Source organism: Lissotriton vulgaris, chromosome 1_1, assembly GCF_964263255.1.
Source record: "Lissotriton vulgaris chromosome 1_1, aLisVul1.2, whole genome shotgun sequence".
Taxonomy (NCBI): domain Eukaryota; kingdom Metazoa; phylum Chordata; class Amphibia; order Caudata; family Salamandridae; genus Lissotriton; species Lissotriton vulgaris.
Genome location: NC_141685.1, coordinates 124,454,541 through 124,526,629, shown reverse-complemented (window position 1 = coordinate 124,526,629; position 72,089 = coordinate 124,454,541). Strand labels below are relative to the sequence as shown.

The window sequence follows — 72,089 nt, the reverse complement described above, 5'->3', positions numbered from 1 at the left end:
ACATTGGCTCCCTGTTCGTGAACGTGTCCAGTTCAAGCTTGCTTCCATCATCTTTCAAGCACGACTGGGCACGGCTCCGGCTTTCATTACATCAGAGATCGTTCCCTATGTTCCTACTAGGGAACTACGCTCATCTACTCAATCCCTCCTAACAGTCTCTTGTTTTCGGAGGAAGAAATGGGGAGGATCGAAGTTCGCGACCCTTGCACCAGTCCTATGGAATTCCCTGCCTTTAGAGCTTAGAACCTTACCTCTCTACTCTCAATTCCGAAAAAAGCTCAAAGCCTATTTATTTGCTAAATCTTTAACTAGATCACTTGCTGTTTTTCTATTCCTTTCTATTTAATTTCTGTTATTCCCACCCTAGGGGTCTGTCTGTTGCAGCGCCATGAAACCGCTGGTGAAAGTGCGCTATACAAATATTTTTAAACTCAAACTCAAACACACCAGTTTGCACGGGGGGTTCAGAAGTATACGTGTTACTACTGCATCCCTTTCCCTAGATACATTTCAGAAACTTTACTAAGAGAGGAGAATTCCATTAAATTCAGAGAAATCGGGATTCTGGTGCGAAAAGCATGTATTCTTCGTGCCTTTTCCCAGTTTTCAGTGGAAAATCTCAGAGTTCGAGATAATTATGGCACCTAGAAAGTTCTGAAGTCCGGGTATCTGTTTTCACGTGATATAAAAATGACATCAACCTCATCCTAGTCACTCGTAATTAGGACCTAACTGCCCTTCTTTCGAGCTAGCTTTATTGATGCCCTATATTGTATCTGATTTACTTGATCCACTAGCTAGTATTTTAGACGGCTGTGAGAGCTGTGTGGGCTGTGAGAGCTGTGTGGGCTGTGAGAGCTGTGTGGGCTGTGAGAGCTGTGAGAGCTGTGTGGGCTGTGAGAGCTGTGTGGGCTGTGAGAGCTGTGAGAGCTGTGTGGGCTGTGAGAGCTGTGTGGGCTGTGAGAGCTGTGAGAGCTGTGTGGGCTGTGAGAGCTGTGTGGGCTGTGAGAGCTGTGTGGGCTGTGTGAGCTGTGTGGGCTGTAAGAGCTGTGTGGGCTGTGAGAGCTGTGTGGGCATTGAGAGCTGTGTGGGCATTGAGAGCTGTATGGGCATTGAGAGTTGTGTGGGCATTGAGAGCTGTGTGGGCTGTGAGAGCTGTGTGGGCTGTGAGCTGTGTAGGCTGTGTGGGCTGTGTGGGCTGTGAGAGCTGTGAGAGCTGTGTGGGCTGTGAGAGCTGTGTGGGCTGTGTGGGCTGAGAGAGCTGTGTGAGCTGTGTGGGCTGTGTGAGCTGTGTGGGCTGTGTGGGCTGTGAGAGCTGTGTGGGCTGTGAGAGCTGTGTGGGCTGTGAGAGCTGTGTGGGCATTGAGAGCTGTGTGGGCTGTGAGAGCTGTGTGGGCTGTGAGAGCTGTGTGGGCTGTGTGGGCTGTGAGAGCTGTGTGGGCTGTGAGAGCTGTGTGGGCTGTGAGAGCTGTGAGAGCTGTGTGGGCTGTGAGAGCTGTGAGGGCTGTGTGGGCTGTGAGAGCTGTGTGGACTGTGAGAGCGGTGTGGGCTGTGAGCTGTGTGGGCTGTGAGGGCTGTGTTGGCTGTGAGGGCTGTGAGGGCTGTGTGGGCTGTGAGGGCTGTGTGGGCTGTGAGAGCTGTGTGGGCTGTGAGAGCTGTGTGGGCTGTGAGAGCTGTGAGGGCTGTGTGGGCTGTGAGAGCTGTGTGGGCTGTGAGAGCGGTGTGGGCTGTGAGCTGTGTGGGCTGTGAGGGCTGTGTGGGCTGTGAGGGCTGTGAGGGCTGTGTGGGGTGTGAGGGCTGTGTGGGCTGTGAGAGCTGTGTGGGCTGTGAGAGCTGTGTGGGATGTGAGAGCTGTGAGGGCTGTGTGGGCTGTGAGAGCTGTGTGGGCTGTGAGAGCTGTGTGGGCTGTGAGAGCTGTGAGAGCTGTGTGGGCTGTGAGAGCTGTGAGAGCTGTGTGGGCTGTGAGAGCTGTGTGGGCTGTGAGAGCTGTGAGAGCTGTTCGCAATGTAAATAACAATGCAATTTATTTATAATAAAAAAAAAAGAAATGTCATGAGCAATGCCAATAGCTCTACCATTAATAATTTCGAGACCATTGCATTGTAAATGCTTGTTTTTATGATACAATGTAACCTGTGTGAGAAATTTCTGGTTCATACTTGGTTGCCCTATCTTAGGAATTAATTGTTTCAAAGATATATTGCTTTATTGTTTGTCAGTGAATCCTTGTTGAGAGAGGATGGTGGTTACTGTAAACAAAACAACAAAGCCTGGAAGAGGCCGCTATCTTAATATTTTAGGAGACAGTTGTGCTCTTAAACCAGAAACGCAAAACCTAATTAGAACCTACAATTCAGTCTTGTTTGAGGATATAAAACAGTATCAAATATAAGGAATAAGCCACAGACATAGGAAAATTAGAAATAAGCTGTTCCTTCAATTGTCGCTTTGACACATGACCGATGCCGCATTGTCACTGATCTGGTGTTTAAAACTCCATGGTATTTACCTCTGTTTACTTTGCTATCTAGCACGTTGTGGGTTTGAAAAACTGCAAATAAATTATTTAAAAGAATAAATAGGCTGCCCAGTTTAATTGGAAAACTGACTGATATTCTGATATATTCTTTGAAATACTGATATATTCTTTGAAATACAGACTGCCAATTCCAGTTTTCACGTTTCTGTAAATACTCTTAAGTCCTTTACATCAGTGTTTTGAAGATGCTCATCTGAGGAGAAGCTATAAATACTTTTTTACAGCAGCCAGGTGTGAGGCCCTGTACTTGAGCTGTCTGACCCTTAAAAACATTCACATCTGTGACATCTGAAATCCCAGGTCTTTACAGGAACCAATGCGTGTTTGTGTGAGCCTGGAGGTGGTGGTTCCGTCAGCGGCCATCAGAGGGCACTCCTCGCCTGCCGATGAAACCCAGTGAGCTGCTCATTGCATGAAAGGGAAAAGGGTTTCCTCTTCCGGGTCAGCGGTGGCAGACACAGCATCAGCAGCGGTGACATCACTTCCGGCCTCTCCTGGTGTGTCCAGCCTGTTGCAGAGAAGGAAGGAGCCCTGTCTGGTGTTCATCTACAGACCCCCCAGACCTGCCCCCCTAGATCTCCCCCTGCCACTCAGACCCCAGACCTGCGACCCCCAGGAGGAGGAGAGAGCCTGGACAGGTTTCTGCTCAGGTAGGAGAGATGCTAACTCACTTGGCTGCAATTTATTAATCCATGGATCCTGCTGAGCCTGAGTGGGGGTGCAGAGGAGGTGAGGCCTGTCCAGGGGGCAGAAGTGAAGATGCCTGTCCAGGGGTGCAGAAGTGAAGAGGCCTGTCCAGGGGTGCAGAGGAGGAGAGGCCTGTCCAGGAGTGCAGAGGAGGAGAGGCCTGTCCAGGGATGCAGAGGGGGAGAGGCCTGTCCAGGGGTGCAGAGGAGGAGAGGCCGGTCCAGAGGTGCAGAGGAGGAGAGGCCTGTCCAGGGGTATACAGGAGGTGAGGCCTATCCAGGGTTGCAAAGGAGGAGAGGTCTGTCCAGGGCAGCAGAGGAGGTGAGGCCTGTCCAGGGGTGCAGAGGAGGAGAGGCCTGTCCAGGGGTGCAGAGGAGGTGAGGCCTGTCCAGGGGTGCAGAGGAGGCGAGGCCTGTCCAGGGGTGCAGAGGAGGTGAGACCTGTCCAGTGGTTTAGAGAATGTGAGGCCTGTCCAGGGGAGCAGAGGAGGAAAGGCCTGTCCAGGGGTGCAGAGGATGTGAGGCCTGTCCAGGGGTGCAGAGGAAGAGAGGCTTGTCCAGGGGTGCAGAGGAGGCGAGTCCTGTCCAGGGCTGCAGATGAGGTGAGGCATATCCAGAGGGGTGCAGAGGAGAAGAGGCCTGTCCAAGGGGTGCAGAGAAGATGAGGCCTGTCCAGGGGAGCGGAGGAGGAGAGGCCTGTCCAAGGGTGCGGAGGAGGAGAGGCCTGTCCAGGGGTGCAGAGGAGGCGAGGCCTGTCCAGGGGTGCAAAGGAGGAGAGGCCTGTCCAGGGGTGCAGGGGAGGTGAAGCCTGTACAGGGGTGCAGAGGAGGTGAGGCCTGTCCTGAGGTGTGCAGGGGACATCCCTGTCCAGGGGGAGCAGAGGAGGCGAGGGCTGTCCGGGGTGCAGAGGAGGTGAGGCCTGTCCATGGGGTTAAGTTCAGGTGAGGCCTGTCCAGGAGTGCAGAGAAGGTGAGGCCCATTCAGGGGTGCAGAGGAGGAGAGGCCTGTCCAGGGGTGCATAGGAGGAGACGTCTGTCCAGGGGTGCAGGGGAGGTGAAGCCTGTTCAGGGGTGCAGAGGAGGTGAGGCCTGTCCTGAGGGGTGCAGGGGAGATGCCTGTCCAGGGGGCATTCAGAGGAGGTGAGGCCTGTCCCGGGGTGCAGAGGAGATGAGGCCTGTCCTTAGGGGTGCAGGGGAGATGCCTGTCCAGGGGGAGCAGAGGAGGCAAGGCTTGTCCGCGGTGCAGAGGAAGTGAAGCATGTCCTGTCCATGTTTTTTAAGTGAAGTTGAGGCCTATCCAGGAGTGCAGAGGAGGTGGTACCTGTCCTGAGCTGGGGGTGCAGAGGGGGTGAGGCTTATCCGGGAGGGGTGCAGAGTGGTTGAGGCGTGTCCAGGAGGATGCAGAGGAGTGGAGGCGTGTCGTCTGCTGGGATGAAACCTGCCCTGTAGGAGTAGGAGCTGAGGCCAGTCCTGTTCTCTTGGTGTGAAGAATGTGGACCGGCTCAGCCACCGCCCAGAGATGCTCCTTTCCAGACATATCATTTTATTTTAAGAGATCATAATTGAGTTTTCGAAAAGTATCTGAAGTTACCACAGATGGCTCCTGGTTAGAGCGGCAGACCCTGATGCAGAGGTCGAACCCGGGACCAGGGTTCAATTCCCCGCCTCGGCGGGTCTTGGGCTCAAAATTCCACGGACCTGATAATTCTCGCCTCGCTGCCTATTCTAATCATAGAGTCCTACTCTGCAACTCTGGGCAATAGCTTGCTTAATCTCCACAACGGTCCCCACAACGCTCGTAAACCTGGGACTCAAGCAGCTGGTCACCACCCCCACCCACTACGCCGGACACACACTCGACCCCGTCTTCTCATCCAGCAAGGACATCGCCTTCAGCCACGCCACTGGACTCCACTGGACGTACCACAGCTGCGTCCACTTCAGCTTCGGAAGGACCACGATCCACCACCACCAGCAACAGGTTGCACGCAGAAGCTGTAACAAGATCACAGCCGACCAGCTCGCAGCCTCCCTGAGCATGAACCTTCCCATCAGCACAACGAACCCAAGCCAGGCGGCCACCAACCTCACCAAGTGGATCAGCGACTGCGCAGACGACCTCGCCCCCCTGAGGACCCCGCCTAGCAGACCCAGCAGCAAGAAAGCCCCATGGTTCACCGACGAACTCAAGAGCTCCAAGAAGAACTGCCGAGCCCTCGAGAGAACCTGACGCAGAGACCTAACTCCGGACAACATGGCTGCCCTCAAGCTCGCCACCCGGAAGCACCACCAACTCATCCACGCCACCAAGAAAACCGCATTCAAGGAACGACTGGACAACAACGCACACAACAGCAAGGAACTCTTCAACATCGTCAAAGAGCTCTCCAACCCCAACGCCGGAAACAACGACATCACCCCTTCGCAAGACCTCTGCAACTCCCTCGCCTCCTACTTCCACAACAAGATCGCGGAAATACACAACAGCTTCAGCACTCAACCGACGCACGCCACGACCGAACCTCCGCTCCCCACCACCACCCTCCGCGCCTGGACTCTGATCAGCACCGAAGACACCGTCCGTACGATGAACTCCATCCACTCCGGATCTCCGACCGACCCCTGCCCTCACCACGTCTTCAACAAGGCCGACGCTGTCATCGCACCCCACCTGCGGGACATCATCAACACCTCCTTCGACACCGCTACCTTCCCGGAGAGCTGGAAGCATGCCGAACTCAGCGCCCTACTCAAGAAGCCATCAGCCGACCCCACCGACCTCAAGAACTACCGCCCCATCTCGCTGCTCCCGTTTCCTGCAAAAGTCATCGAGAAGACCGTCAACAAGCAGCTGGCCGCCTTCCTCGAGACAAACAGAGCCCTCGACCCCTCGCAGTCTGGCTTCCGGGCCAACCATAGCACTGAGACCGCCCTGATCGCAGCCACCGATGACATCCGAGCTCTGCTCGACAACGGAGAAACAGCGGCCCTCATCCTCCTAGACCTCTCCGCGGCCTTCGACACTGTCTGCCACTGTACCCTAGTACAGCGCCTCAGCAACGTCGGAGTCCAGGAGAAGGCACTGGAGTGGATCATCTCCTTCCTCGCCGGAAGGACACAGAGAGTCCGCCTCCCTCCGTTCAGATCTGAAGCCACCAAAGTCATCTGCGGCATCCCTCAAGGCTCCTCGCTCAGTCCAACCCTCTTCAACGTCTACATGAGCACCCTCGCAGACATCGCACGCCAGCACAACCTCAACATCATCTCCTACGCCGACGACACCCAGCTGATCCTCTCCCTCACCAACGACCCCGCCACCGCCAGAGCCAACCTACACGAAGGGATGAAAGAGGTAGCCGAATGGATGAAGAACAGCCGCCTGAAACTGAAGTCGGACAAGACGGAAGTCCTCATCCTGGGATCCTCACCTTCCGCCTGGGACGACTCCTGGTGGCCCCCCGCCCTAGGCAGCGCACCCAAACCAACAGACCACGCACGCAACCTGGGCTTCATCCTGGACTCCTCCCTCTCCATGACCAGACAAGTCAACTCCGTCTCCTCGTCGTGCTTTAACATCCTGCGCATGCTACGTAAGATCTTCCGGTGGATCCCCACCGAGACCAGGAAGACGGTCACCCAGGCCCTCGTCACCAGCCGTCTGGACTACGGCAACTCCCTCTACGCCGGAACCACCGCCAAACTCCAGAAGAGACTCCAGCGGATCCAGAACGCCTCAGCACGACTCATCCTGGACATCCCCTGTTGCAGCCACATCTCCGAACACCTGAGAGACCTGCACTGGCTCCCGGTCAACAAGAGAATCACCTTCCGACTCCTCACCCACGCACACAAAGCCCTACACAACCAAGGCCCAGGATACCTCAACAGCCACCTCAACTTCTACGCTCCCAAACGCCAGCTTCGATCGACCGGCCACGCCCTCGCCGCCGTCCCCCGCATCCGAAGAGCCACCACAGGGGGACGGTCCTTCTCCTACCTCGCCGCCAAGACATGGAACTCCCTCCCGACCCACCTCCGTCTGACCCAGGGCCACCTCGCCTTCAGGAAGCAACTCAAGACCTGGCTGTTCGAGCAGTAGCGGACCCCCTCCCCTAAGCGCCTTGAGACCCTCTGGGTGAGTAGTGCGCTATATAAATGCTTTGATTGATTGATTGATTGATTGACAACGCTAAGGATGCCTGGCCTTCACCCTGGGGGTGCCCAGGAGTGGATGCCTCACAGGGAAAAGCCAGGACGGGTTCCACAGCGGTATTCGTACAAGCGCCTTGAGACCCTTGCGGGTGAGTAGTGCGCTATACAAGTATCAATTTACATTTACATTACATTTACATTACAAAGGCACACATCTCCAAGCATGGAGTTTCTTTTTTAAACCACTGTCTTTAGTACAGTAACCAAGACTACAACTCCCAGAATGCACTTACGTATTACATGAAAGTACAGGCATGAATATTCGGGGGACCACTCTATTGAAATATTTGGTTCCTCCTGGGGCATCGTGGCAGAGACGAGAAGAACAGTTCATGTGCAAGGACGTTCATTCTCAGCCTCTCTCTGCAGATTGTGAGTCCTGTGAGATCTGGGATAATATGAATCTCTATCAAAGAAATTTCACACAGTTTTATCTGTTTCCGAGAGAAATACAATGAAAAACAGGGAGTGCAAGTCCAGCGCCCCAGTCTCTGGTGTCTTTGGATCTCTGGAGTGACCCTTCCCTGGTCCTGCAAGAGAGGACAAACCAGGTGTTTTGTCTGGCCTCTCTAAGGGAGCGAGAGCGGGCTCAGTATCCTGGTCCACTAGGTCCCGTCTCCCATCCTGTAACTCACAAGGCCCCGGCTCACGTCCTGGTCCTCACAAGGCCATGGCTCACGTCCTGGTCCTCACAAGGCCCTGGCTCACGTCCTGGTCCTCACAAGGCCCGGCTCACGTCCTGGTCCTCACAAGGCCCCGGTTCACGTCCTGGTCCACCAGACCCCAGCTCACGTCCTGGTCCACCAGGCCCACGCTCACATCCTGGTCCTCACAAGGTCCACCAGGCCCATGCTCACGTACTGGTCCACCAGGCCTCGGCTCACGTCCTGGTCCTCACAAGGCCCTGGGTCACATCCCAGTCCTCTCAAGGTCCTGGCTCATGTCCTGATCCTCATAAGGCCCCGGCTCATGTTCTGGTCCTCACAAGGCCCCGGCTCATGTTCTGGTCCTCACAAGGCCCCGGCTCATGTCCTGGTCCACCAGACCCCGGATCACGTCCTGGTTTACCAGGCTCCAGCTCACGTCCTGGTCCTCACAAGGCCCTGGCTCACTCCATGGTCCCCATAAGGCCCCGGCTCACGTCCTGGTCGACACAAGGCCCCGGCTCACGTCCTGGTTTACCAGGCTCCAGCTCACGTCCTGGTCCTCACAAGGCCCTGACTCATGTCGTGGTCCACCAGACAGTGGCTCACGTCCTGGTCTACCAGGCCCATGCTTACGTCCTGGTCCTCACAAAGCCCGGCTCCTGTCCTGGTCCACCATGCTCCAGCTCATATCCTGTTCCATGAGGCCCGGCTCACGTCCTGGTCCACACAAGGCCCCGGCTCACAGCCTGGTTCTCACCAGGCCCTAGCTCACATCCTGGTCCTCACAAGGCCCCAGCTCACGTCCTGGTCCTCACAAGGCCCCAGCTCAAGTCCTTGTCTTCACAAGGCGCCAGCTCTCATCCTGGTCCTCACAAGGCCCTGGCTCAAGTCCTGGTCTTCACAAGGCAATGGCTCACGTCCTGGTCCTCACAAGGCAATGGCTCACATCCCTGTCCTCACAATGCCCTGGCTCACGTCATGGTCTTTACAAGGCCCTGGCTCACATCCTGGTCCTCACAAGGCACCAGCTCACGTCCTAGTCCTCACAAGGCCCTGGCTCAAGTCCTGGTCTTCACAAGGCAATGGCTCACGTCCTGGTCCTCACAAGGCCCTGGCTCACGTCCCTGTCCTCACAATGCCCTGGCTCACGTCATGGTCCTCACAAGGCCCTGGCTCACATCCTGGTCCTCACAAGGCACCAGCTCACGTCCTGGTCCTCACAAGGCCCTGGCTCACGTCCTGATCCTCACAAGGCCCCAGCTCATGTCCTGGTCCTCACAAGGTCCTGGCTCATGTCCTGGTCTGCCAAGCCCCTGCTCACGTGCTGGTCCATACCAGGCCCAGGCTCACATCCTGGTCCTCACTTGACTCCGGCTCACGTCCTCATCCTCACCAGGCTCCGGTTCACATGCTGGTCCATACCAGGCCCAGGCTCACGTCCTGGTCCTCACAAGGCCCTGGCTCACGTCCTGGTCCTCCCAAGGCATTGGCTCACGTCCTGGTCCTCACAAGGCCCTGGCTCACATCCTGGTCCACCCAAGGCCCCAGCTCACTTACTGGTTCTCACAAGGCCCTGGCTCACATCCTGGACCACCTGACCCCGGAACACGTGCTGGTCCATAACAGGCCCAGACTCACTTCCTGGTCCTCACAAGGCCCTGGCTCGCTTCCTGGTCCACCAGGCCCTGCCACACTCATCCTCACAAGACCCTGGATTACATCCTGGTCCTCCCAAGGCCCTGGCTCATGTCCTGGTCCTCCCATGGCCCCGGCTCATATCCTGGTCCTCACAAGGCCTTGGCTCACGTCCTGGTCCTCACAAGGCCCCGCCTCACGTCCTGGTCCTCATAAGGCCCTCGCTCACGTCCTGGTCCACCAGGCCCTGGCACATATCCTCATCCTCACAAGGCCCAGGTTCACATCTTAGTCTTCACCAGGCCCTGATCACATCCTCATCCTCACTAGACTCTGGCTCACATCCAGGTCCTCACCAGACTCCGGCTCACATCTTTGTACTCACTAGACTCCGGCTCACGTCCTGGTCCCTACCAGGCTCTGACACTCATCCTGGTCCTCATTAAGGCCCCGGCTCACGTCCTGGCCCTCACAAGGCCCTTGATCACATCCTGGTCATCACTAGACTCCGGCTCACGTCCTGGTCCTCACCAGGCTCGGGCTCACGTCCTGGTCCTTACAAGCCCCTGACTCACGCCCTGGTCCTCAACAGGCCCTGATCACATCCTGGTCCTCACTAGACTCCGGCTCACGTCCAGGTACTCACCAGGCCAAGCCTGAGAGGGAGATCAATTGGTTGTTGGCCCACAATGCCAACTCAAACAGGAAGCAGACATATGCAAATCAGCTTTAGACTTCTTCCAATAGGGGCAGTCCAGTCTGAAGAGCCAATCCAGATCCTTTATGAACCGGAACAGAAGCAACCCAAGACCGGTTTCAACCCATCTGAGCCTTGACTGTAGGGTGCGGCTTCATTTCAGTGGTGCAGTGAGCACGGGACCCACATCTGGGCTCTGACTGTAGGGTGCGACTTGATTCCAGCAGTGCAGCGAGCACGGGACCCACACATGGGCACACCTGGCGTATTTATGAATAAGCAAAATGATGGGTGGGATGTCTGAGAACATCATCTCCTACGCCGACGATACCCAGCTGATCCTCTCCCTGACCAACAACCCCGCCGCCGCCAGAGCCAACCTTCACGAAGGAATGAAAGAGGTAGCCGACTGGATGTCGACCAGCCGCCTGAAGCTAAACTCGGACAAGACGGAAGTCCTCATCCTGGGATCTTCGCCCTCCGCCTGGGACGACTCCTGGTGGCCCCCCGCCCTGGGCACCGCACCCAAACCGACAGACCACGCACGCAACCTGGGCTTCATCCTGGACTCCTCCCTCTCCATGACCAAGCAAGTCAACGCCGTCTCCTCGTCATGCTTCAACACCCTGCGCATGCTACGGAAGATCTTCCGGTGGATCCCCACCGAGACCAGGAAGACTGTCACCCAGGCACTCGTCACCAGCCGACTGGACTACGGCAACGCCCTCTACGCTGGAACCACCGCCAAGCTCCAGAAGAGACTCCAACGGATCCAGAACGCCTCAGCCAGACTCATCCTCGACATCCCACGACACAGCCACATCTCCGTACACCTAAAAGACCTGCACTGGCTCCCGGTCAACAAGAGAATCACCTTCCGTCTCCTTACCCACGCACACAAAGCTCTTCACGACCAAGGCCCGAGCTACCTCAACAACCGCATCAACTTCTACGCTCCCAAACGACACCTCCAATCAGCCAGTCACGCCCTCGCCGCCGTCCCCCGCATCCGAAGAACGACAACAGGAGGAAGGTCCTTCTCCTACCTGGCCGCCAAGACCTGGAACTCCCTCCCGACCGACCTGCGCCTGACCCAAGACCACCCCGCCTTCAGGAAGAAGCTCAATACCTGGCTGTTCGGGTAGCAGCAGCACCCCCCCCCCTAGCGCCTTGAGACCCTCCGGGTAAGTAGAGCGCTCTATAAATGCCTATGATTGATTGATTGATTGATCCCAGGCTCTGGTAATTACTCGGGGACACATCCAAGCCCATCCTTCTTGTTCTCGCCCTCCGTTGCACCCCAGCCTGCAGCCAATCAGAGTGTTTTAGACATCATTACTTCCAGATGTCTGCTCCAGTAGTCACAGCAGTTCTAACTCTAAGGATCGGCCTGTCTCTCTGTTCCTGATGTTCACCAAACTAACTGAGGCCACGGTGAACAAGCAGCTCACCAAATACCTTGAGTCCCACCAACTTCTGCACAAAGTCCATCCAGGGCTCCAACAGAGCTAAAGCCAAGAGGGATATTAGAGACATTATGTATGGGGTTGGGGAGGTGGGGCTCTGATCTGATTAGATCTATCAGAAGCCTTTGACACCATCCCCAACTCCACTTTACTACAGAGATTGGAGATGGTGGGTCTTAGGGGAAAGTGCCTGCTCGGTTCTTATCCTTTTTGAAAGATCCGACCCAAGCAGTGGCATCAGCTAACTTCAGATCAACCCCTAAGACAATTCCCCCTCCCCCCGGCTGGTTTTGAGCCACAATCTTTTCAATCTTTACATGGTCCACTTGGCCAGCCTGATCGAGTCATTCAATATCACCTCTAACCGAATGTACACAAATCATTGGTTTGTATTTGTATTTGTAGTTGAATTTATAGGGCGCGCAGCTACCCACAGGGGGTCTCCCGGCACCAGTAGAAAAGTGCTTACAAATCACAGTTACTATTGAGGGAAGAGCCACGTTTTAAGGTCTCTGCGGAATTTCAACAAAGATGGTTCGAGTTTAAATGTCACCGGAAGAGAGTTCCACAGCCTGGGGCAATGCAAGAGAAGGAGCGTCCACCCATTCTCGTCAGTTTGAAACACGGAATCAGGAAGTTACCTTGGGATGAGGATCTGAGAAGACGAGATGGGGAGTATTGTTGAACAAGAGACTGTAAGTAGGTTGGAGCTGGCACTTGTTTGATCTTATGCATAAAGCAAAGAGCTTTAAATTTGACTCGATTTTCAATACGGAGCCAGTGAAGGTCCTTGAGAAAGGGGGAGATAGAAGATTTCCACGGGACCTTACAAAGGAGGCGGGCTGCCGAGTTCTGGACAAGCTGAAGTCTCCTCTGAATCACCAAGGTGACTCCCAGGTAAAGCACATTGCCGTAGTCCAGGCAAGAGGTAATCAGAGCCTGGACCACCGAACGCCTCATTGAGACTGGGAGCATCCATAAGATCTTCCGGAGCCACCCCAGGATGGAAAAACAGGTGGCTGCCACCTTAACCACTTGGTGACGCATGGAGAGTGAATCATCCAGAACGAAGCCAAGGTTGCGGACCTGTGTCACTGGAAGGGGTGGAGGACCCATTTCTGACGGCCAATGAGCGGGGCTTCAAAGGTGCTTGTGCTTGCCCAGAATGACCTCCTCCGTCTTATCTCCGTTCAGTTTCAGGAGGTTTGCCTGCATCTACTCTGTCACTCGGCTAAGTCCTAGTTTGAGAGCAGATGGATTATTTGCTTCAGCCGAGGTGAGGGAGAAGAGAATCTGGGTGTCGTCTGCGTATGAGTAAAGGGAAAGACCTGCGTCTTCCACGATGGTTGGTAGGGGCCTCACATAGATATTAAAAAGCATAGGGCTCAGAGAGGACCCCTGCGGCACCCCATACGCAGATGAGCGAATAGAGGAGCAAAAACCAGAAGAAACAATCCAAAATGTCCGGTGGCTTAAAAAAGAGGCCAGCCAAGCAAGAGCAGAGCCAGTCACTCCGGCCGCTTTCAATGCTCTCAAAAGAATGGAGTGTGAGACCGTGTCAAATGCGCCGATTAAGTCTAAAAGAATAAGCGCCGAAGTCTCACCATGATCAAGGCGAATGCGTAGGTTCTAAGTGACCCCCAAGAGGGTAGTTTCGGTGGAGAAGTGGGAGCGGAACCCTGATTGGGTGTAAAAATCCTGTAGTCTCCACATGAGAAGTGAGATGTATATTAACATGCCTCTCCAAGATCTTTGAGAACATGGGCAACAGGGAGATGGGCCGGAAGTTGGCGCCAGGTTTTTTTAAAAGCAGAACCACCAAAGCTCTTTTCCATTTGTCCGGGACAATGGAATCCCGCAGTGAGGTGTTCAAAAGCTCTTGAATAACTGAAAGAACATCAGGAGATAGCTGGCAAAGGATGTCCATAGGGATTGGATCCAAAGGGGAGCCTGAATTTACTTTCGCCATACAAGCGAAAAACGAGTTTGAATCAAACAGTGACCACTCCGAGATCTGCGTTTCCGGAAGTGTGGGGGTCTAATATGTCCAGAGTAGAGGAGTCAAGAGGGGACTTGGGGGAGGTCAGAGAAAGGGCGTTGTAGATAGTTTCGACTTTGGATATAAAAAAGTCTGCAATTTCATTGTATTCCACTTCCCCTAGCGCAGGTGGGGTGGGAGAGGTGTTAAAGCCTGCTAACTTCTTGACCATAGAGAAGAGAGCTTTTGGCCGATTAATAGCCCTTTCAATAGACTTTGCGACAAAAAAGGCTTTCGCCTTCCTGCAGGCTCAATGGTATCTCCTGAGTGCTGATCGATAGATCAGTTTGTCATTAGGAGCGTAGGCTTTTCACCAGGATCTCTCCAGGAGTTTACATTCGGACTTCATTACCTTCAGATCGTCCGTAAACCATGGGGCTGGGCAAGATGTGGGATGGGTCGTCGAGGACGTGGCGGAAAATGGCGGTTGATGGTAGAAGTTAGCCAGGAGGTTTAGAATTAAATACAGATAAAATGCTCACTCATTTCAGGAGCTGCCGCCAGGAAGTCGCTGATTGGATGAGCTCAAACTCCCTGGCGCTAAACAGTGGAAAAACGGAAATAGTGGTATTTGGGACCGGAGCCTCATGGCACAACGGTGGCAGCCGGTGTCTTTGGGAGCTTTGTCCACCCCATTCCATCAGGTCAGTAAACTGGAAGTTTGGGTGGACTTGCATCTGTTCCTAAAAGGATACATTAAAATCACCTGCTCTACAGGCTTCTGACTGCTGAAAGTTTTCAGAAAAATACTTCCATTAATCCCTGCTTTATCTAGGAGGGACCTGGTACAGGTTCTGATTCTATAGGGAATGTATTCCTGCATCACCTTTTAAGTAGGCATATCTTAATATCGCCTACATAGATTGTTGCTGCTACAAAGACAGCAGTTGGGCTTGTTTTGAGATTAATAAAATCAAGGTCGATCTCCAACAAACTGGTCAAATTGCAACCGCTTCCTGTCCTGAAAAGATTTTAATATAAAGCACTTTATGTCATAAATGCTCTACAATCAGGGGATTCATTCTTATATGTCCTCGTTTTTTGCATGGTATCAGCTGGCCAAGTGCTGAGAAGAACCCATCATGCTTTGCGGCGTAAAGTCTCTAAGTTTATAAAAATCAGAATAGATGGCTGCTCTCTGCCTGTGGTGACTGCAGGTACCTGGAATGGAATGCGCTCCCACCTGCCCTGTGCAACCAAGAAAACATGAGTTCTTTCAGGAAACAAATCAAAACCTTTCTGTTCATGTTCAGGGGCTGTGGGATTTTGATACTTATGTGCTCATACTAGCGCCAGGACACTTCTTTCCTGAACTAGCTGTGCAGCGCTATATAAATTGGATCTTACAGTATGTCATAAGCCATCGATCTCTGGGCAACAGATCGTTGCAGCTATAGACACCCCAGAAGGAGGAAAGGCTCCGGGATCTGAAGGTCAGGTGTAGAGTTTTACAAAGCTTAGAAATAAATTCCTGCCTGAGGTGATTCGACTCGGCTATCCCTCCTATGAGAGAGAATTGTCTCCCCGTTACAGTTGGGATTTGTCCCACATGAACCCACAGCGGTTCATCTATGGACGGTATTCGCAGTGCTGCATCCGAAAAACACACACAGGAAGGCTGGTGATGCCGATAAGGCGTTTGACTCCCTGGATCAGTCTTTTATGATCGAGATGCTTAGGCACCTTGATATGTCAGGGAGTTTGAGATCTCGTATGAAGCTGCTGGACACCCAGCCTATGGCCTGAGTTTACGTAAATGGGCTCAACTCAGACGCCATTCAGATCGCCTGGGGCACTGGGCTGGGACGCCCTCTGTCATCCGTTCTTTATACCAGGAACGAACCCTTAGGCCTGTGAACTCCAGGGGAGGCATACCATAGTGGGCTGATGCCTTTTAGACACTGAAACCAAGAAGAAAACACATCTTTATGAATTGACAGGTTTATAGTCACGGTGGCCAGGCCGGGAGGTGGGTTGAGAGTTGAGAAGGGCAGACGACGGAACTTCAGAGTTCAATTGTTCGAAATCCTTGAAGTTAGAGGTTTTCTGGACAGGTCCGCAGTCCCCTGGAGATCTGGTCTCTATTGAAGAGGAGAAAATAAAATATCCTCTTGGAATCAAAAGTATCACCAAATAGGTATAAACACCATACAATCCACTCTACGCAATCACATCTACACAAGATCCGTTAATTATACATATATACCACCAAGAAAGAAATTCCACATAATAGCTTTAATATAGAAAAAAAAACTCATGTTATTTCCTTTGTACGTAAAAAGGAGATTATGTATGTGACTCCCTATAAACAGTTCTAATTTTAATCCCCAGTACAAAATATAATTTGGTGCACTAAAACACTTCAGATAAATATACATGAGGTACTGGCATCAGTGTGGGTTTATTGTGCTGATAAGTTTGATACCAAACTTCCCAGGTTTCAGTGTAGCCAATATGGTGTTGTGGAGTTCGTAATGACAAACGCCCAGCACCATATACTCTTAATGGCAGGACTGTACTTACAATGCCCAAGAATGGACTTGGGCACTGTGGGGGTACAGGGCTCATTCACCTGTACCCTCACCACTGGCATAGTGGACCTAGCTGGAGGGATGGCTGATCTAGGCCAGGGCAGTGGGTTGTAGGCATGGCTCACAGGGATGTGTGCCATGTTCACTCTTCACTTTGTTCTGCATCAAAACACGCAGCCTGCAAAGGCAGTATTTATTTATTTATTATATTTATATAGCGCATTATCACCAATTGGTCTCTAAGCGCTTGTACTTGAGAAACTAGCCCTCTCAGAGAGCGGACAGCCGAGTTATATCACACCCCACGCTTCTCGAAAGAGCACTGTTTTTAATAGTCGCCTAAAAGGCATTAAATTTGGCTCCTTCCTGAGACTTGATGGTAGCTTGTTCCAGGCTGCGGGGAGAGTAGTTGCGAAAGCCCGTCCACCAAGGGTGGTCAAACGATAGCGCGGGTTTACCAGAAGAGCGTCCTCAGATGAACGCAGAGTCCTTCTAGGGATGTACTGCGCCAGCCTAGCTTTAATATAGTTGGGTGCATTGCCGTAAACCGCTTTATGAGCGATGCACAGACTTTTAAATAAAATCCTCTGCCTAATAGGAAGCCAATGTAATTGGCGTAAAAGAGGAGAGGCATGGGTGTTTCTGGATTTTCCGAAAATCAGTCTAGCTGCATCGTTCATCACTATTTGCAGTCTCGAAAGTTGCTGCTGGGGGAGCCCAACATAGAGGGCATTTCCATAGTCGAGACGTCCTAAAATCATTGCGGACACCACCGTCCTTCGTGTAGAAAATGAGAGCATTGGAAAGATTTTCCGGAGTTGCCTTAGGAGGCCAACGCATGTGCCAACAACCGACGACACTTGATTTTTCATGGATAGATTACCATCAATATGGATACCCAGGCTTTTCACCACTCTCGCTGGTATCGGAGATCTACCCAACTCCTGAGGCCAGAGAAGATCGCTCCAGGGGTTACCCGAGATGGTGATGGGCAATACTTCGGTCTTCTCTGGATTAATCTTCAAGGAGGTGGAAGACATCCAATTAGTCGTGAATTTTAGGATGTTCTGTAGCCTAGCCTGGGTACCAGATGACTCCTCAATTTGTATGATAATCTGTGTGTCGTCTGCGTAGTTATAAATTTGACATTCCATTTGATTTAGAGCAGAAATCAGTGGCTGTAAATATATATTAAAAAGGAGCGGTGAGAGGGCAGATCCCTGCAGCCCTCCGCATGTTATTGCCGCTGGTGTAGAGACCAAATCTGACAACTGGACCCTCTGCGATCTTCCCTGCAGGAAAGATGTTAACCAGCCCAGCGCAGCCCAGTATGTATGTGTGTAGAGGTACAGGGCCTCTAAGGGTGGCACAATACGTGCTGCAGCCCTTAGAGGCCTTCTCTGGTCACAGTGCCCTGGGTACCTGTGGTACCATTTACCAGGGGCTGACCAGTGGCCAGATAGGCCAATTGGGTTAGTTTTGGGGAAGGAACACAAGCCCTGTGAACCTGATTGGCAGGGTACTAGGGCACATCAAGTCAAAGTGCATCCGTTGTCTGGAAAAAAGTGGGGGGTAACTATAACAGAAACCCACTTTCCAACAGGTAGTCGTTGAACAAAATGTGGAGATGCATACCATGCCTTCTAACTTGTCATTTTCTGATCTATTTTCCAGAAGGGTCTCTCTTGGAGTCCACCAAGCACGTTTCATCGTATTTTCAGCAACTTGTTTGGGTATCCGCGTTCCTTTAATTTGTGCACAAGAATTTCTGCATTCATGAAATAATCACTTTTACCTGAGCAATTCCGTCTTATTCGGAGAAATTGGCCCGAAGGCAAATTGTCATGTAAACTGTGTGGATGATGACTTGTATAATGCAGGGCATTTTTCCTAACCCTTGATTTGGTAAACCATTTATTTATTTATAAAGTTTTATATAGCGCGAACTCGATCCCGAAGGATATCAGAGCGCTTTACAGTTAGAGGGAGAGGAAGGAAAAAGATCACAACAAGACTAAATTGGTGAAACTAATATGCATAAAATCACATAGAGCAAACATAACAGATCCTATCTAATTCAAGGTTAAGGTAGAGTGGGCTAGTCAATGATAAAATGACATCAAGGGAGTGATGATACATAATGATGTAAGCGGGGCGAATACAATTGTAACAAACAGAATTACTAATGCGGATAGCAAGCTTTTTTCAAAAATATTGGCTAACAGATTGAATGACTTAATGCCAAGTCTAGTTTCAATAAGGCAGCATGGATTTATCTTAAATCGAGATACAAAAGGCCACGTGAAAAGGATTATCTCTCTTCTGGATTGGGCACAAGCTACAGGATCTCCTGTTTCGGTAGCCCTGTTAGATGCTGAAAAAGCATTTGACAAGGTTTCCTGGAGGTTTCTGTGGTCTACTTTAGTTTGGAAGGGATTCCCTAAAGAATTTATAAACGCAATACAGGTATTATACAGTCACCCGAAGGCAGCAATCCGTATTTCCGGGGATCTTTCAGACAATTTGGCAATAACAAGGGGGACCAGACAAGGTTGTCCTTGTTCCCCTTGTTATTTGCCTTGTACATTGACCCATTTTTAAGTAGACTGGAAAAAACAAGAGGTATCATTCCGGTTAGGATACACCAGGCTGCATATAAAATGTTTGCCTATGCAGACGATGTCGCTATCGTAACTTCGGATATTAAGAGTGCTTTACCGAAGATAGTGGAATTGGAGGAACAGTTCGGGGGATGTTGTGTTATGTTATGTTAAGTACGTTTGTATAGCGCATTTCTGCCCCAGCAACAGGGCGTCCCAGCGCTTGCAGAATAGTCAACCAGAGGAGTGAGCAGGACAGGTAAGTTGAGCTAGAGAAGCTCGTGCTAAATGGAGGCGAACAGCCAGGTTTTTATTTTTTTCCGGAAGAGCCAGTGGTCTTGCGTGGCGCGTGCCTCAAGGGAGATGGAATTCCATAGAGCAGGGGCCAGGGATTTGAAGAAACGTCCGCCTGCTCTGCTCTTGCATACCCTAAAGGTGCGGGTGAGGTGAAGGTTCACAGAACGAAGGGCACGTGTGGGGACGTAGAAAGAGCAGAGACCCCGTAGTATTTGGGGGACCTGGCCATGTAGGATTTTGTGGGTTAGACAGAGTGTTTTAAATTGAATTCTCTGTTTCACCGGCAGCCAGTGAAGACGGCGAAGGATGTGTGAGGTGTGGCAGCGTTTGGGTAGGGCAAAAAGAGTACGAGCTGCTGCATTTTGAGCCCTTTGGAGTCTATTCGTGGTCGTAAGGTTAGCACCAGGCAATAGGCCGTTGCAGTAGTCCAAGTGGGATAGGACCAAGGACTGGACTATTACTTGTCTGCTGGGCGGCTCAAAGAAGCCCAAAATGGGCTTAAGGGTGCGTAGGCGACCAAAACAGGTACCAGCCACCTTTTTTGTATGTGACTCAAAGGAGAGAGAGTTGTCCATTAGGACTCCCAGATTCTTAACTTCCTTCTTGGAAATCGGGGGAGGGCCCTCGTCGGGGGCCACCACTGGTCGCCCCATTTCTGTGAGTCCCGACCAATCAGGAGCACCTCCGTTTTTGAGGAGTTAAGTTGGAGGCAGTTCTCCGTCATCCAGCGTGAGATGGCTGTGACATCTTCCTGAAATTGTACCTGATCCGATATGGTGTTATTGGAAAAGGTAAAAATAAGCTGCGTGTCGTCAGCATATGAGATCAACTTGATTCTGCGTTCTTTTGCTAGCAGGGCCAAGGGGCGTACATACACGTTAAACAGCGCAGGGCTGAGGGCAGAGCCCTGGGGAACGCCGCATTTGAGAGGGAATTTGCTGGATGAATAGGGTGGGGCGTGAGTCTGGAAGGAACGATCAGACAGAAAGGATGCGAACCATGCCAAAGCCTTGCCCCAGACCCCGATCTCCCCGAGACGTTTGAGTAAAATCTCGTGGGAGAGCGTGCCGAACGCCGCACTTAGGTCGAGCAGGATCAAAGCTGAGGTGTGTCCAAGGTCCTGTGATAACCTTAGCTGCTCCGTGACTGCCAGGAGCGCAGACTCTGTGCTATGGTTTGCCCGGAAGCCGTTCTGTGACTCGTCCAGGATCCCATGTGCTTCCAGATATTTGGTCAGGGTGGAGTTCACATGGGCCTCCATCACCTTGGCCAGGTACGGTAGGAGGGAGATGGGTCTGAAGTTTTCTGGCAGGGAGGGGTCCAGTGTGGTTTTTTTTAACAGGGGGATGACTTTGGCATGTTTCCAGGATCTGGGGACTGTGGAGGACTGGAGCGATCTGTTAATCAGTTCCTCGCGTACGAGCAGAATGGAGTCCTGGAATTGCCTGAAGGTATCAGGTTTGACAGGGTCATCGGGTGACCCAGACTTTACCTTTATCGCCAGGAGCTCGAGGTCTTTATTGGTCATGAGCGGGAGAGTTGGGAGGAAGTAAAGGGAGTCCAGCTGGTCAGGGGGGTCGGCGGGGTAACGGGGAGGGTCCACTAGTATTCAGCAGGTTATAGATCCCCTCTACCTTATTAATAAAGAAGCAGGCCAGATCTGCACATTGGGAGTTGGAAACTATTGTACTGTTGGTTCCCTCTGTTACTTTAGTCATATCTTTAATTAGTGAGAAGATAGTTTTGGATGGGTTGGGACTGATTTTAATCATGTTCGTAGAGAAAGCAGCTTTCGTTTTTAGGACTCGCACCTGCGACGCATCGCGAAGCGATGTCGCAGCGAGACCTATTGTTGTCAGCTCTGCTTACAAGGAGCTAAAGGGCAACAAGAGATGGGCACGAGCGGCCTCAGGAACCGGATCAGGTAGCGCACGCGTTCACCATCTCCTGTCTCCCTTTTAGCTCCATGTAAGCAGACACACACGAGCGCACACACAGAGACACACACACGCACACACCCCGCCGCCGCGCGCACACACACACACACGAGCGCACACACACACACACACACACACAAGCGTACAGAGACACGCCCCCCTGCCCCCTACAACTAAGCCCCACTCACCTCATCGGTGCCACTCTGGACTTCTTCAGCCTCTGCGGGGCTCTCCCTCGGGCATGGGAGCCCCGTGTCTCCACTGCTTCTCTGGCCAGGCACTCCGTGGGCGCAGGCTTCTTGCAGAAGCCGGAAGTCCCGCCCCACCACAGGTTTCGTTTTCGCCAGTGCACGCGCATGTCTTGTTGTTGCCCTGTGTGTGACATGCACACCACTGTGTCTCAGAGGAAGCTGGATAGCCGTAAGAAGCCCTCTGACCAAATTCCACAGTAGAGTAACTACGTTCTTTTCACAATGTTTAATAAACTTTCTAATGTTTCTAACTCCACACCGCTACTTTAAAGCCGAGCCTGCTCCCACGTCTTTTTCCGCTTTAATTTAACAGAATGTGCTCTCACATCGTCAATTTATTAGATAAACAGGAGTAAACCCATGAACCACGTTGGGATGGGTGAGTAATGCAAAAAGAAACAATTCCCAACTGGTCTTAATGAAAGTCAATTAAATGCAGTATGCAATTAGCATTACAAAAGAACAGGACAGAACCAAGGAGTCTCAAAAAAGTTTTTTTAGGAAAAGCTTATTATTTAGCAGGTTTTTAGGGGTCTTTCACATGGCTAAATACAGTTAAACAGCACTGTGTCGAGCAAATCATGTGACAACCGAAAAGGCACTTGGTGAATGGTGATATTCAGTTTCAAGTTGCAGTTACTTTGAAGCAAAATTCAATAAATTATTTGGAGCACAAAACGTAAAATGCGTCAACATTGCAGCATTATTTGTTGACGCATTTTACGTTTTGTGCTCCAAATAATTTATTGAATTTTGCTTCAAAGTAACTGCAACTTGAAACTGTGGAGCCATCACTGTATATAACTCTTGTCACTATGCGCCGTTCACGCTGCTCACTCTAGCACTTGCACTTTCACTTATTGTAAATATCACCATTCACCAAGTGCCTTTTCGGTTGTCACATGATTTGCTCGACACAGTGCTGTTTAACTGTATTTAGCCATGTGAAAGACCCCTAAAAACCTGCTAAATAATAAGCTTTTCCTAAAAAAACGTTTTTGAGACTCCTTGGTTCTGTCCTGTTCTTTTGTAATGCTAATTGCATACTGCATTTAATTGACTTTCATTAAGACCAGTTGGGAATTGTTTCTTTTTGCCTCACATCTTCAAAGCGTAACGGTCTCCGGATTTGCGTCTGGAAGAGGGCGCGCGGGCAAAGCCGCCTTCTTGGAAAAACAAGCCTCTGACGGCACAGGTGTCACTGTTCTCACAGGTGGACACAACAGCGGTTCTAAGTGCTGCTATTAGCCGGAACCGTCGTAGACATCGCCTAGAGTGAGCGGCTTCGTGGCGCTGGCCGGTCGTCAGGGAATGGGAGGACAGGAGCGTCTCAGAAGTATCCTGTTCGGCAGACCTGACCCCGGCGGCACCGGAATCAGAATCCGCAGGGTTAAAAGGTGAACTTGCAGTAAACCTGCCCCCTCCAAGGCCGGGCATTAAATATTCAAGGCCATCTGTTCGGGAGGCTGTCTCGGAGCTGGAGGCTGTCTCGGAGCGGCGCTTTCTCCTGCCAGACCCGGTCTTGGCCACTCTCCATTTCACCGACGCCCTGCCAAAAGCCCCATTTAACGCCTTCACTCCTTGCCAGGCTCAACAGCTCTTGGTTGATGCTCGGTGGGTCAATGCACCAGGTACTGCCAGTGTAACCTCCACGGGAAACCACCCCATCCCGGCAATTTGTGTGCTTGGGTGGAACAATCTATTTCGGGGGCACCTCTGAAAATAGTTAGCAGCACTTTCTTCAAAGCGCTGGACAGAACGCTCTCACTCTTTCCTGGAGCGGGCCTATTTTGATGGGAGGACAGGGTCAACGACCTGGGGATTTATTTTCACCCATAGCGCCCCCCCACCCCCTCTCCGTGGGCTGTGGGAATCTGCGAGCAGGTAGTTGGGCTAAGTGGGGTTTGGTGGCCCCCGAGCTGTCCTCATGAGGGTGTACGAGACTCGGTGTCGGCGGCACTGACTGGGTGGGCGATTCATACACGTTTTGGAGACGGTAGTTTCAGTTCAGAACCTGCCGGGTACCAGGCACACAGGAGCACTGTACTGCATGACGAGCTGAGCTCGTCATGAGCATGGAAGGGGTTAACAGTTGTTTTTAATATGATCTTGTTCAAGTTTTACCAGTAATTTTATGTATAGGGTATACTTTTAAGGTTGTAATTAACCAAATAAAGTTTTCTTACTGCCTGACTGACTGGGTTAACAATTGTCAATCTAGATTATTATCTACATATCACTTGGAGATGGCTGCATATAAATCAAAGGGGGTAAGAAAAAAGCTATTTGGGTCGAATCTATGGGCTCCTTTATTTAAATGGATTTGAATTTAGTGATAAATGTTCTAATTTTGGAGAATGAAATTATGTTGCATTTTGATTTTTATGTATAATGATTTGTGTCCTATTCAAGGCATATGATGTTTTACTGTTTTAAAGACTGTTTGCTGTTTGCTGACGTAAAACAATAAACAAAAAAACAAAAAAAAACAGAATTATTAACCAATGCTGTAGTATTTACAGAGCAATTAGGGTCCATGGTGTTAAGGTAAGAACTTATTCATGAGGAATCTTTTTGCTTCCAATTTGAAAGCAACCTTGGAAGAGATTCTACGAATTTCCGGTGGAAGCGAGTTCCAAATATTTGGTGCAGCGCCTGAGAAGGCTCGTTGATGGTAGTTCATAATCGACCATTGTGGCCAAAGACTGCTACATCCAAAAATGTGATAGAAGATTGGCTACTGGACACACAGAATTGTAAATCTACTGATCTGGCATTCAACCATTCAATAAACACATTTAAGATATCATCTTGTCCATCCCAAATGCAAAAAATGTCATCAATAAACCGAAACCATTTGTGGATATGATGCACAAATGGATTGCTATCATAGGTAAATTTCTCCTAAAATTTGGCCATGAATAACACGGCCAGCTCTGGGGCAAAGGGACAGACCATCGCTGTCCCTTTGATTTCCTCTCCATGGGCAGCTCGCTGGTGTGACAGTGCCTCCATGAAGACACGTTGAGATGTCTGCCCCAGAAGTCGTGGCGGAAGGTCGAGTAGTCACAGTATTCGTTCTGAGGTGCTGGTGTTATCGCAAAAGTGCAACAACGGTAGGCAGTGGTTGTTTGCATCTTCCCCTCTGGGGTCTCCAAATCAGCTTTTCTTATTTAGCAGTTGACACTGGTAAGTGAGACACAACCTCTACACAGACTTGCTCAGTCAGGGAGACTGGGGGACTCTGGGCACTTCACAGGACTTTTCGGCACTCTGCCACATTTCCTCTGTTCCTTCTGGGCCGTTTCTCACAACGGGCTCTGCTGCTGGTCCTCCTCAAAGGGCGGGCAGACTTCTTTCAGACAAAGCTCTCTCCTCTTCCCTCTCATCAGACAGGCAGCTCACAGGGCCACTGCCCGGGTCAATAGTTTCATCCCGGAAGACTTGCAGAAAGCAGGCAATGTGCCCTCGCCTACGGGGGGGTCACTATCAGTGATACTTATCTTGAAACAGCGGCTCTTCGTGTTGGGAAGTAAAGCAACTTGAGTTACAACAAAGCCCATATGGTTGTCACCCACTTTTCTGTGGTATTGTCAGACCCTGAATGCTTATTCCCTGTCTCGGTTTACCGGTTTCCCTGGTTTAATTTCATCGTCCTCTTTTTTCTGCAGCACAAACAAGGACTTTGTGCAGGACGATTGCAGGTAGTGACGATGCTGCCTCCATGCAGGAATACTTACAACATGAGCACAGTGAGTGTGAACCTTCTAAAGGCGGTCCTGACTCAATCCCTCCACCCTTGTGTCCAAAGTTACACCCTTCTCGCCTGGATTGCTGACAATATTGCCCATCTTGAGCCATGTTAGATGATGGGCAATCGAACATGGATGTAACTGGTAACAATATACTTACACATTTGAAACAATATAGAGCCCTGCTACCTTATATTATAAATACACGTCTCGAAATTCAAACGGGGATGCCAATGCGAGGTCTGGTCATGACACGTGAATGGAACTTTACCCAATGCCCTGTAAGCATTACAGCTGCCCTCTGACAAGTAAAGTGACCAGTTCAGCTGGTGACCTCTAAGAACATGGTACACTGCTACCACTACTCACTGTACATAGCAAGGGACACAGACCGTAGTCTTTGCCCTACCAACAGAGTGGTTGTAGTGTCCGTCAACGTCCCCAGAGCCAGGCTCTGGGTCTTCGGGTCAATTTTGGGCCTATTCATGCAGTGCAAACAAAGTATCTTCTGCCTGCTGAGGCCAAAATGAAAATCAGGATACCAGAGTCACTTGCAGTTCCGTCTCTCAAGGCAAGGGGGCACGGGCTTTGGCCGAGGTGGAGGTAAGGGTGACCAAGCAGGGCTCAGCCAGTCTATATTGTTGTCTTCCCCTAAAACAATTGGCCTCTGATATTTACATTTATTTATGTTAGCCTTCATTTGTAAAGCCACAATATACTGCAGCAGAACTTTGAGTTGGACGAGGGTCCTACCAATCAGGGCCGACTGGGAGTAATTGTAATATAATATACACATCTAAAATGAAGACTAAATGCAAGTTAAACTATTCTGTATGAAGTGGTCAATTGCTTAGTGTTACAATTTCTGATGCCTTCATCTCAAACTGAAGGGTCGTTAATTTGAATCCTGGTTGGTGCACTAGGGAATAGTGACTTGTATATTTACAGTGCTATGACAGCCCTGCCTGTGAGAGACAGCACTTTAAATAAGGAAAGCCAATAGTTTAAAGAAAGAATTAAACAAAATATAAAATACGCTACACAAATTATACAATGGGCTGGAGAGAGTATAAGATCAGTCACGCTTTATTTGCAAAAAGGTAGAACGTGTAAATGCTTACTGTGCTATCAGATGTTACATTTTTTGTTTCAGCAATCATACTGTAGCTAGTGTTGACCTTTTTTTTAGGTTGCATGCAGCCTACATAGAGAAAATGGCCCTGCCGGGGCGCTCTCCGCTGCTCCTAACCAATCAGAAAGCGTTGTGATTGGATTAGGGGAGAAGGAAGAAGGAGGCTGCCTAAAAGGGCGCCAGGACTCCGGAGCAAGCAGGAGCTGAGGCAAAGGCGCGTGATGCAGTTCCGGAGGAAGCAGGTACGTTTTTTTATTTTAAATAGATAAGATACTGATAGATTACCCCGGCGTGAACTCACCCGCTTTGCCGGCTGCGACTGTTTACATGACCGCATGGGATCCGATTAAATGTTCCCACCATAAATGCTTCATCTTCCTAAAATTATGGAACCCTATCATTGAAAACAATTAGGCTATAGATCAACAGCAGGGGTATTCTTTGATTGACAGTGCATGGTAGCACTGTTTGCATAAATTTGCGTATTAATATGCAAAGGTTCTTACGTGTCACCATCGTTTCTCAGGCTGAGAAAACCAAAAGCGTTCTCTGTTAACAAGCAAGATGCTATCACGGTTTTCCAGCGTACCTTATCCTCCGACGCATTTTGTAGAGAAGGCATGTGCAGTGGCGTAACGAAAGTTGAAGGGGCAAGGTTCACAGAGGGGCCCCTCTCCAGGTTTAATCTGGAGCTCTCCGGCGTGAGTACAGTACTGAGGGGGCTGCGGGGGATGTGGGGGCCTGTGTTACGTCCCTGGGCTTGTGTCTTTGCTAACTATTCAGGAACAGTTGAGCTGAAAAAGAAACTGGAATAAAAAGAAGATGGCGTTTTCCCAAGTGGAGTATTGGTTAATAAAGATAGTCTGTGAGACTCAAACACGGTGCACATAAAGCCGCCCACCCAGGGTAGACGATACGGTTGTATCAACGTCTAGTGCAGTTATCTGCATCAACAACGTTCTTTACTAAGCTCTCAACTGTGGATTACCGTTAGCATCCTAAATCCCGCAGTCTCTGCACTGTAAAACCGAGCAAAACAAATCAAACTTGAATACAATATACATAGCATGTGCATATTTACTGATCTGTTGTGTCCTGCACACGCTATTCCATTCTGATGACAGGCTTTTCAGGAGTCATAGGAGGGTTGAGCGCTGAAGTGCCTGGTCTGGCCTGGCCTGCAAGAACTCTCTGCCTGTTTTCTGCTTCCCGCCGAGCTGCTTGTGTTCCTGCTTGGAAATCGGCATCTCTCCTGACACAATATATTATCTGCCGTTTCAAAGATGCTGCCGTGTTTATGTTGATAATATCTTAATAGCCTCCCCTGCTTGGGAATACGATCGAAATGACCCATCCTCCAGTCCACCTGCCAGGGCCGTATCTGTGCACCACGGATTGTCTTCCCTGCAGTGCCGTCGACCAGATGCCACACAAGCAGGAGGCATCTTACACTCTCACTGCCTCTTATGTGTGGCTCAGTACTTAATCTTTACGATAGTGAACTTTATTATTCTTTTCCTGCTAACAAGCTGTGTGGCTAAACTCTCATTCACAGAGGCTGCAGAGGCACCAGAAGTCCTCTGCGGGGCTTCCCGAAGAGGAACACATAACCATGGGGTCAGGCCACTTTTATATTGGCTGTTTCCAGGTGTAGTCGCCGCAGGGAATGTACGAAAGCAGTGGGAACTGTGAAGGTTAGTCATGAATACGAGTGTTTTTCACTCCCCATCTCGTGCAAAGTGCCAGTGGGTGGGTCAGTTCAAGACTTAGGGCCAGATGTAGGTAATCCAGATTTACCGATTCTAAAATACCGAATTTTACAGATTCGGTATTTTAGAATCGGTAAATGGGATGTTGGTATTCATTTGGTAAGTAATACCGGATCGGTAAGATTCGGTAAATACAATACCGATTCGGTAAAAGGGGAACACATTGAAGGGTGGCAGGGTGTCACTTTGACACCCTGTTGCACCCCTGAATAGTGTATGGGTGCATATGTGGCACACATACATGCCCTAAGGGCATGTATGTCTGCCACATGGCACTGTAATAATTTGCAAAACATTGCTTCTTTTGGGTTTTTGATATTTACCACCAACTTGTAGTTGGTGGTAAATAACAAATCCTAAAATGGGAAAAGCACTCATTTGAGTGCTCCCTACATTAAGGTTTCGGTAATAATAATAATAAGGGTGGCTTATAAAGCGCTTGGTTACGCAGAAGCGTGTCCCCGCGCTACAACTGAAGAACACTGTGCGAGGTTTGCAGACCAGTGATCAGTTATCTGGAGAACAGGTATGTTTTTAGATTCTTGCGGAAGCTGGATTCAGTTGAATCAAGGCGGAGATGGAGAGGGAGGGAATTCCAGCTTTTTGCTGCCAGATAGCGGAAGGAGCGTCCGCCCATACGGGCCCTTCTGACTCTAGGAACCTGGAGTAGGCCCCCATATGAGGAGCGCAGATCGCGTGCTGGTGTATACCTTGTCACTAAGTTCTGGAGTGGGATAGGTGATTTTTTAGCCAGGATGCGGTGACAGGTACAGAGGGCTTTGAATTCCACTCTGCTTTTTACTGGCAGCCAGTGGAGGGTTTTGAGAGCGGCTTTGGTGTCTGATCGTTTAGGGATTTTTAGGATGAGACGGGCTGCCGCGTTCTGTATTACCTGAAGGCGATTCATAGCTTTGCAGGTGGTACCCAGGTAAAGTAGGTTGCCATAGTCTAGGCGTGATGTCACAAGGGCATGTACCAGTGTTCTCCGTGCTGACATGGGAAGGAGGTCAAGGACCTTCCTTATGGTTTTTAAGACGCCAAAACAGACACCTGCAACTCGGTCTATTTGGGGTCCAAAAGATAGGTCAGCGTCGAGCCATACACCAAGGTTTTTAACTCCCTGGCTGGGTATGGGAGCCTCACCCAGGCATGGAGGCCACCACGCCGATGACCAAGCAGATGGGTTCCTCCCCACCACGAGCACCTCCGTCTTGTTGCCGTTTAATTTAAGGCAGTTGGTGGACATCCAGGTTGCATGTTCTTGCATGCAATCCCTGAAATTGTCCATCGCAAGACCGGGTGCACGCGATAGGGAGATAGCCAGCTGCGTGTCATCGGCGTATGACACGATGCTCAATCCGTGACTCACGGCAATTGAAGCCACTGGAGAGACATAGAGATTAAACAAGGTTGGGCTCAGGGACGAACCCTGAGGAACGCCCTGTCCCAAACCTATGTCTCTCGAGTAGTGGTCGCCTTGGCGAACCTGGAAGCTTCTCCCTGTCAGGAAGGATTGTAGCCATTGGAGTGCAGCTTCGGATATTCCACCGTTATTTAGACACTGTAGCAAGTTGTCGTGCGCTACAGTGTCGAATGCTGCACTCAGGTCCAATAGGATGAGGGCCATGGTATGTCCCTCATCCACCCCCTGACGTAGGGTCTCTACTGCTGTTAGGAGTGCGGACTCTGTAGAGTGGCGAGGGCGGAATCCGAATTGGGTGTCGTGCAATAAGGCAGCCTTTTCCACGAAGTCCATTAGCTGTATATTGACCGTTTTTTCAGCCACCTTGGCCAGGTAGGGAAGGAGTGAAATTGGGCGGAGGTTGTCAAGTTTCTCAAAACTGATGGTAGGTTTCTTCCTGAGGGGTAGAACAACCGCCTTTTTCCAATCCCTAGGTACTGTCTTGGTGCTAAAAGATACATCGAGCAGATGTCTGATGTATGGTTCTAGTACCCTTAGACTATCTGTCAGGCGTGTGGGTGTGGTTGGGTCTCGAGGGGAGCCCGACTTCACCGACCTACAGATTTTTAAAAGATCGTCCGTGGGAGGGGTAACGAAGTTGGTAAGTCTTGGTTTATCTCCCCACTCCCTTGGGCTTTCAACAAACTCTGCCCCGGTTTTGGGCTGCGTAGGGAATGCTGAGTATATTTTCGGTAATTTACCGAATCGGTATTTAAGAATTCGGTAATTCACCGATTCCTTAAATTACCGATTCGGTAAATTATCGAATCCCTAAATTAGACCCCTACATCTGAAAAGCCTAATACCGGTCGGTAACGGCCGAAATTCTGTAATTTCGGCCATTACCGACCGGTATTAGGCTACCTACATCTGGCCCTTTTTTTTTTAACCTAGCTACCTCATTACTCTTGGCATTCGCCCTTCTTTCAACAGACATGTATCGGAGCTGGCTGCGTGCTGAAGAATCACACCACAGGCTGCGTATGTACATAAGAATCATAAGTGTTTGTTTTATTAAACATCATTTTCATCTGCTATTGTGTTGTACAAACTGTGAAGAGTTCATTTTTTGAAATCGGGCCTGCATTGTGACAGGCGTTACCAAACCGGAAACAACCTTTGTCTGCAACTGTTTAAGCAGTTCTTAGTTCATTAATTATTAACTTCTTTCGAGTGGTAGATGTATTCAACTTTGGTCTGTGAAATATAAAACGTGTCTTTGTAACTGCCCCGCAATGACGTCGGGAATAACACCAATTCATCAGAAAAACTTTTCATTCATTGGCTCGGATTTAGTTTTCTCACACCGAGTCTCATCTAAAAGGTGAGTGAATGGAAACTGTCAGGCCTCGTTTTTTTTAAATCATGTTTTAAAAATATTTTCTTCTGTTCGATACAGCTCTGTCTTTGAATTTGCCCCCATGCTTGTCTATGCACGCTGGAAGGCATTGAGCATGGACTCTACGGGTATCACTTGTTGTGATGTAGTATGTGGGATCTGTCTCTGTGTAGCGTGTGGTAGTAGCAGAGTACCTTATCCTAATGTAGGGTAGGTGTGGTCTGTCCGTGTTTTGGTGCAGGGCATCAGTAGGAATGGCGAATATGAGGCAGGAGTCCGAATAGTGGTATTACACTCTCAAATCTGCTTGAAAATGCACCATTTGCACCCCCCGTAGGTGGTTCAGTCTCGCTCGCTCGCCACAGTGAAGTACAACAATTGTGTAATGCCTCCCCACTTTCAAATGTCACCAGCCGCCACTGAGAGAAAGCCCAAGTACCTCTAGTTATGAAAAGCTTCCTGCATGGGATGTTCAGATTCAGAGGTTGATTTAAACCTTGGAACAGCACTTGTAGTGTTGACTTCTGGAGTCTTGTAGTGTGTGCTGAATGCGGTAGAACTGTCTCAATGCTTTACGGAGCTCATAAAATCCAGACTCTCATTCATCTCAGAGCTCGAGCTCTGGCATGACCAGTAGAACTGCAATAAAGAAGATGACCTAGACCAGTTTTACCTCTCCCGACCTTTGAACTGATCATTGAGGAAAGAAGCCCTTGTCTGGAAATCAGATCTACACAAGGCACAGCTGACAGAAGACCCTGCCTGGGAGGAAGATCTGCACAAGACGCAGCTGACAGAAGCTCCTGCTTGGTAGGAAGATCTGCACAGGGCACAGCTGATAGATGACCAGCCTGGAAGAAAGATCTCCACAAGGCACAGCTGACTGAAGTCCACCCTGGAAGGAAGATCTGCACAAGGCTCAGCTGACAGAAGCCCTGCCTGGAAGGAAGATTCGCACAAGGTGCAGCTGACAGAAGCCCCTGCCTGGAAGGAAGATTTGCACAAGGTGCAGCTGACAGAAGCCCCTGCCTGGAAGGAAGATCCACACAAGGCACAGCTGACAGAAGTGCGGCCTGGGAGGAAGATCTGCACAAGGCACAGCTGACAGAAGTGCGGCCTGTGAGGAAGATCTGCACGAGGCACAGCTGACAGAAGTCTGGCCTGGGAGGAAGATCTGCACGAGGCACAGCTGACAGAAGTCCTGCCTGGAAGGAAGATCTGCACAAGGCACAGCTGACAGAAGTGCGGCCTGGGAGGAAAATCTGCACGAGGCACAGCTGACAGAAGTCCTGCCTGGAAAGAAGATCTGCACAAGGCGCAGCTGACAGAAGTCCTGCCTGGAAGGAAGATCTGCACAGAGCACAGCTGACAGAAGTCTGGCCAGGGAGGAAGATCTGCACAAGGTGCAGCTGACAGAAGTCCTACCTGGAAGGAAGATCTGCACGAGGTACAGCTGACAGAAGTCCTGCCTGGAAAGAAGATCTGCACAAGGCACAGCTGACAGAAGTCCTGCCTGAAAGGAAGATCTGCACAGAGCACAGCTGACAGAAGTCCTGTCTGGAAGGAAGATCTGCACAAGACGCGGCTGACAGAAGTTCTGCCTAGAAAGGAAATCTGCACAAGGCGCAGCTGACAGAAGTGCTGCCTGGAAAGGAAGATCTGCACAAGGCGCTGCTGACAGAAGTTCTTCCTGGCGGTGACCTCAAAGCAGTGAGAGACCCACAAACCACAAGATCCTTCAAGCCCAGCTAGCCACACTGGACGCAATGTACATCAAAGGCCTGATTTAGATTTCAGCGGATGATTTATTCCATCACAAATGTGACAGGTATCCTGCCCACCCTATTAAAAATGCATTACATCCTGTGGCAATCATAATAAAGCAGACAGGATATATGTCACATTTTGATAATGCCTTGGAGTAGTTCGCAGAGTTTTACTCTTGCAGAACTCCACGAAACTCCACACTCTGCGGACTTCCGCAAGTGGCAGAGTTTGTTAAATTGTGCTGCTCTCACTGATCTTTAGTGTCAGGAGTTTGTCCCGCATTGTAAAATAAGCACGAACGGCACAACGCGTCACGCCAGAGGCCGCTGCTGCTTTCTGTAGCTCGAATTAACATTCTAATTGAGTGGCCGCTTCATCAACGAGAATAGCAGATTTCTACACTCAAGTGGTCGCGACCTCCCGCAATGAGCAATCTCGCCAAGAGGACGTCTAGCGCATTATATTTTCTCACAAGCGCTCGCCACCTTACCGTTGGAGAAACGCTTGAGAAATAAAACACAGTTCTGTATCACTTTGGATTTGGATTTTGGATTTGGATGAGGATTTATAGAGCGCATAGCTACCCTTGGGCATCCCAGCGCTAAGAGGACCAAGATTCTTCCGAGTGGGGTCGGTGCAGGAAAGTGTTTAGGGAAAGAGCCAGGTTTTTAATTTTTTCCGGAATGATAGTAAGTTCTGTTCACTCCTCATGGGTAGTGGGAGGGAGTTCCACAGTTTAGGCGCGTTGTAGGCGAACCTGCGGCCACCCGATCTTTGTGGAGGTTTTTGGAACTCCGCACCTGTGGGTAAAACATCGCAAGCTCCCCCGGCAGAGCGGAATTCTTCCACCACCCCTAGTTTTGAGGCAATAATCTGTTGGACAAACTCCTAACTAGGCCCTATGTCTGCAATAAGTGTTGTAGAAGAAGTGAGATTCATGGCCTTGTAACTATCAGGCCATTATCTGACTTCTGATGAACCCCACAGAGTGAGTGGGCAGCCACCGGGCAGTAGGGGCGCGAAGGACAGGAAATTAGTAAACTTGAATATGAGAAATAAGGAAAGATAGAAATGCTGCATCACCTGTGGATAACTGACACCTCTTCCCGATCTTCCAAATGCCCATCCAGTCTTACAGTGAACACCTCACTCTGATTTACACAAAAGCCCCTGAAGGAGCTGCAACTTAGAGAACTTTATCTACTTTTGGAAGAACTAAAGACTTGCTTTTTAAAGTTGTTTTTCATGCCAGAACCGGGTGCTGTAGGCTGCACTAGTTTCAGGGAGATGGACAGATGTTATGGCGATTGGAAACCCCCCTCAACTCACAATAATGTTCGTCTTCCAGGTACAAAGAAACCAGAAAGGCTTGAACCAAGGGAGCTGTTGAAAGTGTCAAAGGTGACTTATGAACAGCGAGGTAAAGACAGGAGTTGGTATTTGAGATGATCTTAACCCCTTCGCTGCTAGGCCTTTTCCCCTCCTGTGCTAAGCCCTTTTTTGGCGATTTGGGGTAGTGGCGCTTAGGCCCTTGTAACTTTTTGACCACATAAGGTATCCACGCCAAATTTGCGTCCTTTTCTTCCAACATCATGTGGATTCTAAAGGCGCCCAGGGTTTGTGGATTCCCTTGAAGGGGTCCTAGAAATTAACCAAAATATAGCGAACTTTTTGTTTTTTTCAGAAAAATGGGAAACACGGGCTGCAAATGAATGCCTCTGGGTTTTTCCATGAAAATGTTTTCAAAAAAGGGTTTGTGGGGCTGAAATCTCCATTTTCTCAGCTTTTAGGGAATGACAGTCTTTTGTCAGAGAACCGACATTTTTTACACAGTTTTGGCATTTTTCTGGGACATAGCCTATTTTTGCTATTTTTAGAGCTTTCCACCTCCTTCCAGTTAATGGTAGAAATGAGTTTGAAAGCAATAATGGATCCTGGAAAGCTGTACATTTTCAAAAAGTAGACAAAATTTTGAATTCAGAAAGGGATCATTTGTCTTATTCCATGAAGGTTTCTTTATAGAAACTAACAGTTAAATATTAGAATAATTGAAAATTTGTTGAAAAAACAGCCTTTTGTCTCAACGTTTTCACCTATAACTTTTTCTAATTTTGACAGCTCATCCGTTAGACCTTCCTGGTTGTGGGGATATATAGGACTTGTAGTTTCATCAAGAACCCGACGAACCCAGATCCAAAAACTGAGCAGCAACTTGCAATGGTATTTTTTCATTTACTGGGTATAGAACACTTTGTTTTGGAAAATGTATACATGGAAAAATCTGTATGAAAAACACCTATGTATTTCTGAATTGGGTACAAATTATAGAGTTCAGAAACAGTATATAATTGCACATTTTCAAAATAGGGAATACTCATACTAGCATGAGAATTATTGGTCATTTTTCAAAAAGATTTTTTTTTACACAATGTCTTTCATTGAATGGGAGAAATGCATGAAAGCTCAATTGGTAATAACAGTTTATTTACAAATCTGAATTACCCCAAGTCTCCCAATAAAAACGGTACCTCACTTGTGTGGGTCGGCCTTGTGCCTGCGACAGGAAACGGCGCAAAATGCAACGTGGTCACACCTAAATTTTGCAGTTACAAATTGATCCTTTTTTGACAAAGTGCCTACCTGTAGTTTTTGCACCCTAGCTCTGCCGGCACCTAGGGAAACCTAGCAAACCTATACATGTTTAAAAAGTAGACACCCAGGGGAATTCAGGATGGGGTGACTCGACTGCCTACCACCAGGTTTTGTTACCCAGAATCCCTTGCAAAGCTAAGAATTTGACAAAAATAACACATTTTCCTCACATTTCTGTGGTGGAAAGTTCTGGATTCTGCGTGGATCAACAGATTTCCACCCACCCAGCGTTCCCCCAGGTCTCCTGAAAAAAATGGTACCTCACTTGCGTGGGTAGGCATAGTGGCTGTGACACGAAACAGCGCAAAACGCAACGTGGTCGCACCTCAATTTCCCAGTGAAATCTTGCGCTCTTTGGACAGAGAGACTACCTTTTGTTTTTGAGCCCTAGCTCTGCCAGCACCTAGGGAAACCTAGCAAACCTATACATTTTCTGAAAGTAGACATCCAGGGGAATTCAGGATGGGGTGACTCGACTGCCTACCACCAGGTTTTGTTACCCAGAATCCCTTGCAAAGCTAAGTATTTGACAAACAAAAACGCATTTACCTCACATTTCTGTGGTGGAAAGTTCTGGAATCTGCGTGGATCAACAAATTTCCACCCACCCAGCCTTCCCCCAGGTCTCCCGAAAAAAATGGTACCTCACTTGCGTGGGTAGGCATAGTAGCTGCGACAAGAAACAGCGCAAAACGCAACGTGGTCGCACCTCAATTTCCCAGTGAAATCTTGCGCTTTTTGGACTAAGAGACTACCTGTAGTTTTTGCACCCTAGCTCTGCCAGCACCTAGGTAAACCTAGCAAACCTATACAGTTTTGAAAAGTAGACACACAGGGGAATTCAGGATGGGGTGATTCGACTAACTACCACCAGGTTTTGTTACCCATAATCCCTTGCAAAGCTAAGAATTTGACAAAAAAAACACATTTTCCTCACATTTCTCTGGTGGAAAGTTCTGGAATCTGCGTGGATCAACCAATTTCCACCCACCCAGCGTTCCCCCAGGTCTACCAAAAATAATGGTACCTCGCTTGCGTGGGTAGGCATAGTGGCTGTGACACGAAACAGCGCAAAACCCCATGTGGTCGCACCTCAATTTCCCAGTGAAATCTTGTGCTTTTTGGACAAAGAGACTACCTTTTGTTTTTGAGCCCTAGCTCTGCCAGCACCTAGGGAAACCTAGCAAACCTATACATTTTTGAAAACTAGACACCCAGGGGAATTCATAATGGGGTGACTCGACTGCCTACCACCAGGTTTTGTTACCCAGAATCCCTTGCAAAGCTAAGAATTTGACAAAAAACACACATTTTCCTCACATTTCTGTGGTGGACAGTTCTGGAATCTGCGTGGATCAACAGATTTCCACCCACCCAGCGTTCCCCCAGGTTTCCCGAAAAAAATGGTACCTCACTTGCGTGGGTAGGCATACTGGCTGCGACATGAACCAGCGCAAAACGCAACATGGTCGCACCTCAATTTCCCAGTGAAATCTTGCCCTTTTCGGACAAAAAGACTACCTTTTGTTTTTGAGCCCTAGCTCTACCAGCACCTAGGGAAACCTAGCAAACCTATACATTTTTAAGAACTAAACACCCAGGGGAATTCAGGATGGGGTGACTCGTCTGCCTACCCCCAGGTTTTGTTACCCAGAATCCCTTGCAAAGCTAAAAATTTGAGAAAAAAAAACATTTTCCTCACATTTCTGTGGTGGAAAGTTCTGGAATCTGCGTGGATCAACAAATTTCCACCCACCCAGCGTTCCACCAGGTCTCCCTAAAAAAATGGCACCTCACTTGCGTGGGTAGGCATAGTGGCTGCGACATGAAATAGCGCAAAACGCAACATGGTCGCACCTCAATTTCCCAGTGAAATCTTGCCCTTTTTGGACAAAAAGACTACCTTTTGTTTTTGAGCCCTAGCTCTGCCAGCACCTAGGGAAACCTAGAAAACCTATACCTTTCTGAAAACTAGACACCCAGGGGAATTCAGGATGGGGTGACTCGTCTGCCTACCCCCAAGTTTTGTTACCCAGAATCCCTTGCAAAGCTAAACAATTGAGAAAAAAAGACATTTTCCTCACATTTCTGTGGTGGAAAGTTCTGGAATCTGCGTGGATCAACAAATTTCCACCCACTCAGCTTTCCCCCAGGTCTCCTGAAAAAAATGGTACCTCACTTGCGTGGGTAGGCATAGTAGCTGCGACATGAAACAACGCAAAACGCAACATGGTCGCACCTCAATTTCCCAGTGAAATCTTGCCCTTTTTGGACAAAAAGACTACCTTTTGTTTTTGAGCTCTAGCTCTGCCAGCACCTAGGGAAACCTAGCAAACCTATACATTTCTGAAAACTAGACACCCAGGGGAATTCAGGATGGGGTGACTCGTCTGCCTACCCCCAAGTTTTGTTACCCAGAATCCCTTGCAAAACTAAAAATTTGAGAAAAAAAACATTTTCCTACATTTCTGTGGTGGAAAGTTCTGGAATCTGCGTGGATCAACAAATTTCCACCCACCCAGTGTTCCCCCAGGTCTCCCAAAAAAAATGGTACCTCACTTGCATGGGTAGGCATAGTGGCTGCGACATAAAACAGCGCAAAACGCAACATGGTCGCACCCCAATTTCCCAGTGAAATCTTGCCCTATTTGGACAAAAAGACTACCTTTTGTGTTTGAGCCCTAGCTCTGCCAGCACCTAGGGAAACCTAGCAAACCTATACATTTTTGAAAACTAGACACCCAGGGAAATTCAGGATGGGGTGACTCGTCTGCCTACCCCCAAGGTTTTGTTAGCCAGAATCCCTTGCAAACCTAAAACTTTGACAAAAAAAACACATTTTCCTCACATTTCTGTGGTGGTAAGTTCTGGAATCTGCATGGATCAACAAATTTCCACCCACACAGCATACCCCCAGGTCTCCCAAAACAAATGGTACCTCACTTGCGTGGGTAGGCATAGTGGCTGCGACATGAAACAGCGCAAAACACAACATGGTCGCACCTCAATTTCGGAGTGAAATCTTGCCCTTTTTGGACAAAAAGACTACCTTTTGTTTTTGAGCCCTAGCTCTACCAGCACCTAGGGAAACCTAGCATACCTATACAGTATTGTAAACTAGACACCCAGGGAATTCAGGATGGGGTGACTCGTCTGCCTACCCCCAGGTTTTGTTACCCAGAATCCCTTGCAAACCTAAAAATTTAACCAAAAAAACCACATTTTCCGCACATTTCTGTGGTGGAAAGTTCTGGAATCTGCGTGGATCAACAAATTTCCACCCACCCAGCGTTCCCCCAGGTCTCCCGAAAAAAATGGTACCTCACTTGCGTGGGTAGGCAAAGTGGCTGCAACAGGAAACGGTTCAAATCGTACGGTGGTGAATTTACAATACCCTATTGCAAAACTATCTTGATTTTTTGGGGGGGCACCTGAGTTTTTGGCCCGGGGCTCGGTGGCCATCTTTGGAAACTACGAAACCCAAACAGTTCTGAAAACTAGACAGCCGGGGGAGTCCAGGGAGGTATGGCATGCATGGGTCCCCCAACGTTTACCCCTCTTGCAAAAGCTGGTGGTATTGAATGTCAATACCACCAGCTTTTGCAAGAGGGGTTACCTGGGTTTTGGGCCCCGTGCTAGACGGCCATCTAGGGAAACCTACCAAACCCACACATTTCTGAAAAGTAGACACCCGGGGGCTTCCAAGGAGGTATGGCTTGCGTGGATCCTCCAACGTTCCTTTACCCAGAATCCCTTGCAAACCTCAATTTTAGCTAAAAAAAACAGTTTTTTCACACTTTTTTGTGTGGGAAAGCGTGGCATCACTGGGCTCACACAAATTTCCTCCCACCCAGCGTTCCCCCAGGTCTCCCGATAAAAATGGTACCTCACTTGCGTGGGTAGGCATAGTGGCTGCAACAGGAAACGGTTCAAATCGTACGGTGGAGAATTAAGTTTTCCATTTGAGAGCGTGCGATTCAAGGAAATTGTGACAGAAAATTTCAAGTTTGCAGGAGATTGTGGATAAAAATCAACAATAGAATTTACCAGAAAGACATGACCATATACTTCCATGGTTTAACAATAATATCTAATTTTAGTAAGTTATTTATAGCTATAATGTACACCTTAACAGAGTTACTCAAAAGTCAAACATTCAAGCACACATTACAACAATCACAATAAGGGACAAGGTACATCCTACTTCAGAAAGAGATAAAAAACAAACATTACTGCACAGCCATCTAATCCGCAAGCACACACACATTCTGGTTGGATTTGGCACGAGGGTGAGTGATGATTCAGTACATACAATTGTATTCGGAAGTAATTTCACAAAAATGAAATACACTGCGTATAATTGAAAGTATGATAAACTGAACCACTGACTCACAGCTCGTGAGCTGTAAAGCCACGTCAAGGCACCAACCTCTTTACAGGCCATTCATACACCTTTCGTACGTGTGACACATACAAAACATTCACACCGCCAGCCACGGACCCATCACATTTCAACACTCACACCAGCAGACAGCGCCATTCAAGGGCCCATCACTTTCACACGCCCACATTTCTGACATTGCAGCAACACAAAATGATGGACTGCGTGGAGTGTCACTCAACTAGCAGTGTGTGTAGTGACCAACAGAAAGTAACTACTCACACACCGCCAGCCGAGCGCCAGTCCACCAACACCACCATCCAAGCACCAGACCATGCACACCGCCAGCCAAACACCACTCAGCACACACCGACAGCCAAGTACCACTCCACACACACCACCAGCAAGCACCACTTCACGCACACTGCAAGCCAAGCGCCACTCCACACACACCGCCAGCCAAGCACCACTCCGTGCACAGACAGCCAAGTACCACTCCACACACATCTTCCAGCCAAGCGCCACTCCACACACACCGCCAGCCAAGCGCCACTCCACGCACACCACCATCCAAGCACCAGACCATGCACACCGCCAGCCAAACACCACTTCGTGCACAGACAGCCAAGTATCACTCCACACACAACACCAGCCAAACACCAGACCACGCACACCGCCAGCCAAGCACCAGTCCACAGACACCGCCAGACAAGCACCAGTCCACAGTCCACAGACACCGGCAGCCAAGCGCCAAACCATGCACACCGTCAGACAATGGACACTACACGCAATCCAACATCATACTTTAGTTTTTTTTTAAAATAAAAGAAAAACAAAAACAAATTGCAAATTGATACAAATCTACTAACTCAACAACTAAACTAAAAAGACTACACAAATGCAAACTTTGAAACTGAACAATAAGACCAACCAGTTCACTTTACCACTCATTGATACTCCCAAAAATTATTTTGCGTGTGGTACAATCTAAAACAAGCAGGTAAACACAGCCCAGGGTTTGAAGGGCAGTCAGGGCAGTACATACGAACCTCCTTCCGCAAACCTCTTCGCCAACAGACTCTACATCTCCGACTGAGAAAGTCTTTTGAGATTGTAGGAGGAATTGTATCAGGAAAGTGGCGATCTTTCAATCTGGCAATATCCTCCACCACTCCAACTCTAGGAACACTTGCCTGTTCCACTAAAACAAGGCTGCCTATTACAGACTCCTGAAACTTTTCAAAAGTCATCTTTGACTGGGGACAAGATTTCTGGAACACAACAAAAGCATTAAAGGTTGCCAAGTGGAAAAGATGGATAGACAACTTCTTGTACCAAATGTAAGCCTTACGAAGAGCAGCATACGGTTCCAACCTCTGATCTACTCTGTCAACACCACCCATGTACTTATTGTAGTGCATTATGCACACAGGTTTGAGCACTTCTGCAACCTGACCCCAAACAGTCACCGGTTCAGTACTTTCATCATGTATTGTAGTCAACATGTAGACATCTCTCCTGTCTGAAAACTTCACAGCTAGAAGCTCCTCACAACGCAATGCACTGCACTGTCCCCGAGCAAGCTTTCGACAAACAAGTTCTTTTGGGAAACCTTTACGGTTTGAGCGGATTGTGCCACAAGCAACAGTGTCCACTTTGCCCAATTCCCTGAACAACCGCACACCAGTGTAGAAGTTATCGACATACAAATGATGGCCTTTGTTAAAAAATCCACGACCAAGTTCCCACACAATTTTCTCAGTCACTCCAAAAGTTGACGGATAACCGGGGGGTTAATCCTGGATTCCTTACCAGTGTACTCCCTGAAATTAGAGACATATCCAGTCTCACTGTCACACAGCATATACAGTTTGATTCCATAGCGTGCCCTCTTACTAGGAATGTATTGCCGAAATACCAAGCGGCATTTGAACAACAGCAAAGACTCGTCCACTGCAATTTCTTTCCCAGGATAAAAGATCTCAGAAAATCGATCAACGAAATGATCAATGACAGGCTGAATCTTGAAAAGACGGTCACAATCAGGGTGATCTCGTGGCAAAGCAAGACTATTGTCAACAAAATGCATCATCCGAAGCAGAAGCAAATACCTATCACGACTCATGACTGCCGGAAATATAGCTGTTGCCATCACGGGACTAGTAGACCGATATGAAGCCATTGATGGTTTCCTAAGCAAGCCCATCAAAAAAGTTAAACCCAAAAACTTTTTCATCTCCTCCAAATTTGTGGGAGTCCACCGGGTGGCTCTAGCGTGGGGCTTAAGGCTGGCACTGTTCACCCTCAAAAAATTTTCAGCATACAAATTAGTCTGCTCTACAATCTCTGCCAAAAACACATCATCCATAAACAACTTGAAAAAATCAATAGGCAAAAACTTTTCAGTGTTCACCCTACACCCTGGAACACCAGTAAATTCAGGCAATGCCGGCTGCACCATGCCTGGTGCAACCCAGAGGTCAGAACTTTCAACGTCAAGTCTTGCAGCCGCAGGCTGCCGCCCAGCTGCCTCTCGTCTCACTATACCAACTGGAAGTCTAGCAGCCCCAGGCTGCAGCCCAGATGTCTCTTGCCGCACTATTGGCACAGCAATGTCTTCCGCAACCACAGGCACAGCAATGTCCCCCGCAACCACAGGCACATCATCCACACCAAAAGTAGCTTCATCAGCACTCAGAGTGTCTTCATCATCAGATGAAGCCATGTGTAGAGAAAACTCACTACCTGAATCTTCACCTCCCACCTCTGGATCAGAATCAGAGTCAGTCTCTGGACCATGGTCAAAGGAAGAATCAAAAAGCAATCCAACAACTTGCTGAGCAGTAATCCGACAGCTAGCCATTATCCTTACAAATAAAGGAGTCTGCACAAACAACTCAACAACCCCAACACTGCGCAAAGTAAGATAAAAAATGTAAGCCTTTTTAAAAAAAACTATATTTAGAAAAAAAATACAATTCACTTACAAGACACAACTACACTCACCAGCACCTACTCTGCAAAGACACAGCAAAGAGGCAACGATATCCCACTAGAAAGAAGAAAAAAAAACTTACATCTACAGAAGGACACATCAAAAACAAATGCAAAACATGTTTTACAATCACAACAAACAGAAACCAAACATAATCGTATTACTACACACTTTGCAAAAAAAAACAATTACATTACAAATGAACAAAAAAGAGGTCTCTTACCAAACACATGCAACTACAGAAACAGCAGAACAACAAAACCACCAGTAACGGAACCGCACACTGCAACAATCTAAAGAGAAAAAAAAAACAATACACATTAGAAGAAACAAAAACAACACACATTACAACAGGCTATGTCACAGGGTATGTCACAAATGGGGTGTCAGTCCCCAAGGGGGGAAGATTATAAATCATTATAAACGTGGGCCCCCTGGAAGCAACCCTACGGAGGGCAGAGAGGCCAAATAAAGACACAGCAGAACATACTTTTGAAAACAAATGGGCCCAAGGAAGCAACCCTTTGCCAAGGGGTCGCTCCCTATAAAAAAAAAACTGGAGTCTAGTGGGCTTTCCTATCCCCCCTGGGTCCAGAAATGGTAAAATAACCAGCCGATCTGCCCCCAGGGGGGGCAGAACAGTCTACAATATTTATAATGCCCCCTGGAAGCGACCCTTGCCCAAGGGGTTGCTTCCTTTATAAATATAATCCAATCCCTGGTGTCTAGTGGGCTTTTCTGCCCCCTCCTGAGTCCAGATGCGTCCCAAAAAACGTCCGTTCTGCACCCAGGGGGGGCAGACAAGTCTAATCCAAAATTAGGGCCACTAGGAAGCGACCCTTCCCCCAGGGGTCGATTCCTTTTCAACCGTCAACAAATCCCTGGTGACTAGTGGGCTTTTCTGCCCCCCCCCCCCCCCCCTGGGTGCAGATCGGCCAAAAAAACGGCCGATCTGCCCCAGGGGGGGCAGAAAAGTCTGAAAAATATTTTATCCCCCTAAGGAAGTGACCCTTGCCCAAGGGGTCGCTTCCTTTATAAATAAAAATCAATCCCTGGTGTCTAGTGGGCTTTTCTGCCCCCCATGGGTCCAGATGCGGCCCAAAAAACGGCAGATCTGCATCCAGGGGGGGCAGAAAAGTCTAAACCAAAATTGGGCCACTAGGAAGCGACCCTTCCCCAAGGGGTCGCTTCCTTTTCAACCGTAAACAAATCCCTGGTGACTAGTGGGCTTTTCTGCCCCCCCTGGGTGCAGATCGGCCAAAAAAAATGGCCGATCTGCCCCAGGGGGGCAGAATAGTCTGATAATGATTATGGCCTAAAAGGAAGCGACCCTTGCCCAAGGGGTCGCTTCCTGCACAAATATATTTAGCCCAAAAACAATCCCTGGTGTCTAGTGGGGCATTCCTGGTGCACGATCGCGACGCTGTGCGCGATCGTGCACCAGGAATGCCCTGCATTGGAACATCAGGGGAGAGAAAACACAGTTTCCTCCCCCCCGATGCCTCAAGGCACCAAAAACCGCCCCCCCCCGCCCGACCGGAGCACCAAACACCAACCTGTCTGCTGGACGCGCTGGAACGAAATGGCTTCCAGCGCGTCCAGCGCTTCCTGATGACGTCGGCGCCACCCCTGCAAAAAAAAACAAGATCACTGCACAGGGGTGGGGGGGAGCGCCAGCGCTCCCCCCAGGGCTGTACTGATGACGGAGCGGTTCCGTCATCAGCACAGCCCAACCGATGCTGATGACGGAACCGCTCCGTCATCAGCATCGAAGGGGTTAAGTGAATGGGAAAGGAACGAGAAGAAGTGTGTGACTGGAGTTACTTTTGTTGTATACTTCGTAAAGAGTTACTGGAAATTTTGCAGCCCAACCTGATCTGTCGCTTTTTCTCAAATCTATTGTTGTTTAAATTAAATCTTGACCATATGCGTCTGTCTTAAGCTATACCTCTAAGTACTTGGGTGCTCCGTGAGCGCCCTTACTTTGCTAAGTTACTCTGTGAACACTTGTAAATCACCTCCTTTTCAGACATTAATAAGATATCACCTGACCAACAGAACTTTTAGTTGAATATCTGTGTATGATGAAAAATTCCTTGCTAAGTTTCAAAGGCTGTAAAGAAGAAGGGGGAGATATACTAAGATTTTGCGCCATATTTGCGTCACAAAAGTGGTACAAAACAGTGCAAAATCAGTTTTTCCTAATTTATTTTCAGGCAAACAATGTAAAAGTAATGTGAAGTATTGCATAGCACTGCGTCGCATTACTTTGTGCCATGGGGGCCTGCCACAGGTGGTGCATGGGTGTTCCCGTGCAACCACCCAAGAGTTCTCACGCTAAACCCAATTTACCAAATACAGTAGATTGGGTTTAGCGTGAGAAAACTGAACCCTTTAAACTAGGTGCAAGGAAAGAGAAATGCTTTCATTTCTCCTTCCTTTTCTGACTTTGCATGCTTGCTGCAATGTGCAACACGCATACAAAGTGGGAAAAGCTTTCCCTCGTGCCTAGGCATAGTAGTTAGTACAGGAAGGGTGTCCTTCCTGTACAAAACCTATGCTGGACTCACACACACAAACAACCTAGAGCTCTGGTGCTAAGGTGTATGCATGGCGCAGGGATGCTGTAATCAGTGCTGGTGCAAGGGGAAGGGAAGGATAGAGCCATATCTTTGAAAATATGGTGCTCTCCAGCTCCCTCCCTGCCGCGCAACGCAGTGCAGCCTCAAGCTGCATTGCGTGGAAATTTGGTAAATCTCCCCTGAAATGTCTTTTAAAACCAATTAAACATTGTGAATTCTCATTCCATTATGTTTCAATTTATTAATGTTAAATATCTTTACATCCAACAGAAACAAGCCTCGAATGTATGAAATGACCATCTATAATTAAGCGAATGCTGGAAATCTTCAATATTAGCAGAAATAATGAGCTACAGTATTCAGCAAAACATCAGCGCAGTCAGCGACAGATGAACCTGCACACAAACTGACAGATCCCAGATGAAGCATCAAGGGCAATTCAGTGATTGCAAGAGGCTGAGCTGTGCACCTCCACGCCACGAGATGAAGAAATGATCTTTGGAAAATTAAGGCAACAACAATAACAACCGCGTCCTGTATAAACAAGTGTCCAACACCAGATTTGATCATGGGATCGGTATAGTGTGTTTACCGTAGTGCTCTGTTTTCTAAAATGACGGCAAGCCATCATTCAGTGCTCTAGGTGAATAGTAAACTCTTTCTGGCCAGACCACAGTAACCAGAGAAAAGCCCAAAAGAGCAGAGCCGGACAATTGACGGGTAAAGAGGACTTCTTCTATCTACAATACAATAGACTGCCCCAATTTGCGTGCATAGCCATAATCCAATCTAAAGGCACAATCATCTACAAAGACACCTTATAGTGTGGCAAATATTTGGTGGCTATTGCAATGTATTGTTAAAACAGAAATCAAACGTGCAAAATACTGCACACAGTGATTGGCCATGTTGGCCCATCAGGAAATACAGTCATGGGATGTAGACAAATATATACCCGACCCGCAGACACTAACCAAGAAAGAAGAATCATACGCATGCAGAAAAAGCTTTAGTTTGTCATCACTACTCAAGCTTCATCAGCACCCGTACACAGGACAAAAACCATTCAAGTGCTGTGAATGTAGGAAGAGCTTTAATAGGTTATCAAACCTACGAAGACACCAGCAAATACACACAGGGGAAAAAACATTCAAGTGCAGTGAATGTGCAAAGTGCTTTAGTCACTTATCAAATCTTCAAACTCATCAGCGAATACACACAGGGGAAAAACCATTCAAGTGCAGTGAATGTGTGAAGAGCTTTAATAGGTTATCAAACCTACGAAGACACCAGCAAATATACACAGGGGAAAAACATTCAAGTGCAGTAAATGTGCAAAGTGCTTTAGTCACTTATCAAATCTTCAAACTCATCAGCGAATACACACAGGGGAAAAACCATTCAAGTGCAGTGAATGTGTGAGGAGCTTTAGTAGGTTATCAAACCTCCAAATACATCAGCAAATACACACAGGCGAAAAAACATTCAAGTGCAGTGAACGTGCAAAGTGCTTTAGTCACTTAGCAAATCTTCAAACACATCAGCGAATACACACAGGGGAAAAAACATTCACGTGCAGTGAATGTGTGAAGAGCTTTAATAGGTTATCAAACCTACGAAGACACCAGCAAATACACACAGGAGAAAAACCATTCAAGTGCAGTGAATGTGTGAGGAGCTTTAGTAGGTTATCAAACCTCCAAATACATCAGCAAATACACACAGGCGAAAAAACATTCAAGTGCAGTGAACGTGCAAAGTGCTTTAGTCACTTAGCAAATCTTCAAACACATCAGCGAATACACACAGGGGAAAAACCATTCAAGTGCAGTGAATGTGTGAAGAGCTTTAGTGGGTTATCAAGCCTCCAAACACATCAGCGGATACACACAGGGGAAAAACCATTCAAGTGCAGTGAATGTGTGAAGAGCTTTAGTAGGTTATCAGACCTACAAAGTCATCAGCGAACTCACACAGGAGAAAAACCATTCAAGTGCAGTGAATGTGTGAATAGCTTTGGTCGATTATATCACTTACAAAGACATCAGCGAACACACACTGAGGAAAAACCATACCAGTGCAGTGAATGTGGGAAGAGCTGTAGTCGATTAGAAAACCTACAAAGACATCAGCGAACACACACAGGGGAAAAACCATACCAGTGCAGTGAATGTCCAAAGTGCTTTAGTCACTTATCAAACCTGCAAATACATCAGCGAATACACACAGGGGAAAAACCATTCAAGTGCAATGAATGTGTAAAGAGCTTGAGCCAGTTATCAAGCCTTCGAAGTCATCAGCGAACACACACCTGAGAAAAGCCATTCAAGTGCAGTGAATGTGTGAAGTGCTTTAGTCAGTTATCAGTGCTTCAAAGTCATCAGCGAACACACACAGGAGAAAAGCCATTCAAGTGCAATGAATGTGTAAAGAGCTTTAGTCAGTTACCAAGCCTTCAAAGTCATCAGCGAACACACACCGGAGAAAAGCCATTCAAGTGCAGTGAATGTGTAAAGAGCTTTAGTCGCTTATCAAACCTCAAAATTCATCAGCGAACACACACAGGGGAAAAACCATTCAAGTGCACTGAATGTGCAAAGTGCTTTAGTGAGTTATCAAGTCTTCGAAGACATCAGCGAACACACACAGGAGAAAAGCCATTCAAGTGCAGTGACTGTGTAAAGAGCTTTAGTCGCTTATCAAAACTCAAAATTCATCAGCGAACACACACAGGGGAAAAACCATTCAAGTGCACTGAATGTGCAAAGTGCTTTAGTGAGTTATCAAGTCTTCGAAGACATCAGCGAACACACACAGGGGAAAAGCCATTCAAGTGCAGTGAATGTCCAAAGTGCTTTAGTCACTTATCAAACCTGCAAACACATCAGCGAATACACACAGGGGAAAAACCATTCAAGTGCAGTGAATGTGCAAAGTGCTTTAGTCAGTTAATTCACCTTCAAACGCATACTCAAACACACACAAGGGAAAAAACATTCAAGGGCAGTAAATGTGCAAAGTGATTTAGTCAGTTATCAAACCTCCAAACACATCAGCGAATACACACAGGGGAAAAACCATATGAGATTGCTGTGAATGTTGGAAGAGCTTTAGTCTGTTTTCAAACCTACGAAGACATCAACAAACACACACAGGGAAAAAAAGCCATTCAAGTGCAGTGAAAGTGGGAAGAGCTTTAGTCAATTATCAAAGCTACAAAGTCATCAGCGAACACACATGGGGAAAACATATAAGGGCTCTGAAAGTATGAAGGACTTTTGTCAATTTTCGATCCCACACAGCCCTCAGTCAATACACTCCTTCATTTAACTCACATGGAAATAATCCTAGAGATGCCGAGACTCCAGAGAGATCTTAAGAGCATCGAAAATGATATTAACCCCTGTGAGGACATAGACAAGAGTAGAACAGTGCAGTTATTGTGAGAAGAATGAATTACGGAAAAAGATAAAATTCTAATTATGTGGGACATTGAAATACCAGATGATAGAAGACCGGACTAGCAGTAAAGAAGAATACCAGATAACAGTATTTGCAGAATTATAGAAGTGTTTGTTTCCAGTGATTGTTCACTTCCGTACACATAGCAAATCGACATGATGCACCAGGATACACAGTGGGAGACTAGCACAATGTGGATTAAAAGAAAAGAAACATTCTTGATTTTTATTTGGTGAAGAAGAAATACATAGAAAAACATTCTGTTGTACCTGATCACACTACCACTAAAAGCAACACTGAACAATACTGGGACTAACAACGGTACTTTCAGCTAACTTGTTGGATTTTTGATAAAACCTACAAACCCAACACACCCAGAGTGGATATGTTGTCCCGGCTCTGGAGATGGAAGCTTCATTGGTAAAATGTATGTATTACTATTAACAAATGCCAATGCAGTATATGTAATGAACTAAAGCGAAGCACAGGTGTTCAAGAAATAACCTATTTTTAGATATGCAAAAGTATATACCTTGTTTTTAAGTAACATTTGCTGCATCTTTTACAGACTGTGTTTGGTTAATCGAACAGCTTGTGCCTCGGACCTTATAACGAAGTGTGACCTGTGGCTCCTCTCCAACTTGACTCTCCCTATTCATTTTGTGCCTTGCCAAACTCTTCTTTTTACCAGGATTGAGCCACTGTAAGCAGCAGACTCTGTTTGAAGGATGTGATGAAATAGTGAAATCCCACATCAAAGGCATGTATGGACTAGGACAATCAGTTGCACTCCCAGCAACTCGTCTTTCACACTGATTGTCCCTTGTCCTCAAATGTTCGGAAGGATTTGTCGTATGAATGCCAGAAGTGGCAGTACATTCATGAAGCTGAAGGTAACAGGAATGTGTGGAAGATAGAGAGGGGGAGAGATAAAGAGAGCGAGAGAGACAAAGAAAGGGGGAGAAAAAAAGAGATGGAAGGAGGGGGAACGGCAGTTGATTTGTATTCACCTAAAAATAAGCAGCTGATCGAGGAAGCCTGGGAGGCCTAGTCTGCAGTCCACTGATGTGGATCCTCAGTGCCGGGCCCCTCCAGTTGCTTCCCCGCTGGCGCCCTTTGGCAAAGAGCACAAAGGCGAGAAGAGGAAGTGAGAGGACCCACAGGCCTCTGCAGCAGTCGTGCACCCAGCACAACAAGAAGTCTATGTACAACCGGGCAAGTGGGCAGCCCGCGTGGAAGCAGTCTGTATGCCGCAAACAGGGGAGGAGATGTACTCCAGCCAGGAGCAAAAGCAGACCTCAGGGAGAGCGCTAGCAGTACTCTCTGTGACCAGTCCCAGTTTGTGGGTCCGCGTCCATGCAGGGGGACAAGCGTGGGGCCCGGGTCACATTCAGCACAACACGTGTCCTCAATTACGGCCGTCCGGCTGTGCGTGCATTTGGTCCACCATCAGACCACAGAGCCTGCTCACCGCACCTACAGCGCCAGTCCAGCTGGCGGGCCCCTCCCCTCGTCCAGGGTCAAGGGTTTTTTCAGCACGCTGTAGAGTGGCTCCAGCCACGCAGCCTTGGGAGCACCAACAGCAGCCCCAGGGCGGACACCGCAGCCACTCCCAGTGACGCAGCCAACAAGCAGTGCGGCTGCCACACACCCGGCCGGCCAGCGGTTGGGGCCCAGAGCAAAGCACCCTCGCAGAAGGCAGACGCGGAGGCCGCACAGCAAGGCACCCCATGCCACTCCAACCTCTCCAGAAAGACTCGCAAGCAGGGCAGTCGGCACTCCGCAAATCAGAAGGCCCTCATATGGAAGCTGGGGCCCTCTGTCTCCAGGGCCCCCAGTCCAATGCCGATCCGCATCCCCCGCTGTAGCAATGTGAGTCCGAGCGCATGTCCTCGGTCGCCTTCAGGGCAGGCAGTGATGGCAGCTGGCAACGTCCAAAAATGGAGATCTCACCCGTCCTGGGGATTTGCAGCCCCGTCGTTACAGGTAGGAGACCCAAGTGGATTCCGCAAGCTGGCAGACAGCTTCTGCAGCAGGGAGACTCTCAGGGTCAATGGGGATATCAGGATGACTCAAGTCCCGGCTGGGAGCTCTGCTACAGTACGACTGCATGTTCAGCGACAAGCCACGACCCCATGGGGTCCTTCACCTTATCCCCTCAGGTAATGGGTAGGATAATCCCTTGGGGGGAGTCTTGGCTCTAGACCTACACACACTTTAGGTACACTTAGAGTAGTGTTCACATAGTAGGAGTATGCTAGTTTACTGCCTTTTTTATATGCGTGCATATATACAATTGTTTAGCACCATGGTAGAACTATATCTACTATTTTCTCCTTTGGTTCTTGTAATCACCTTTATCTACTTCTGTCATAATCATTGCAGCACACATATTTTATGAAAGAATAACGTTGGTTCAATAAATATTATTGAAAATGTCAAACTGTGTATTCTCTGTATGTTTCTCTGAGAACAAGTAAGCAACAGTGACTGAGTGAAAGGTATTGCACTCTTTCCATGATCCCTGAGGAGTCAGGGTTGTCATGTTGAGTGGTTACCAGAAACCATTCGCTGCCTGGTAAGGTTAGGGAGGTTTACGGTGGCACTGTGAGCTAGCTGGTCTATAGTCAAACATGTCCTGTGGCGGTGTCCGGAATCAGTCTTGACAACTTACTCTTAGTTCATGTTGTCCAAACAATGCGCGGGTCCTACAGATTGGTAGGAACTATACAAAATGGCACCACCTACATCAGTTAGGCTCTTATTTAATGGTCAAATCTGAGTAGTTCTGTCGCGCTTTCTCAGAGATCCCTACTCACATTTTAACCGGATTCGCCCATAGTGGAAAGGGAAACATATCCGTCTCAGCTGAGTAGGTATACCCTATATATTGACTGTAGGTTAAATCAAGCTTAGAGGATTTAAAGTTCCCGCATTGTAAAACAACAATCTCTATAAAATATCAGTTAAATACTAATGCTGCGACAATGACTGAACAGGATGAAAATATTTAAGAACAGATAGTTGAACTATATATTTCAGAAAATTGCAGAGAGGCAGTTACTATGAAATTGTTACAACATGGCCTCCCGGCGACAAATGGAGATGTTACCTTACTGGTTGAGGCACACAAAGCTTACAGAACAGAGGTATTCTGTTCTTGGGTTAAATTCCCACCTGCAGATGCACGCACATGGTTGTTTCATGAATACATTGAAGTTGAACCACCTGAGGAGTATTTCCCATATGGGGACTTAGAAGTCCTATTAACTTACCAAGAGCACATTAATTGGTTTAAAGGCACCCAACTCCATACCACAAATCATTTGAGACTCGGTCCGCTCAGCAGAGAAGGAGCGACCTGGCTGGTCTTAGCTTCATACACACCCCATCCAGACATTGATGCTTTACCATTAGCAGGGATGTGAAAACTTTACAGAGATTTAGTAAAAATATACAGAAATCGAACACAATACATAATGAAAACATTGACAGTCCAACCTGCGGGCTGCTCTGGCTACACATGGCTACCACAGGTATTAGCCCACAAACACTCAATGCCATTATGGGAAAAGTTCCCAACCCAGGAGAAAATCCTATTCTAGATAGCACAAAAAACAGCACAGCTTGAAGCAGTTTTTCCCCACACAGGCTCGCAGGAAAAACACAGAATATTGACAATTTGCTTGCCAATGGGGATGGCTCCCCAGTTAGAAGATTGTGCCACTTGGGGTACAATTTACTCTGCCGTATAAACCAGAACACATGGTACCCATTTAATAGCAGTTATACCAGATGTACTGAAACAGATTCAGAATGAGTATCGGGCAGAGCCTTCCTTAGATCTAGGGCTGAAACTCATGGACACAGATTACAAACATTAAAACACAGATTACAAACATTAAAACACGTACACACATATTTACAGTACGAAATGCACACAATGTCGAACCAATGAATAACATTGTGTCGAAAAACTCTAGATATCTCAAATGGATTTTTCTGCCAAAACATAGCCCTGGAGGCAGATATTTGACAGTATTCTCAGTGCTAGGCTCTCATTGTCAATTTTGTTGATTACCCCAGGTGTATAAGAATAGCCCTGGGTTGTTCGCAGCCAGGAAAACAGAGTTACTTCAAAATTGTAATAAGGAGGCTTTTCTTATGTAGATGAAATACATCTGCTGGATAATGAATGAAGGGAACACTTGTCTAGGGTAAACCCAAAAATTCTTGAATCAAAAAAATAAAAAATTGCCCACGTCAGTGTCCTATTTGTAGGGTTCGAATTGTCAAGTGAAAAAAAAAGGCCTGGTGGCAAAATCTTTAGACATATGTGCCCTACTCCAGCCTCTTACAACTCTGAGAAGACTACAATCCATTTTAGGATTCCTGAATTTTGACAGGACATACATTTTGGATTATGCAGAAAGGTTAGAACCTTTACTTAATTATATCTGATTTGTCAGTGCACCATTGGACACAGAAACATACTGATATCCTATGTTCTGTATATGCTGACATTTACACACACGTCAACACGACTAACTTGGTTATTTGCATAGTCACTGGACTTACCGGGTACAGGTGGGCCTCGTTTGAACTGGCTTCCTCTGATTCTTGTATATGTAACTAATTAGTGGGTTAGATTGATAGTTTGACCGTTTGTCAACCATTTTGCCTAAATATTCCCTCTTTGCCTCTCTACAGCTTCGAGTTTTATCATTCAAAAATCGAAGGCTATGCTCGTCGTCAAGGCCGGCTAGGTAATGACACGTATAAATAAGCGAGGCTCTTTGTCTACATTTGGGTGTCTAATTGTATTGCGCCTTTACTATGTATCTCTAATTATACACGTTATTTTCTTTTTAGATTCCGTTATCAGGCCATGTTTGCGAGAATCTATAACAAGGCACATCTTTACATTTTATTTGCATGATCGTATAGACGACTGTGTCGCAACATTGAAATTCTAAAGATACTTCCGGAATGAGTAGTATCCATTGGTTATGCATGTTTCAGTGTTGCATTTTAAACCAGCTTAGTCTCTCAGATCAAATGTAACAAGCCTTTATTGTTTACTTGTATCAATGCGAGGTATATATTTTCTTTATTTGGATGTCCAACTGTATTACTCTCCTACGGTGCGAGTCTAATACGCTATTCACTGCCCGTTTTACGTATCCAGTTTTTGGTTAACATGCGATTTTCGTAAATTTTCAATAATAAGGTATTTTTTAATGCCTTATTTCCATGATTCTGTGGACGAATGTTTGGAATATTGAAATGTTTCAGGTTTTCGCCCAATATGAATTATAGACAGTTTAGTCTTTAAATTGAACTTTACAAGTCTTCAATGCCCACAATAAATTTGTGTTTGCTAAATCCGTGGCATTTCTACTGTTTAACAATATAGTATACTTATGATGTGGATATCTGATCTACACTAATCAATTACAGTATATTAAAATGTATTATTTTTGGCGTTTTTCAACCTGATTATATCCTTTAGTATTAGCCGTAACAAGTAATTATTATTCATCACAAACAAAAATTACTAAAAACTAATTTCTGAATTATATTTAATTCTTTTTAATAGATAAGGAATACGTGAACAATATTTCCTCTTCTGTTCTGTCACATTCGACATCACGAATTAGACAGCAATTCACAACAGAGTAATGCAACTAGAACAAAAATAAATCTGAAAAATTTCTAGTAAGTACAAATAGAAATACTCCTATGGTTACTGAATATATCTTTTTGTTTTCTCTTTTGGTTTATTTTTGAGAAAAACTTTTTTTTTCTTTATTTCAGATAATTTAATCATGAGTGTGACCTGCAAATCTTAATCGTTTTTTATTGAATTATCAAAATTGTCTCATAAGTAAGTATTGTATTAATTATCCCTATAATCCAGATAGGGTATTATCTATGCTCAGAGTAAAAATTGGTAGCAACCTGACCCTTTGTCCATGTTAGTAATATTTGGTTACGGATCTAGATGAGCATTGCAGTACACCACATATATAGACTTGATTTGTTTATAAGTCTTTCTTTTCCATTGTTGGGAGAATATAATTTTGGTTTGTCAAATTATGAGTTCTGTCGATATGTTGTTATAACTGATTTAATAGAACATGCATCTTTTTAATAGAGAGTATTATGGTTATTATGTGATACATTGAATGTAACATTATTCTAATAAAGGTATTTTACTATATACTTTTTTCTTAGGCAATTAGTGGCTATTCCTGAAGGCGCTGGTTCGCTGAAACGTGCGTCGAGATTATTATTGTGCCACATTTCCTCTTTTTTGTTTTATATTTTATTTATACCTGTGATCTTGTTTTTAATGAACTGTTTGTTATAATATTATGCTTGATTTGTTTCATATTGTATGTTGATACAATGTTTTAATTGATATATGTACACCAAAAAGTGTTTTTTAAAACCATTAAAATCTTGATATTAAAGACAGTTCTCCCATGTCTCATTGTGTAGACAAGAAAATACAATTGCCTAGGTGTGTTTCTTCTCATAAATAAGTGTCCCTGACCTAGGAATTGAGCTAACTGTTGTTCAGGGGGTCCTTGTTATATACATTGCTTACCGGGTACACCTACATCACTTTCAGTGAAGGTGATACAGTCCCTTTAGCATACAAATCACATTTGTACACGAAAGCTGAAATGCATTTTACACCCACTGAAAAAATACTCATAGCAGTACAAACTACTGTAGTGAGAGAGAGAGATAAGAGGGAGATAGAGATAGAGAGAGAAAGAGCACTAGCGCAGGGGAAAAATAATTGTCTTGACCCTGGTTCCGACCATGGAGGTCATTTCAAAGGCAAACATCCCAATGCTAAAGCATTACATCCAAGATGGATTAAATGAGCTAACTCTCTCAGTGCAATAGACATAGATTACATATTCGATTCGACATTACAAACATATTCCTGCAGTACAAACTAGAATATCCTCTGCCAAATAAAATAATGCCTCTAGACAGATATAAATATAACATTTTTACCGAGGGATCTGCCCATGCAGCCTTAGAAATGAAACAGCAATATTCTGCGGCATGTGCAATTGTGAAAAGGCACATGCAAGATAGAAATGTCTTTCTGGGAAAACACTCACACGGTCTCTAGGAGACTGTACGGCACAGCTGGCTGAACTAAAAGCCCTAATACTGGCATTATAAAATATGGATCCTGAATTACCCACACTTATAGTGTGTGACTCAACGTATTGTGTCAAGTTTCATAACTAATATTTACATTATTGGGGCAGAATAGATTTAGGGATTCCAAATGTTGCGCATTAAAGTACTAGATGCTCTGGGTACAAGTGGCAAAGCTGAAAGAAGGCCTGCCACAGGCTCATGTTATTCATACTTTGAGTCATCAACGTGCTGGCATTCACAATGAAGGGAATTCAATGGTGGATAAGGCCACCAAGGCAACACTTCGTATTGCTGCAGTTACTGCAATAATTTGCTCTAGTACAAGGATAGATGGAGCAACTATGATAGCTGTCGATTCCACACACAAGAGCTCGACACTTCCGAAAGGCTTTCCACTCAACTACTCCAACAAGTTAGATGAAAAGAATATTCCATATTCTCAAATTATAGGAGTGGGCAATAGAGTAATAACAAACACTGATCACAGATTGGGATTGATACTAGCTGCACATGAGGGTCTGAGTTCAGCCCATGCAGGGATGTAAATGTATTTGAGCTTATATAGCGCACAGCTACCCACAAAGGGTTTCCCGGCGCTTGCTTAGGGAACCCGTCCTGGTATTCCCCTGTGAGATAACCCCGGCAGGGTATCCACAAGGTGAAAGCCAGGCATCCCGCCGCGAGGGGCCGTTGTGGAGATTAAGCAAGCTATTGCCCAGAGTCGCAGAGTGTGAACCCGTGAGTTGAGAAGGCACCGGAGCGAGAATTATCGAGTCCGTGGAATATTTGAGCCCAAGACCCGCCGAGGCGGGGAATTGAACCCTGGTCCAGGGCCGATCTCAGCTTCCGGGTCTGCCGCCTCTAACCCCTGAGCCACACTTCTCCACAGCCACACTTCTCCACCAGGGATCATTGGTACAGTTTCACTATTAAAGCAGTGCTATTTGTGGCCTGGTACAGTTTCACTATTAAAGCAGTGCTATTTGTGGCCTGGTCTTTCTATGCGGACCAATGAAATTGTCTTCAAATGTGACCTCTACTGGCAGATGAAGGGCTCCACCATAGAACGTCCTCCAGAAACACATTTACTGATCTCAGACAAACCTCTCCCGTGTGTATATTTGGATCACTATGGTTCGTAATACTCAGACGGGCTTCCAAGTACATCTTGGTGGCAGTAGATTCATGCTCTAGATTCCTGTGGGTTTGGCCCCAGAGTTCGGCTGATGCTCAAAGTGTTATAAAGAATTTGTGAGTCTTTATCGCCATATACGCAATTGGCACACTACATTCCGACCAGGGACCGGCGCTACAAACACAGCAGCTGGGCTGGTTCTGGGCTTAAAAAAAATCAATGTCGATCTCTAACAAACTGGCCAAATTGCACCGGCTTCCTGTCCAGAAAAGATGTCAATTTATAGCACTTGATGTCATAAACGCTCTACAGTCAGGGGGTTCATTCATATGTCTTCGCTTTTTACCTGGTATTAGCTGGCCGAGGGGTGAGAGCCCACTGTGCTTTGCTGCGTAAAGTCTCTTAAGTTTAGGAAAATCCGAATAGATGCTGCTCTCTGCCTGTGGTGACTGCAGGTACCTGGAAACAACTCAAACCTTTCTGTTCGTGTTCAGGAGCTGTGCGATTTTGATACTTATGTGATTATATTAGCGCCAGGACTTATCTATCCCGAACTAACTGTGCAGAGCTATATAAATTGGCTCGGACATCCAGTCATAAGCCATCGATCTCTGGGCAACAAATCGTTGCAGCTATAGATTCCCTAGCAGGGGGAAAGACTCCGGGATCTGAAGGTCAGGTGTAGAGTTTTACAAAGCTTAGAAACAAATACCGGTCCCACGTCGCTGGGGGTGTTTGCCGAGGCATTCAAGGGTGGTGTGTCGCTGCCGTCTATAAGTGACGCAATCATATCAGCTCTCCCCAAGCCGTGAACAGACCCAGCTAAGTGTACCTCTTATCGCCCTCTGTCACTACTTAACAGTGATAATAAATTCTTGCCTGAGGTGATGCGACTCGGCTATCCCTCCTACTAGAGAAAATAGTCTCCCCCGTACAGTTGGGATATGTCCCACATTTTTTTATTTTTTTTATTTGTAGAGTTTTATATAGCGTGGGCATGACCTTTGGGTATCAGAGCACTTCACAGTTACATATGGAACATTTGTGATACAGTGCGATTGGCTACATAAACAATTGCTGTACAATATTTTCTTATCAGTTTCAGCAAAAACAGGAGCATTACTATATAAAATATTCCTGAACAAGACATTCTTATCCGTTTCAGCAAAGTAATAGTATTTTGTATACAAGGTTCTGTAGTGCTTTCCGTGAGTTCTACCACAGGACCGGGTTTAAAATGCTAAAGAGCAATCTAGACTTATGGAAGGAACGTGCTCATTAGGAAGTTCTTTGCTTCCTTCTTGAAAGTTGCTATGTTTGGAATTTTTCTAAAGTTTGGAGGGAGTGAGTTCCAGATTCTGGGGGCTGCTCCAGAGAATGCTCTATCATATGTTTTCTTCTTCCGAAAGATGGGTAGTTTCAGCAGCAGTTCTCTGGCACTCCTAGCTGGTCTGCTTCCCCCTGAGAGCTCTATTTTCTGAGCTAGGTACCTTGGAGTTTTGTAGTGGAGCGCTTTGTGTGTAGTACATGCCAGTTTGACTTGATTCTGGCTTCGTAAGGTACCCAGTTTAATGCTTTCAGGTGAGGGGAGATGTGGTCATATTTTCTGGATCCAGTAATGAGTCTTGCTGCTGCATTTAGACATGCTTTTAGTGGAGCTGTAGCAGGGTTTCCGTTCTCCCACAGAACTGTGCACAGAGATCTAGAACCTGGGTGAGTTAGGGTGACCCAAAACTCACCTTTGTTTCAGAAATCCCCTTACCAAGCTAGCTACAGTGTCTCATCGGTAGTAATTACTTCCCAATGACTTAGACAATCCAGAACATGAACTTAGGGTACCTCAGGTATCGTGGAACACATGAACACTCTTTCGTTATATAATCATTACAAACCGAAACTGGGAGGCAAAGAACACACGTGCAAGTTTGAAATGTTTATTTTTCAATGCAAAGTTCTCAAACGCAGTATCTTGTATAATACCAACATACATATTATAAAAATCAGAGTTAGCAGCATAGTCACTAATCCATAATAAGCAAACGGTGATAGCATGTTATGATGCAAAATCTATAGAATTCTGTATCACCTATATTTCGCACACCCTAATTAGCATGTTATATTATATCTAAGAAGGTCTCGTTTGGGTTCTAGCAGGGCGGGCCCATACCTCTAATTCTCAGTAGGAGTAGATCACATCAACAGCTACCAGCTCTCTGCATGCGAAGCATCAAGTGTGTCTATTCATTCCCTGTAACTCTATCTTAAACCCGCGTAGAGCCCAATGTTGGGAGCAACATTATTTGTGTTATGTCTAATGTAGTGCGAGGATCAGGCTTTCAGCAACCTTGTGTTAGGTTATTCTTAGAGGGTGCAGTTCTCAGTGTGCAGACAGTTGTACCAAACACGACTGATATCAGAGCAATAACATATTATTCTCAAATAAATCACATCTTTCGTCTAGGTTGAAAGCTACAATAACAATTAGGTGTCGTGTGCAAACTGAAGCCGAAGGAAAATATGGCGTTTAAACATTTAATAAACTCATGCTAACTTAACACAATATATAGAAACGCAGTAACCATATGACACCCCCCCAATGATCCGAGGACGGTTAAAAAAGGAAGAAAATATAAGCCAATACTATATGAGAGGCCAAACATGAAAGCAGAGTTCAACAATATTGAGCCAAGCTAAATGTATGTAAGTGTATATATTTTTTCAATAATAATAAAAAAAATTATGAATGCCTATAGTGGCCACACAAAAATATAAAAATTCGAACTTAAGGCCAACTACAAGTACATAGGCCTAGAACAAATGAAAGTCGAATGTTCGTAATAAAAAAGGCACCATTCAGAATTACTAAAAAGTCACGTGCCATGATAATGAAAGTCTTCAAAGTCACTCATGGGTTGAATGAATATGCAAAATAGGTAGCTACAGCTTCCAACATGAAATCACTGTCATCATCCGAAAACAGTTCAGCCATCCAATTAAGCAATGGGAAAGAACATACGTGCTCCTCCAGCACTGAATCCTCTAGCAACATCAGAGGACAACTCAGTGGGTTCTCGAGAATGCTATGCGCCAGAAAGTCATGCGCTGCTGCGGATATGTCCCACTGACCCATTAGTCCATGCATCGCTGCCATAGCCATAACCCTTTCGCCAGAACAAACCAACTCGTGAGCAACTACGGGGCTCATCAGCTGATCAAAACTGACGTCAGGAGAAGTCGGTAAGCAGAGACACAAATCAATGGCCCAGTCGAAATCACAGCTCAGGCAATGAAACACAGGCTGGACATATGTGAAATAGGAAAATCGGAACGATAATCCAAAAGCCGTGCTTAAAGTCGCAAGCGGCAAGGAGCCATAGTAATCAAGCATCCGGTTGCGAAACTGCATCAGTAGTGGTTGAGCGTTTCTTTGCGCAGGATGGGCATCCATGTTTTAGAAAGCAAAATATCACCAGAACGCCTGCAGCCAAAGCCAGCAAAACAGGAAATCCGCCAAACAGGCTTGCAAATATAGAATGAAAGAACGCAGGGATAATACCAAATACTTTCTCAAACATAGTCACGAGACCACTGCTAACCAATTAAAAAAAATGTGCCAGGCCGGTTGTGGAGGAGGCATTGAAGATTTGATGAACCAGCTCGGAGAAATGAAACGGCAAATCAGTATTTAAAAGTGCCTGCACCTCTGTGCGTGTGTTAGCTATGTGAAGGACATAAGTTTCGCGGGCAGAGTTCAGGGCCACTTCTTTCTGAGACAATAGGGCTCTTATACGGCTCAAACCATTGAACTCCGTTCTCAAGGTTGGTATCCGTGGCCAAATTGAAACATCTGAATCCCCATGCGTGGGTGGATATAACACATTCTTGCAACAAACCACCCTTTCTGATACAGTTACCACATAAGCGATACCGACTATTAACCCACAACACATTTCGTTATTTAAAAGTAAATAACTACCGTTGGATAATAAAGTAAATGTGGGAACTATTGCAGGAGCTGGTGTACCCTTCAAAACACAGGCCAAATTAGGCTTGTCCTGATTACAAGAACCAATCAACTGGATGTGTCTGCACATTAGTGAGCGGTCAGGCGACTGTGTACATTCTTCACCATTCAGATTCACTTCATTCCCCTCCTTTAGGCATCTGTAAGTGTATGGTAAAGACCATGTCTCATGGAGGAAAGTGCTGTCTAATGGTTCATATCGCCCTATAGCTATATATTTCATACAGTTTGTAAATTTATACACAGCAAAATGCAAGGTAATAATACCATGGATAAGCCATGTAGCAGCAGTCACCTCAGCCACAGAAAAGGGCAGGGATTCTAATTTTTCAATGTGTAACATAGAAAATGATGCATCTCTCATTGAAAGCATGCGTTGTTTTTCAGTCAAATTAAATGGGGCAAATAGTGATGAGACGTTCATATAACTCCAAGGCACTCGACCAGACTTCAGAGTCTGTAGTGTCCAAGCAAACTGCATCACAGAACGCAATTGATTTTGACCATGATATAACACGGACACTTCATCGTGTACAATGTCAACAACAGAAGACACAATATTGTTCAACGTGTAAATTCGGGAAGAAAGCGTGTTAATACTATTATCGACAACTGCAAGCACTTTTTCTAAATTAGCTTGATCAATTGCTCTCAGGCGTTTAGCAGCCTCAACTTGAGAAACTTTCCAAATTTCATTGTAAATCGCATAAAGCCATCGTTTAGATCTACCTTTAGCTGGGCCTTTTATAAAATCGTTCAAATCCACATTTTCAGTTAATTGAGACAGATGTAGTTTAACTGCAGCTAATGTGGAATGTTGTAACCAATTCTGACATAGCTTCCCAACAGAATAAGTTGTGACAGTATAATCTTCTTCAAAACGGGGATCAGGTCTGACTTCTGTGAACCCTTCAGCCAAACCCAGAAAGCGACGTTGGCAAGAATCAGCACTCCTATGCCACATCAGCCAACCCTTGGAATCCAAACTGGAAATGTTAAAGGACAAATTGTGCAATAGAGCTTGCAACTCATGAATGGACAAATCAGTATAATTACCCCAACTTAAATATTCCTCTAAATCAGGTATGATTGGTGTATTTAATTTTTTAGCAGTAGCCAATCCAAAGCATGTTGTTTGGAAAATGGATGAATTTAGAAACAACATGTGATTCGGGATGAGACATGTGTATTTTTTCAGAAACATATTGGAGCTGCCACCTAATGGAGCAGGGCAATGTTCCCATTGTGTATAATTTACAGCAACCCTCCTTGAATTTGTCTTATGCAAAAAATGATTACCATAATGTTGAAAACAAAACAAATCATCATAATTAATAGAATCTAAATAAAGATCCTCAGCATCGAAGGCAGCATAATATTTCAAATCAGAGAATAATGCTTCTACGGCCTGAATATCCCAATCATCAGAACGTATATTTTGTTTAATCACATCTCCCATGTTTACTCTAAGCACATTTGGAACATTAATCACTTCAGTGGGCCCATGTATCTGAAACCTAACCGCATCCCACACAATCCCATCAAGGACAGGCCAAGCAGTAATGTTAACTGTATTTAAGTTTCGTTTCAGTCTGTGCGCTGAATGTGAAGAGGAAAGAGGAGCCAATGTTCCATTAAGGTACCGAATTCCTGTTCTTTCTTTAACGTAGTGACCATCGATCAGGCGGAAAAAATAAAACACAAAACCAATTGACATAAAAAGGTAAAATGAAAATAGGATCAACCAAATGTATGTCCAAGGGAGAATTAAAAAATGTTTTTTAAACAACGTGGCATATTTTGCAATAGTTGAGGGTTTCTTCGAAGGTTCCGAAACAGAGTCAAAAGAGAATCTGGACTGGTCGGCCAAGCGAGTCTGCAAATCAGGCATCGATAAATCAGCAGGATAGGTGTAGTTCAACTCATCAATGTTAGTTACAGGAATAGTATTTAATAAAGGACTGGATATGGCAGGCATCTCGAGGGACACCTCCTGTTCTGCACCAGATGTAATAGCCAGCACAGAGTGCCTCACCATGGAAGGACAGGATACAGCCGGTGTCATGCTATGAAGAATCGGCCACCCTGTGTGTCTTGACATTGTCAATAGAAATAAATCTGTTTTCCTTACGACCTGGAAGTGGTGGTAAAATGACTGTTCTTGTGCCCTTCACTCCAAGAACTCGAACCGGTGCACGATATGAGGGACCAAACTCTTTCTTGTTATCGATCTTCTCTCGAACCAGTTCTCCAACTTGGGGTAGCCAGCCAACTACCGGGATCTGCAGCGCATCATCCGATGTGGAGGGCAAATGTTCCTTTGCAAGACTGTCTCTGGTCTTTTGTAGATTCTGTAAAACATTGCAATGTTCATCTACGTCAAAGGCCGTGGCCTGGGCCTTGCTGTCTAGCCCATCGAGGTCAGGGACATACATCTTGATACCAAAGAGCATTTCGTACGGGGTCCGCCCACCCAGAGACCTTCTAGGGAGATTATTAAGCGCACGCTGCACGCCATTGAGGTGGGCTAACCAGTTTCTGCCAGTGCCTATAACTCGAGCTGTCAAAGATTGCTTTAAGTCGCGGTTCATTCGTTCAACTACACTATTGCCCTCGGGCCTGTAGGGACTCGAAAACTTGACTTGGACCCCCAACGAAACCATAGCATCCTTATACGCCTTAGAGGCGAAAGCCGGACCCTGATCCGAATGGAAGGTACCATAGGCAAAAATTCCCACAAAGACACGCAAATCCTTAATGACAGTCCGTGAATCAGCGCTCCGATGTGGCCATACCCACACAAAGCGTGTGCATGAATCAACTGGTACTAAGATGTATTTGGATGCAGTATCAGAAGAAAAAGGACCGCAGTGATCCAAATAAACGCATCCAAGCGGTTTATTAGAGATGTACAACTTTGTCTGAGGCGGACGCGTAGCAGTTGAAGGTTTAATCTGCTGGCAAATGTCACATTGAAGGACATAATCACGCGTCTGTTTGTACAGTCCCCGCCACCAGAACCTCTGTTGTAGCTGAGTTACAGTGGCAGAGACGCCCGCATGCGCAGACGCCACACCTTCATGAGCTGCTGTAATCAAAGCCGTTCTGCGATCCGAGATGGGAACTAGACGTTCGCCAACATCAGGAAGTTTCACATAAGGAACCTTATCGGGACTTAAGTGGTATGTGTATTTAGAAGGGAACCCCGCAGGATATTTACCTCCCTTCTCGGTTGCAGCAACAGCTGCCAAGATGTCATCATCTATTTTGCTTTTGGACCTTGTGACTGCTGCAACTAAGTATTTCGATACCGCTGATTTCGCTGCTTCATCAGCAAGCGAATTTCCAACAGCGTGGACCCCCACCCGCTGATGGCCGAGAGTATGAATCACAAACACGAGTGGCAACTTCTCTTTAAGTTCCGCCACTCGGACCCAGATCATTTTATGTTTTATTGTGCTACCTTTGGAATCACGAAACTCATTTTGAATCCAAAAGAACAAGTTTTCATTGTAAGACTGGACACAGTAGTAAGAGTCACTTGCGATCAAGGTCGTCACACTAGGATCTGCGTACTCCAATGCAAGCATTAGGGCACGAAGCTCTGCTAATTGTGCGGTGCAGTCTCCAAGCGTCTGCGTGTGCACGACACTGGACTTGAACTCATTGTTCACCATGGCACCGACCACAATGGCGCACGCGGAAACGTAGGCATGTTTAGAGCCATGCGCAACCTGCGCCGAACCATCAGTGTAAATGATGCAATGGAAATCCTCCAACGGCCGCATTGCTAATGGAGCAGGATGAACAAATTCATACTGTAAGTACTCCTGCGACCGTAAAGTGGCGTCAGAAATAAACGTGACATCCTGGGACGTCAAGGATGCAGCCCATTGAATCCACCGAGGGTGCAAAGCTTTGGAATTAGGTACACTGGCTTTCGTAACCGCCTCTAAGGCCGGACACGGGGTAACAACCAACATGCGTTTTCCTTGTGACAGGGCACGTTCCTTAAGAATTGCCATCTGTACTGCAGTCAAAACTTTCTCCACAGTGGAAAAACGCAATTCAGCCGAAGTGTACAAGTGTGACTTGTAAGCAATAGGTACTGTATCTCCCTCATTAAAAGTCAGGTAAGTGAAACCCACCGCCCCAGGGATAATTCTTATCACCAGGTTGGTTTGGTTATCACGAGTCTGTAAGTATTCAGAAGCGAGCAAATCAGCCTGCAAAGACTGCAGAATGGCTGAATGCTCAGGCAGCCAGCATGATTTGGAGAAAGATGGTTGTATCAAAGCATACAAAGGCTTGATACGCTGGGCATATTCCGGAATGTACGTCCTCCCGAAATTCAAAAAACCCAGTAAAGATTGTAATTTTTTCAGTGTTGTCGGAGAGCGCAACTGTGCGCATTTCTCCAGGAAATGAGGGGCTAACCCTTTTCCCTCGTTGTTAAGCTCGTAACCGAGAAACAACACTGTGTACTCTGCAATGTGCGACTTTGCAAAGTTAAACTTGTAACCAATGTCAGCAAAGTTACAAATTATGCTATTTACTCGACACAGATGCTCCCAAAGATCGTCGTCTGTGAGATAAATGTCATCCACATACGAACAAGCAACCGGGTCGATGCCCTCCAGAAGAGAGACAAGGCGGGCGGAGAATACTCCAGGACTGTTTTTATAGCCCATTGGGAGACGCCGAAACCTTTTTTGCACACCGCCGCATGTAAAACTGGTCCATTGGGAACTTAGACTGTCTAATCTATGTGCATAAGAACCATTGGAAATGTCGAGCGTGGTTTTGAACCGTTTACGCTCAAGACTATTCACTAAAGCAGAGCCATGAGTATTCTGTACTGCGCAGTTACGGCAATGCGAGTTTAAATGCCTATAATCCAAAACCAAACGATATGAGCCGTCCGGCTTGTTTACAGTAAAAAGGGGGTTATTCATCGGTGAAACACACGTTTCAATTACACCTTGATATTCCAATTGTTCAAGGATAGCCGCGACTGAAGCTTTGGCTTCACGCCGTATGGGATATTGAGGTTGAGGCTGCGGCTGTGACCGCAATGGAATCTCGTGGCTTGGAGACAATTTATCCCAGCCACACTGATTGCGATACACAGCCGGCGCAAACGCCAGAGCCCACTCTTCTGCAAAATGCAGAGCTTCCACTCTCGATACAGTGTGCGCGAAACTGGGGGGGATCACATCCTCCTCTCGCGGAGCTGCGAGAACAAAAGGTGGGGGCTAGTCAGCCTCCGAAAGCAAAATGTCATACGTAGACGAGAGATTTTCCCAAAAAAACCCTTTTACAGTTCGCTGCATGTCACCTTCAATTAACAGGACAATTTCAAAAAGACGTTCATGGGGAGCAACATGCGTATCAGCAGTTTCAATCACAACATAAGTATCAGTCGCTGTCTCCTTCAACAGTGGACGGAGGGCCTCTCTCACTATGGTAATCTCTGCTGCGCTGTCCAGCAAGGTCAGAGCCCACGTCAGATTCCGAAGCCGCGTTCTCACTATCTGGGGCATATCGATGCGCTGTCAGGGCGGCGACTTTCTTCGTGGCAAACTGTGGTCTCTTGGACGTAGCGCCTTCCTGCTGATCTCCACCGTTACGCGGGCGGGGCTGACCACGTCCTTGCTGGCCACCCCGGCCCCTGCCGCCCCCTCCACCACCGGTTGACGGAGCCGATGAGTCCTGAAAGGAACGAGGAGAGCGTTGGTCAGAAGCCTGAAACCTTTCAGGTGATTTAATCATCGCGCGGTCGCGCAAATCATAAACACGATCCGACTGTGCAGGCAACGGAGACGCAGGAGCAGAAACCTGTGTTTGTTGTTGTTGTTGCTTACCCTGATTCTGCTTTTTAGGCCAATTCTGTTTCTTGGACTTTGGTTGACCACTAGCTTCCGAAGACTGACCCTGGGGCTGCTTTTTCTCTTTATCAGGAAAAGCCTTAAGCCCCTTTGCATTGCGGCCAACCGTTTTATAAGCAGCCACAATAATCCTTGCCAACTGACGGGGTCTCTCGGCCTCGGGAATCAACGCCAAAGCGTTAGCAACCTGAAAGTTCACTGCATCTCCCTTGACATTTGCAAGGATCAGATCGCAAACTACATCAAAGGAGCCACACAGGCGCATACCCAATTCGACCGCCGACTCCGGTCCGTGTTCATCCTGAACACGTTTAAAGACCGCACCCAGATTGGTCACAGACGGGGTGCCGTAGCACCTCGAATAGACCGCTGCAAAAGTCTTACCCCAGGTCTCACAGTCAACAAGCTCAGGTGCCAAATCTTACGGTAAACTTAGTGTAAGAATCCGGTGCTTATCACCGGGATTCGTATTAGGAAACACAGCTTCCAGCTGGCCGAATTTCTCTGCAAGCCAGAACGGAAAATCATCCTTGTCCTGCGGCTTTTTGCCCATCACGGAATTCACCATGACAGGATTGATTTTCAAACCAGCCTGTTCTGCACGAAGCTGTGCACCCCTAGGGGCTGCGTCTTGAACATTACGGCTAGTGTAATGAACAAGCGCTCTAATCACTGCCACTGCGACTTCATGAAGTTGCCGCAGATCAGCTATGCCACAAGTGGCTCGATTAGGGTGAGGAGTGAATCCAGCCAGAGCGGGCCAAGGTGTGCCCGGAATGGACAAAGGACCCAACCTCGGAGCGGTTAAAGCGTGTGGTAGGGCGCCACCAAACCAAACTCCATGCTGCCAAGCGTCAATAGGAACCTCCAGTGCTCTGTACGGACCATACGCAGCCGGTACAGCTGTAGCAGTGTATGTGTGGAAAACACCAGAATTAGCGTTCACCGCTGGAAATGTCACCCACGAATAAAACAGTTCATACGGGTAAGCATATTCCGCACTCACCACTAGAACAACAGCCAAGCCTTCCATAGGGACATTATAAGCCCGCAAATGGTCACGCACCGCAATGCGACTATGCGGCGGGATGTCCACGGCTTGTGCCATGTCAGCACAGGAGAGTGAAAAAACAAAGTTTACTTTGTAGCACAACTGGGTAGTAATTCAATGAAACCGTTTTTAGATAGATTCAAGCTTGAAAAAGACCTATTTCAAAAATAGGTAGGTTTTTCCGACACTGCCGTTTTCCGGAAACGGGAATGAAGGGGTTAAGGTTTGAATGATATACTACTCGAGTGTCATGATATAAGGCCAACAACGTATGGGCGCCATGTAGCAGGGTTTCCGTTCTCCCACAGAACTGTGCACAGAGATCTAGAACCTGGGTGAGTTAGGGTGACCCAAAACTCACCTTTGTTTCAGAAATCCCCTTACCAAGCTAGCTACAGTGTCTCATCGGTAGTAATTACTTCCCAATGACTTAGACAATCCAGAACATGAACTTAGGGTACCTCAGGTATCGTGGAACACATGAACACTCTTTCGTTATATAATCATTACAAACCGAAACTGGGAGGCAAAGAACACACGTGCAAGTTTGAAATGTTTATTTTTCAATGCAAAGTTCTCAAACGCAGTATCTTGTATAATACCAACATACATATTATAAAAATCAGAGTTAGCAGCATAGTCACTAATCCATAATAAGCAAACGGTGATAGCATGTTATGATGCAAAATCTATAGAATTCTGTATCACCTATATTTCGCACACCCTAATTAGCATATTATATTATATCTAAGAAGGTCTCGTTTGGGTTCTAGAAGGGCGGGCCCATACCTCTAATTCTCAGTAGGAGTAGATCACATCAACAGCTACCAGCTCTCTGCATGCGAAGCATCAAGTGTGTCTATTCATTCCCTGTAACTCTATCTTAAACCCGCGTAGAGCCCAATGTTGGCAGCAACATTATTTGTGTTATGTCTAATGTAGTGCGAGGATCAGGCTTTCAGCAACCTTGTGTTAGGTTATTCTTAGAGGGTGCAGTTCTCAGTGTGCAGACAGTTGTACCAAACACGACTGATATCAGAGCAATAACATATTATTCTCAAATAAATCACATCTTTCGTCTAGGTTGAAAGCTACAATAACAATTAGGTGTCGTGTGCAAACTGAAGCCGAAGGAAAATATGGCGTTTAAACATTTAATAAACTCATGCTAACTTAACACAATATATAGAAACGCAGTAACCATATGACAGAGCTGTGGACATTTTTGGGAGACCTGCTAGAGTTGTCCATCCATATTCAATCCTAGAGATAACTAAGGGCTGGACTGCCAGTTTGAGGTCCGCCGTAGCGATGAGTGGATTCATTTTTCGAATATAGTTCAGATGAAGCCGGGCACTTTTTGTCATTGATTTGATGTGTGTTTTCATGTCTAGGTTCTTACCAAGCGTGATTCCCAATGATTTTGCGGATTCAACTAGTGTAGGGGTGGAGTTTAGTGCTGTGATCAGTTTGGTCCATTCTTTCACTTCTGTGGGTTTCTCCGGTGGTGATATTAATAGGAATTCTGTTTTTTGTGCGTTTACTTTCAGATGATTACTAGTTAGCAGTGTAATGACATTCTCAAGGCCTCATTCATTTTCTTTATGTCTTCCAGTGACGTTATCTTGATGTATATCTGAGTGTCATCTCGGAGAATTTCTTTGAGGGGTTCGACATAGAGGTTGAATAGTGAAGGGGATAGTGTTGATCCTTGAGGGACTCCAATTGAATTTGGGTAAGACGGGGAGAGCGTCTGGTTGACTAGGAATCTTTGAGTTCTGTTCTGGAGGAAGGATTCAAACCATTTCAGAACAATTCCAGATTGACCCATCCTGTCTTGCAGCCTGGCTAGCAATTTTTCATGGTTTACCGTGTCAAAAGGTAGACGACAGGTCAAGAAATACTAGTAGGCAAGTTTGATTGTGGTCTAGGGCCTGCAGCGCATCATCCACTATGTGTAGGATTGCTGATTCTGTACTATGGCCAGGTCTGAATCCGGATTGACAGTCGTCGAGCAGCTTGAAATTGGCGATGTGGCTGTTCAGTTGATTTTGTACACATTTCTCGATTAGTTTGGCAAGTATAGGAATATTGGTAACTGGGCAAAAGTTATTTGGCTTTGCCGGGTCCGCTGTAGGTTTTTTGATAATGGGGAGGACTTGACCTGTTTTTAGGCAATCTGGTAGGATCCCTTAAGATAGTGAGGCATTTATTATCTTTGTTCATACTAGGACGACAATATGATTGATTCTTTTTTTTTTTTTTTAATTATTTTTATTGTTGCATCAGAAAGCATAATCAATGAAAAAAAATCAGCAGTCGGCAGGGCGTCAACATTCCGCCACTGTCCGTTATTTGAGCAACTTTTTGGTTCCACAATTTTCAGTGTATCACGTATATCTACAACATGAACATATAAAAACAACCCCAAAAACTGCAGCATACACCTCCTCTCCCCCCCCCCCCACCTCCCCCTAGTCAAGGCATCCTTCCATCCCTCTCACATAGCCTGATCAGTCAATTATCATAAGGCCCCTGTAGTTACTTCTGACAGATCCACTGCGCTCTAAGCCCTCTCGTATTGGCCCCCCTCCAAACCATGATATTGCCTCCACTTTGCCCACACTCTCCGGAACTTCTTGGGGCATCCTCTGGCTTTATAAGTCTCTCTTTCGGCGGCCATATACAAGTCCAGGCCCCTCCTCCACTCCTCTATATCTGGTGTTTCCGTTGCCCCCCAATATTTTGCAATGTCCCTTTTTGCCACCACCAATGCGAGTACCAAAAAGATAAGCAGAGGGCGTGTCAAGTCCACCTCGGTTGTCATGCATAGTAAAGCTAATCTAGGGCCGCGCGTTAGAGCCACTCCCAAGACCTCATCCAGCTCTGTGAATATGTGTCCCCAGTATGTTTGTATGGCGTCGCACGCCCAGATCGTGTGGAAAAAATCACCTCGCTGGTGGCGGCACCGAAGGCACGCCGAGTCCGTAATCCTTCCCATTTTAAGGAGGCGTACTCTGTCAAAATAGGTTCTGTGGAGCACATTCAGTTGGATGAGGCGTAGCCTTGATTTAATCGCCACCTCACGGGGGTGCATGAGTACAATCTCCCAGTCTAAATCTTCCATCCCTCCCACGTCTGCATCCCACACTCTCCGTAGCCCTGTCAGGGCGCCTAGCATGTTGTTTGTCAGTGTTTTATACGTGAGGGATACCGCCCGACCCATGACCTGCTCCTGAAGCAACCTACCCTCCAACGGTGCATACTCTGGAATATCTGTGAGCGTGATGTTTTGTGCCCTCCATGCATGTCTCAACTGTGCATATTTGTAGAACTGAGTGTTGTGCAGTCCAAATTCGTCTCTAAGCACCTGGAAGGACTTTAGTTCCCCCCTTGCAATCACATCTCCAATTGTTGAGATTCCTATATCATCCCACCTCCTGAAGCCTCGCAGTTTACTGAGTTCTCTCAACCATTTGCAGTGCCACAGCGGCGTCTGTCGGGTAGGCCTCTCGTCCCACCCCATGCGTCTAGTGGCCTTGTTCCATGCGGTCAGTGTGATCATCGTGGCCGGTAGAAGCGATGCCCGCACCGCCCCCCTTATAAATAGTACAGTAGGTTTTTGGTGGACATTTTAAACCTCTCCAACGCATAGGTAGGGTGATCTGCTGCTGCGTGTAACCAATCATTGATTGGAGGGAGGTGCTCCGCCCAATAGTACGCCTCCAGGTTAGGAAGGGAGATCCCTCCGCTGTACTGGTGGCGCTGTAGAGTTGACAGGGCCAGCCTCGGTTGTTTCCCTAACCTCAGGAAGGCCCGAAGGTCCGCATGAATTTTGTTCATCCTTTTCGCTGACAGCTGGTAATACTCGTTCTGGAGCGCATACAAAAACTTCGGGAGGATAATCATTTTGTATATTGCCGCTTGGCCCAGTAGGGTGAGCGGGAGCTGCCGCCACCTGTTCATCTCTGC

General features: G+C 47.0%; 1 pseudogene across 1 annotated transcript; it reads left to right on the top strand.

Annotated features, from left to right (window-relative positions):
* Positions 1-45,642: 45,642 nt before the first annotated feature.
* LOC147737739 (uncharacterized) lies at positions 45,643-51,262 on the top strand (annotated as a pseudogene). The gene is made up of 2 exons (XR_015300853.1): positions 45,643-46,634; positions 46,802-51,262. The product of XR_015300853.1 is annotated as an uncharacterized LOC147737739 (transcript).
* Positions 51,263-72,089: the final 20,827 nt, after the last annotated feature.